Source organism: Cyanistes caeruleus, chromosome 2 (genome assembly GCF_971803275.1).
Source record: "Cyanistes caeruleus chromosome 2, bCyaCae1.hap1.1, whole genome shotgun sequence".
Lineage (NCBI taxonomy): Eukaryota > Metazoa > Chordata > Aves > Passeriformes > Paridae > Cyanistes > Cyanistes caeruleus.
In genome coordinates, this window is record NC_141702.1 from 32,556,410 (window position 1) to 32,628,498 (window position 72,089).

Genomic DNA, 72,089 nt, shown 5'->3' on the forward strand with positions numbered 1-72,089 from the left:
TATTTATGGTCCAACAATAATATAATCTGCTGAACATGCCAGATGCACTGTTGTTAAGAGATAAATGATACCAAATGCTTTGTCTATTTGCTTCATGAATAAAGGGATAGCCAGCATTTTCCATGCTTGGTATAAAATAAGTCTATTGTTATAAGTGATGAACTGAATTGGTAATTGAATTTTTTAAGAATGCAATACTTGTGCTTCTGGCTTCTTTCTGTATATTACCTAATGCATTGTAGGATCTAGAACCTAAAACACCACCCCACCATGAAAGGATGAATCCAGTGCTAATGCTGAAGCATTCATCAGATGAGGAGCATTATTATTGTTTTCACCTAAAGGAGACAGTATTTAAAAAATAAGTTAGGAACCCCTGTGATCATTCAAGTGTGAGTGGGACAGTGGCTTGGAAGAGCCAAAGACAAGTGCTCTAACATCAGTTGCTTATAATCCGTGTGGAAGTAATAAACCTTGCAGTTTCATCACTGAGGGTGACATCTATTCAGAAATACAATTTTATTTTTTGCTGTTTTTTTGGGATGTATTCACAATTATATTCAACTGCTACTGTAATTGGCACTTAAAATATAGTATTTAAAATCTGTTTCATACCCTTCCCATAGTTCTAACAGCATGTGTAATAGCAGAGCACTAGCCATCTCTTGCCTTTAATTCCTGTTAACACTATCTACATTCACTATTTTTGAATAACTATTTCAGAGTCAACTTTCTGATTCATCATAGTCATATAGGACAACCAGCTGCCAAAAACGTAATGACCAAGTCTATCCTTATGCAACTGTTTGGAAGTGTGCCTTTTCCATGCTATTCCACATTGGAATAACCTGCACCAGTCATATTGGTGAATTGCCACGGCACACACCTTGTGAATCCAAGGCTCCTACCTCCCCTCTTGGCTACTGAGGCCGAGCAACCCTCATCATGTGTACAGCCACTATAAAGAAGTCTCAAAACAGCAGTAGAGGTGCTATGCTCACCTGGCCTTCCCCTGGCTCTCTCCCTTCCATCTCACCTCAAAGTCTGGTATCCGTTGTCACTGAGGTACATAGCAGACTCCCCAGTAGCCTCTTGATGCTCAGATTAACCATATATTTAAACCTTTACTTACCTAGTTCCCTTGGGGGTAAAGAAGGGAAAGCTTCCTAAAAGACTCCAGAAGTTCATCAACACAATCAATAGTTATCTTGCAGGTGGAGATTTGGCACCAATACGCAACAGATACTTAAGTGCAAAAATGCCTTTAAGGAAGTAGGAAGAAAAACCCCCTACAATTACAAGCTTTACCAGGAATGTATCCCAGAGGGAACAAAACAAAAACACTGTGCCCTCAGTAACTGGATTGTTGATAAAGGACCTGAGGGGAAAAAATAAATCTAGTGACATTCAAGGCTTGCTTGCACATGCAAAAAATTTTGCTGTTTCTCCCTTTCTCCTATTCCTAGAAAAACGTTTCTTGTAGTTGCAAGGTATCTTTTTCCACACCCACCCACCCAGATTACAGGATCAGACTACTTCCCCCTCCTGCCCTTCCCGGCTCTGCCCCCTGCCCCCCACCCACCAAGACTGTCTTGCACAAAGCATTGCTGCTGTGCAGTCACTGCAGAGAATTCACACACAGCTCCTGCACTCAACCACCAGGGAACTTCCTTGCAACCTCATTCTGGGATGACCAATATTCCAGTACTCATAATTCCAGTGCAGGAGCAGTACTCCTCCCTCTTGCAAATAATATACAGCCATCTATAATGGACAGAATCACAAAAATTCTCCACTACTGCTACTCCTTTCCTACTCAGTTATTCTATGTGCACCTGACATCCACCACGTGCTTCATTTCCAATAGTTATAAACCCCTTTGTGTTAAGAGTTCACATCTTCCAACCTCTTACAGAATATGCCTGACATATACATATATATATGACATCATAAACTAGGAGAGGTTTGGCTTGGTTTTTAGAAATTAGATTTAATATTATTATTATTTGTGTTCTAAAGAAAGCTTAGAATGGCCTTCCAGCTTTGTCTCACAATGGGGCAAAAGTTCTTGTTCTACAACCTTTATTTTTCAAGGAACTACAGCAGTATTTTATAGCCATTTTAGAAATAGACTGAGGACTTTGACAAGATCACTCTTTCCAGTCACTGCATTGTCATCTTAAATTATATTGCTCTCCATTAAATTGTTCATTATTGGAAGATTCATATCAAACAGCTTAGTACCTGAAATTGTCCAGTATAAATTCAGTTTTTATGGGCTTCAAGTCTGAAATTTATTTCTGAATGAGAATGGAAACAGTGATAGAACAATTCCTGCAAGTTATACTACCGTAACATAAATGCAATACTAAGCACAATGGCCTCACACGATCAGGTTTTTTGAGCATGAATTTGAATTACTAGCTTTACCCTCATCTTAGCAGGTATGCAAATATGATTTTCCACTCATATTATGATTAGTATCAATAGAGACAGTTAAAATCTACTGTTAGTTAAGTCAATTTTCACCAGAAATAATTTATAGCCACTTTGAAGATGCTTGTGAGGGTAGTTTGCTGTATTAGTCAAACAACTGTTTGTCCCTGTCATCACAAAGGGCATAATGTATCAAAACAGTTTATTTCTTATACTGTCCATTTTCTATGGGAAAACCAATAACTGTTTCATTCTGATCTATAATAAATGCAGAACTGGACATTCTAGAAAGCAGTTGCTGGCAATTTGGCAAGCCAATTTGGCTATACTAAGCAAGTAATAGCTTTATGGTAAGTTCAGTTTTAAAATAAAGCAAAAATTGTGTATATTAAAGAGAACAGGAGTAGAGAATTCTTGTTTCACCAAAAATAATGGCACCAAACATTCTAATAGCTCTTCTGACCATTATGTATGCAGCAATTTAACTAACAGTGAAAGTATTCTTCATGTTTTCCTACCAACAAAAAAAGATAAACCTTGAGCCAGGAAGGGTGAGAGTTCTTGCTATACTGCAGTTGTTTATAGACAGTCTCCTGTATTTTTAGTGCTTTAATTCATATATAGAAGTTTACTGTCTTATTTAATATAAATGGACATTGTGAGCTAAATTATTCCTTTTTCCAATTCCACTAGAAATTTAACTTGCATGTTATTTATTCTAATAAGTGATCCTTATTTTCTTGCTAGCCCTTTCCTCTTTCCCTGTTTTTTCTTTTTGCAGTTATAAACAGGCCAAATAACTCTCAAACTTTTAAGGGTTGAACAAGATGTACCAAAACAACTTAATTTTCACTGCTGTTTAGCACAAGGGTTAATTTTCCATTAGGATTGCTGTCAATTGGTTGCATCTTATCTGCAGTTCAGAAAAAGCTGCCTTTGCCATTGAACAGACAAAATACCAAGTGTAACCTTGTGCTGACATATGAAATTAGCCCAAGGTCAGTCAATGATAGGGAAATAGTGGAAAATGACAACCAGGGGGAATTATATAAAGGCTGAGAGAAGGAGAATCTTTAACTACTCATGAGTAACTTTTTTTTTGATTATTCATTATGTCTTGTTTCTGATGCATTTGCCTCCTTTAAACTGAAAGTGTCTATCCTTCTCTTGTGGTTTAGGAATGGTCCCCCCCAGTTCAGTGCCCCCACTGAGACTCTCCCAAGCCAGATGTCACTTGCTTACTTTCCTCAGTTCCCTTTGTCCTTCCCACACCAGGGATGGAATTGAAAATTGGGAGGCACAAAAGATGAACATTATAGGTTGAGATAAGAACAATTTACTGGAAACAGCAATGAGATAAAAATGAGCAGTAACAGCAACAACACTAATGACAAAAGTGTACCCAGAGTGGGTGATTTACACACAAAATGCTCACCAAGCCCGAGATAACTACACAGTGAGGATGAACCCTAAGTCCACCACTAGAAAGGGACATGCCTCTCCTTGGAGGAGACAGAGCTCCTTCACCCAACCCTCGGATTCAGGCCATGAGATGAGATAGTATTGAATAACATTTGGGTCTTGGACACACCCACACAGCTCCAGGCTCTGCCCTGTCACAGATACTGCAAAACATTAACCCTGTCCTTTGCTGAAACTTGGACACCTTCACTTTTTATTTTTTTAACGTACCTTGAATTACCCATCTGTTACATCCCACAGAGGACAAATACTGCCTTCAGGGATCCCTCCAAACCTTGTGTTCAAGTGTGAAGCAGTCAGTCATTAAATACTGATGATACAAGTTTCCTTATGGCAGAGATGTGACACCTGGCACTCCCAACTGCCACTTCAAAACTAAAATACTTACATACTTCCTGAAGGTGCTCTGCAGATCACCACCTGCCCACGAAGACTCTTGCTACATATGTCTGAATGTGTGACCATTCTAATTTTAAAAACATGTTCTAGAACTTGATACAGTGCCTTGAAAATTTCTCTGAGAATTTGACACATAGAGAAAAAATATAGGTAAGCATGACATTTACAAAGCACTTTTTAAAAATCAGAAATGTTAAGTGAATCAGCAGGCAAGTGTGTTTCACTGCACTTTAGCCAAGTGGATCTTTTGTTAAACACTTCCAATGGAATTCTGGCACTGAGCTGAATCTCCTAATCCAGTTGAGACAATAGAAGAATTTTGTGCCAAAATTACTAGGTCAGGATATTGTGCAATTAGTTTAAGGACCCAACTGTTGCCCACCTTTTAGCCATTTATTAAAAGAGCTCTCCTTAAATAAGCCTGTCCAGAGAAGAGTTTTCTGATGTTCACGCCTAAGTTAAAATCTAAGTTTAAAGAGTCATTTCAAGAGCTTCAAGTGTCTAGATAGGATTTAAGCAACTAATCTCTCGGTGATCCACACAAAATGATCAGAAGATATATACACAAACACAGAGGAACAAATTCAAAAAATGCTTACAAATAGCACTTTGATAATTCTGTGAAAGAGTTCAGCCAGTTCAATTTCCCACGACCATAGTTTCTAATAGACTTTCAACAGGGTCCATCAGAAAGCAAATCAGAAGTAGTGTGCAGAATTCCAAACATATATCACTGGGTAACATTAAGGACTTCCCTTCTCATTGTCTGCAGTTTCTGTTATAGCTCTCTGCCTTCCATCATCAAAAGCAAAGCATTGGTTTAAATTTTCTAACAAAACTAAGTTCATGTTGCAGAGAACAGCTTCCTCTTCTGTGGGTGTAGCAAGCCTATCAAAAAAAGTGTGACATTTATATCAATGCAGGTCTTAACTCCTATTCTAGCTAGCAGAGAGAGTTTTGGCAATCAAGCTTCAATTTTTGAGTGTAGATATGCTTGGCTTCTTTTTGGTTTTAATTAAAAAAGGCAACTAGAGACTTTTTCCCAAAGAAGGTCAGGCAACAGTCATTTATTTATTGACTTAAACAAGCAAAAGGTATCCTCAGACATAATAGCTACCACTTGAGCAATACAAATCAATGCTATTGAAGAATAGGGAACACCTTTTCCTTCACCCCTCCCATCCCAGAAGTAACAACAGAAACACCAGGACCCCTAGAGAAAAGAGAAGGAGAAAAATCATAAAAGGTACTTAGAATGAGCTGCAGAGTTGAAATGTTGACACTAAAAAACCATTAGCTAATCTACCACATCACCACAATCACCTCAAAAACCAACTTTCATTGTTCCACTTCCACCAGGTACCAAATATATAGCACTGTTTAACAGCGATTTCAAAGTATTAACAACTGTCCGCAGCTGAAGCAGAACAGTAATTACTATTTATATTAAATTTGAGGCTACAGATAGAAAGAAAGGCTTCCATAGATTACAATGCACATTAATGAAAAGAGTGTGGAGAAACAAAGCTACTGCTAAATTACTGTATATCTCTATCAATCAAGCAATTTGTTCTGTACTGATAGCTCATTGAAGACACAGTATCCTGTCAGAGTATGGCAACTCTACTCACCCTGTGACAGTGTATCTGATGAATGTATCTATGAAGAATTTATCTGTAAATCCCTTAAATTGTAGGCCCTGAAAATCCCAGTTTGCTGCTCCTGTGTGGGTGGTTTTTAATCAGACATCAGCAAAAAAAAGCAAACACCGCATGCAAAACAACTGTTACTCAATCATTTAGTCTTCCTTGTAACAGTCAAAGATGTGAGTAAGGCATTCCTCAGATTTAGAGAAAACATTAGGAGTCTTTAGTTTTGCAGGCAAGGAGACCTTTTATTTTAATCCATTAAAAGAACCCAAAATTGTCAGCAGGTGGCCACATCTATCCATGTTTCATTAAAATCACATAAAACCTAAGTACAAAAGCACCACTGATTATTGCTCTAGAAAAACTGCATGAAAAATTCAAATACACACAGTAAAAACATCACCATATGCACAAGACATAATTCTTTAAAGCAAGTGTATGGAATGCTGATCCAATTTTACACATACCTTGCAATATTAAGTTGATATTTATATTACTTGGCAACAATGGGAATTTCTAAAAGCACTGTTATGAGAGGGGAAATGTTCATATACAGTTTAATATGTCAACTATCATAGTCCTAAAAAAATTAGCATTTACAAAATACTTGATAAAAATATCTTTTAAAAGTTGTCCAAGAGGTACATAAAATCAACTCAAAATTTTCATGGTATTTCATTCATTCTTGTCACCTACAGATTCAGTTTTCTGAGCCTGTGGAGAAGAAAGAAAGAAATTAAATTACTTAGTGAAATGCTATTTGGTATGTAAATTCCCAAGCTATCCTTACTCCTTTGATTTCTTACTTGCAACAGCTCCAAACCTGTGTCCATAGTACATCTACGCAACAGGAACAGGCACAGTCACACACTTTTCTCAACTCATCGGTCCCAGCTTTTCAAAAGCAATACAAGCCTTACCTGTCAGCTTCCACGTTCACAATGAAAAGCACCACACTACCACCTGTTTCTATTCACTGCACACATGCTGAATGCTCTACCGCACCCTTAACTTTCACTCTTTCAATCTGCCCTTTTACTGACAGTGTGCTGGGTGGGGCACCTCTGGATGTTGAAACACTAACAGTTGAGCGAGATGCGAATCTGCAATAACATTATGGGCAATAAAAAGAAACATTATGAACATGCTAACAATGTCTGAAAGGCTGAATAATTAAGAAACACTGATTCAATCAGCAGGAGGTATGTGTGGAAAGTACCTCTTCAGCTTTATTTTCACCATTTTCAGATGGTGTAGTACCTTCCTTTGCAGCTTCTTGCTTTTCATCCTTCTTCCCTTTAGCACCTTTGCTGGCCTTTGTTCCAGGTTCCTTCTGACAGAAGATTAAAAACATGGCCATAGACGTTGTATGAGTAGCCAGAAGCCTGCATCTTTATCAAAACAACTTTCACATGAACTAAACAGCAAGTCTTGGCAAGCTTCATGTACTGGACTGAAACAGAAAACCATCTAAAGCCTACCTGGAAACTGTAAACTCACATAACTTACACAGAGACTCAACATTTCTAGAAAATGGTGGTGTTTGCTTCTTCAGTCTTTCTGCTAATTTTTTCAGGGATACAAAACCACATCAGACTACTTTGGTAGAGCTGTCCAATGAGGTATATATAGGATATCTGTGTGAACAAATCCAATTACAGTACATTGAAAGCTTATTCAGTCAAGCACAAACACCACACTGTTTCTGTAACTACAGCACTACATTTTCAATTAACATAAAATATTAAATTTGATTTTAAAAATTAAGCTTTTTTTCTGACTGTCCTTTTGTTACTTTGATAACATCTGTGATGGTCATTCTATATCAATGAACAAACCAGCCAACACACTAGGGAAGCAAACTGATAAAAGTCCATCTGCAGCAACACAGAGCAGAGATAGTTCCTTCTGATAAATTCTAACAGCCACAGTTTTATTTTGAGATTTGCTCTTAATTCCTATGTTGAAGTCTACTATTTTTTATAAATCCTTCTCTATGTACTTATTTATGTTTGTGATCTAGAGGTTAGCAAAGACATAGGTTAGGTATTTAAAGTGCAATGAGAAAAAAAATTGTAATGGTATTTAATTTATTATTTTACATTAGTATTTCAAGTAGTTCTGATAAACACTGGATATCTTTCACACAATCATTTGCTCCAAATTCTCTATGCAAAATGGCAATAATAGCTGCAAACAGCAATAATAAGGTCTGCCTGCCTTCATTCACTACATCCCCACATAGGAGTGGGACAGTGAGGAGAGAGCAGCAGTAATTCCAAGTTCCAGGGCAGCCTGAATTACTCCTTCCACCCCTCAGCCTCAATGTTACATAGGAACTTAATTTGGAAGCTTACAGGTGGTATGAGCATAATTATAACTCTTCACCTACAAAAGAACAAACTAAGGAGTTGACTTAGTAAATTCATAACATGCAAGCCTTTAACAATAAAAATTAACTCCAATCTGTACCATCTTTCATTGTTTACTAGCAAGTTCAGAGTACACACTTGCTGTTTTCTGTTGAGGAGAGCAAGATTAATATATTCCTTACAAATGTGATCCAGTTAGGGTTTGGAATAAAAAGATTACTGTATTAAAATGTTACTTACTTACAGTAATATGATGAAGGATTTGAGTCACCCAAAATAAGCTTCAAATGTCTTTCATGCAACTTAGACTGGGTCTGTGACACCGAGCTCATCCCACAGGTAGGTTAAGCTACAGAAGCTACCGCATTCCCTTCTTTATTAATACTCTTTTTAAGAGAGGAGCAGGATGGACTCAGCAAGACTATTAGTAATTTTATATGATAAATCACACAGTGTTTAAAGTCAGAGTTTTACTTTCGCATGTGGACTTGGTATCCTGGCACTTGCTTAACTGAGATGATAATAAAAGGACTTGAAAAATGGAAGTGTGAGGAGTGCTAGACCCAGTGTCCAGCATGGGGGCTTTTTTTCCCAATAAAGCAATTGCTCTTATTCAACATTTCCCTTAGGCACAAATAAATCTACAGTTTCTGAAGTACATGATTTATATGCAAAAATCCTGAAAAGGTATTTCAAACACTAATAAGATTTTAATTTGACTGTAACTGGCCCAGAAAACCCAAACCATTCTATTTAAATATATTTAATTTCACCTTTAATTATAATTGTGCATTCTCAGCAACAGCCAGGCTTCAAGAACAGATAAGAGTTTCTCAGTACAAAATGAAGTACTGCACCTCTAGACAAGGAAACAGAATGATACAGTGTAATCTCAAATGCTTTTGTAGAAATTGCTAGGTCTCAGAGTTTACTCAACCAAGCCTGTACTTTTCAGGAAAGGTGTAGTAAAGGTAAAAATTCTTCTTAAACTAGCAATTCACTACAAACTAACATGGTCTGCATATCAAACAGGCAAGACATTTTCTTTGGGCCAGTAATGAGGCCAGGAAGGGGTGGAACAGAAAGAAAAGAATGATCTAATTTGTGTTTTTTTTCCAGGGAGGGGGGCAGGGAGCTGCAGAGGGCAGGGAAGACCATGCCTCAAAAAAAAAAAAAAATGCTGCAAACTGGAAACTTTGCAACATAAAGAAGGAGTATGCTTGCTTACTATTGGCTAAAATGATGATAACTAAAAAAAAGGAGTATTTACCTTTGTTGTTTTCCTTGGTTTGGGTTCAGGTTTTGGTGGAGCAGGTTTCTATAAAACATTTTTAGTTGCACAACATGTTAGACACAGCACCAGAAGCCAGCCTCCTCCACACCCTGCTTCCCCCCGCCCCACACCTTCCCTCACTTCCTGCTCAATAGTATGCATCTAGAAAGAGTCTGAAAAACCTTACTGCACAAATGCACCTCACCTCTGTACACACCTGTTTGCATTAGTTCACTCATCTAGAAGTGAAAGTAATTTGGGGGGCATTCTACGAGTAAAACACAGAGATACTACTATTTGTAACTATTAAGAAAAACCCCATCAGCTATATTCTAACAGAGAAGAGGAACTAAAACCAAGTACTAACAGTGGCATCAAATGAAGTTTTTGAAACATAGCTCCTTCTTTCCAGAGAAGTAGCTGCCTTTCCACAATTAACATCAGCCTGCAAAATGAAACAAAGTCAATACTGCACCTAACACACAGCTTTGCACTGAAGTGGGGAAATATCTTTTGCAACCTGAAAACCTGAAACCAAAGATAACTTCATTGCTAGAGTTCTTAAATACCCCTTGGCAAGAATAAAAATTGAATCAAGCAAAATGTGAAAAACTTGTTTGGTCTGAGAAACCATATGTGCTTAGAAAAGAATATACCAGGAGGCACTATACATACTTACAGCTGACAGTCTTGCTGATCGTCTTGTGGGCTACAGGGAGAAAAAAAAAATAAAAATAAAAGAACGCTTTTATAGGCTTACAGAAAAAAGTATCCAAAACAACATAGTATCAGTATTTTCATAGAACAGCATAAAATATGCATCGACCAAAATATGTGTCTACTGCCAAACACAATTCGCATCTTCCTCACCTTGGACACTCAAAATTTTAAAGGGACAATGTGATGTGAAAGTTAGAAATAAAGTTGTTCAGGAATTATACAATCTAAACTGATGCCTTCTTGGGACTACCTAAAAACAGAGGTCAGACAAAATTAAGGGAACAAAAAGCAGTTATAATTATTGAAGGCCTTCAGGGATATTTTGGGCAGACAAAGCCCCCCCCTCAGCGGCTACAGCTAAAATGGACCACAGGTCAGAGGTTTTCATATTTTTGTAAGCCTGGCCCATTTGCATATTGAGGTTTAACCTTGCAATTACAGCTTCAAGGTGATGAAGTAATCTACCCCAATTTGGTCCTTCCCAACTCACTTTTGTTTACATTTCTTGGGGCCTGAGACAGTGAGGTGTCCTTGATTTCCAGGCCTAGAGAGGAATTGTTTTGTCTGACCAAAATGGGAAAGCAGTAGCTTTCCCATATTATTAGATATGGAGTTTAGAGTTATACTCCATATAAAGAATTGCAAGATTACAAATACATGAAAAATGTAAAAGCTAAAATCCTAAGGCATGAAAATTTCCACACAGTTACATACCTCACACACACCCTTTTTACAAATACTTTGAGTCCCCTCCTGCTCTATGAAAGGTTCACAAATCCAGTAAGCTTGACTACCTGTGCAAAGAACTGAACCTTTTTCAAACACACTTAGAATGATGTTTTAGAATCTAGCAGATGTTACATGTAGTAGTGGGCACAAATACCAACTGATTAACAGCTGAATTAAGTTAACATCCTTCTCTAGAGGATATCAGTGCACTAAAACTTCAAAATATGAAACTAAGTCCTTCCACTTCCTCAGTTCTCCATACGCTTGCTCTGAGAGTCCAGGTGCACAAAGACAGCTGCAGGATGAGAGACAGAAATTATTTCTTCTATTTAAACACAGATCTCAAAAGGAAAGACTCGAATCAGACATTCTGCTTCTCTCCAGCTTTCTTTATCACTTCAACACACTTTCCCTATTAAATTTTATTTCATCCTGCACTTTGTCATAAATTTATTACTGAAGTCTTAAAAATACTTGTTAGCTTGTTAGTTCATTCACAATATTTTTGTGTTAATTAAAACAGAATATACAGCATGTTAATAAACTGAGCTAAAATCTGGTCTATGTCATAACACTAGAATTACACCTGTGGCCAAAACAAAAGGAGAACTAAACTGCAACAAATATCCAACAGAACTCAGCTTAAAAAGAGAATCAAAAACTCTTCTAATTACATATTAATTTAAGTTGAGCTGAAAAAAATATGGCTCTGCACATCCTGCAACAGGAAAAAGCTCTTGTTAATATCTGAAGAATGCTGTAATTTGTGTTCATTGGAGCCATTCAAGAATTCTTAGTGGAAAGCAGTAGCAAATAGTTCAAATCTGCATCATGCAAAATAGAAATCAAAAAAAATACCTAAAGATATTTTCAGCTATGAAATATTTATGCATCACTAACAGAAAAAAGGTAAACCTCTCTTTTCTTGGCAATTTATCATATCAACAGCTTAAGAAGCAGCCTAGCATTATTTTACAACACAATAAATTAAGCATTTCAGTTGGTCAGGTAATCACAGAACCTCTAACTCAAGGTATTATTTTCTACAAATCTGCTTTCTTAACCAATTATTTCTATCCCTTTAACATTTAGGAACTGAAATATTTTGCTAGCATCTACTTTTTAAAGGATAATATGTTGATTTAGATAAGTTATAATTCTCTCCCCTACCTCCTGTTCCATAATTTGTTTGCCATAAGAAAGTCAGCAAAGTTCTTCAAAAATGCTTGACAACTAAGTAATTTTAATTCTCATTTGGAGTTTGTATTTTTTGCATTATCTGATTATAAGGAGGGAACTAGAGCCAAGTCAGCAAAGGTTACATTTTCATGTGCTTTAGGAACCTTTGTCCCCTCCAAATAGCTGTATTAACCCAGAAATTAGCAGTTCACCCAAGAGTCTGCTTGACACTGGCCCAGCAGCAAACATCTATGGAAAGAGTCTATGAAAAGGAGCAGACAGAACAATTCTGTGCATTCTCCTACTGCACCAGCTTCTGGAAATCTGAAGTTGCCAGCTTTCCAACCTGGATGTCACATACATATCGCGTGTTTAAACAGTCCTCAAGGGTTATTTTCTAGACAAATCTTTAATAACATAGTACTCATTTACACTTTCAGTTTCCATAACATCCTATGTCAATGAGTTCCATAATGGGATTATGTACCATGTGGAAAATAAAAAGCAAAACCTTTCCCCTCTGCTGTCTCTCCTTTTAACTTCTTGCCTCTTACCTTCATTAGATTCCTCTAGTTTACAGCTTTCATGAAGAGTAATTCCCTAACTGCCTTTCTTCATGTTACTAATTATTTTATCGCAACTTCATTATATAAAAGATGAAGAGCCCTAGAAAACCCATGTTTGTTTTTTTCAGTTTGGGTTGCTTGCCTTTTTTTAAAAACTGCTCTACATCCTCTATTTGTCCCACTGTACTTGGTATCCTTTTAATTCTATCACGGTCTCTATCAGGAGAGTTTCATTTAGTACTCCCATATCTGAGAGCACAACAAATTAATCTTGTGATACACTTGTGTTGCTTACTCTGTCCTCTAGCATTTTTTTCTATGTTCTAGTTACTTTCTGTTTAGAACTACTGACATTTCCTAGTAACTATTCACTGTGATTTTACAATCTCTCCCCTGATTAACAGCTTGGTGACCACCACTGGGTCTTCCTCTCCCTCTGTGCATCAATCTGCATTTCTCCATATTGAATTTCTTTTGATATTTTATCACTTGGTTATTTATCAGTTATATAACAGCCTTCTCAGCCTCTCTCGCTTCTGACTACCCCGACAATTTTTGTAAACTTCAGCAAACTTTGTAATTTCTTTAGTACTTTTTGTCCTAGAGATCATTAACAAATATATTCAGCAGCAAAAGCCCAAAAAAAATTCCAGTACTCCACTGATAATCTCCTCCTTTAAGAAAACTAAATTCCACTCCTCCATTCTCTTCTCATAACTTTATATGTTAGAAATTCTTAAAGATCTTCAATGCTAGTTAGTTTCTTTAAGAAGCTGCTTGGTGAACCTGATGAAAAACTGCTCTTTACATGCAAGTACACTATAGTGCACGCCAGTAGTTTACTTGCTATTTTCTTGACCAAATATGCTCCAAGATTCACAAAGAGAGCAATTAAATATTCCCCCATTCTTCTCAAGGTCCTGATTTAAACTTGTCTGCCACAAAAGAAGGCAATCTAAAATAAATTCTCATAATTCTCTACCTGTTTTTTAAATTCACATTAAGGGTTGTGAAAAACAAACTAGCAAACTTTATTGTAGATACCAAGATACCACCAGCTGTCTTCTTGCATTCTCTAACAAAATGTACTGTGGCCTTTAAACAAATCCAGTCAAAGAAAACACACAAATGTGTCAGCTGCTCCAGTTTAGAGTCTGGTATCTTAATTCAAGACACCCTCCCATCAGTCACTTAAGCTAAGAATAGTTTTGAAGTAGACTGGCTGAGGTGTGTGCATTAACCCTCTTCTGCCAACCCACTAGAGACAGAGCAACAGTTCCAGGCAGTAACATACTACACTATTACCACAAGATCCATCAAAGTTTGTCTATGAAAGCCCTAAAACGTTCTCAAATTTATTTGGTGTACTAGTAAGTCCTATAAATCCTCAGTACACCACGATGAAATCAAGACAGGGTACAAATGTGGTTTACCGTCTTGACTCCCACTGAAAACAGCTCATCAGAAATGCCAGAGAAATGCATAATCTTCTCATCTTTCATGACTGCAAATCTCCAACTAAATAATTATATGCCAAAACAAATTATATATATATATATACTTGCCTCTTGTTTAGTTACTTTTGCTGCATCCTTGCCTTCAGCACCCTCTGGAGACTGAAAGAAAATATTAAATCAGTGTTTTTATTACAGACTTAAATGCACGCAGACAACAGCAAAACAAAGATTATGGTGAAGACTGACTGCTCTTTCCTTTGCAACAATTTAAAGCAGCCTGACAAATCTGCATTAGTATGTACAAGCAGCACTGTACTCAAACCAGTCTCTTTACCAAAATCAACCAAGAACCCGAGGACTGAGCACCAGGTACATACATATATCACGCATCACCCCTCAAAGTCCCTCTATAGCTGATTAACTAAAGCATCCACAGGCTCCAGTGGAAGCTACATCTAATCAGCTGCTGGTAGCACAACAGTAGGAACTGGAAATCTGAGGTTTGCTCTATGACAGCTTTTGAAATCTCCAAGAAATTTAACACATTCTTTTTCCCAAACACAAACCTAACCTGTTATGAGATGAACCAAAAAAACACAGCATCACTGAAATTATGGTTTCTTTACCTCCTTTACTCCTTTTTTCTCTGCCTCACTCAGCTGGAAGTCTTAAAAGTATCCTTACATCATATCTCACCTCCTCCATCGGAATAGCATAATCAGTAAAACACTGAGACATTGCCAGGAAAGCTTGGGACAAATATGTATCTTCTTAAGAACCAAGTATCAACTCAAACATTGTAAAACTAATCTTGCAGAGGTACTAGAAAAAGGTTGGTTAAATTAAAGAAGGCAGGGCAGGTGAAATCAAGCTTCTCTTTTGTTTACAACCCAAGATGTGTTCCTTCATCTTTTGCAAACATTTGTGTTTCCCAGGTAGGAGTAAGCAATTCCTGGATAAAGAACGAGCAGCAGCAGTTAGAGGAGAACTACAAGAATGGCATATTTCAAAAAGACATTTTACGGGCAGCAGAGAAAGCAATTTGGCTATTGTTTTGTTTTACAATCAGCAAGGAAGCAGGCTAGTTATCTTTTCACTTTTCTTTCCACTTCAGTCTTAACTCAAACTTCCTCACAGATTTTGACACAAAATGTCTCTGAGTTAGAGAGCTGTGGTTTGGAGCAGAGAAAATGACCGACTAGTTTGCAGCACTTGACCAGTGCCTTCTCCTGGCATTGGGCTCAAACATACTCACAGAAAGACATCCCCCCACCAGGGAATAAAACGTGGCTTTGTTACTGTGCACTCTCCCGACAGAGAAAGGAGGCATGCCACAAGAGCAGCTGCTTTAAAAAAAAAAAAAAAAAAAAGCCGAGGACTGATCATGTAAGTAGCTTGAAAACAGCAGGAAGTTAAGCAGCATCGCACAGCGCAGAGCAACTCAGAATAGCAACAGGCAGGCATCCAAAATGGAGCCTGACTGCTCCCTGTGCAACTGCAGCCTCACCAGTCACCTGCAGGATCGTTTCAGGTCTGCATTTCTAAAAGTCTTTCAGTTTGGTTACCAAGGAGTTATTACAGCTTGATGTTGTGATGCTGGAAGCATCAGAAGTCAGAAGGAAAACAAAAACAAGTTATCCCGTTATTCTTCTCAGTAACAAAGTCCTGCATCCTACAACTTTCCTCTTCGACTCACAATACAAGATATGCTCTGGGTATAGCTTTTCTGATGCCCATGAGTTCATAAGAACTGTTTCTCCCATAAGAATTTCCTCAATTCTAACAAACTTGTGCTGCACCCTTTCCCCAAGAGGGAACTCAAATAGATCCTTCATGTCCTGGGCAGGACCTATTTATATGGAAGTTCCCTGAGATTTTATAATCTTTTCCTCAGAGTGGTCAAGAGACTTTAGATTTACTGGGTAAGGGACAGAAAGATAGCATGATCCATTTCCTTTGGAAGCCAAGCTAAAAATCTCATCTTAAGCTAAACTAAGTTGACTGACACTCCACAACCAGCCTGTTTTACCCTGCTTCACTTCTAGAAATCATAGAGCTCTGAGAGAGGGCTAAATTGTCCCAAGATGGCACTGCCACATGCTAGTAGCCTTGCAGCAATTTCACAAGAGCTAACTCTCCACCTGCAGAACTGCACAGTTAACACACATTTACCCTATTCTCTTTAGCACTTAGGAAAGAGAAGTCTCCCACAATTCTGACAGGGCAGTCTGATTTTAGATGCCAATACCACTTCTAGACAACAGATTAAAAAAACTGTTCATGAGGCTAACCACAGGGGGGAAAAAAATCATATTAAAAGACCCTTAGTGCAACCACAACCTCTGTATACTAACTACTGTGATATATTACACAACATACTTCAATTAAGTTAGATAATTAATTAGCCCAGCATTCCCTCTCAAGTTAGGAAATCCAACAGCAATTCTGAAGGCCAAGTAACTTTTCTCCATGGAGGGACATGGAGAATAATAATAATTTCAGAAGTGTGAATAAGCAGCAAGGGGTTCTGACATGTTCTCATTTCCATTTCAGACCCGCTCCCTCCTCTCTGCAAGTCCAGGCGTTTGGTGGCTGGGCTCATCCTCCCAGCCTTGGCTCTCCAGTACACTGGCACAGCTGTGTGGGAGGCCATGCCATGAGCAAGGTAATTGATCCAGCTGAAAAACAGCCTCCTGCTTAAACAAATGCATAAATATTATAATATATAGACAAATTATAAATATATAGTCTTTCCTGCTCCAGCAGAATCATTTTACTGCACAGCTGCACAAACAATTGAGTCAGTACAACAGACAAGAATGCAGTGGCACCGGGCAGCTGCAGGCAGCCTCTGACTCCATCTACTCTGTCCATCTATTGCAGCTGATAGACACACCAAAGAAATATATATGTCAGATATGGCTACAATGTATTTGTTAAAAGAGGAACAGAAACTTATTTTCCCCTCTATGAGTCCTGATGAGTCCCAGCTGATGTGGTTCATCATACCAGTTTTTGCAATACTTTCTCCTCTCCCTGGGGAAGAGAGAGATTTATTCACAAATGGATTTGTGCCAAGCATAGTTCCCAAAGAACTTGGCATGCCATGAGCAGAGACTGTCTGCACTACTATCTGGAGTCACAGGACTTTAATGCAGATACCACGAAAACCTTAAAGCCTTTGCCCTTAACTCTCCCACAGGAGCCCTTCCCCCATTTTTTGTCCTAGTGACAAACTACTGAAGAACCTCTGGTTTCAAAGCAACAAAATGTACTAAGCAACCCCTCCCCTTGGCACATTTTTCCCCATGACCTAATGCGATGGCTCACCGTATTTCACATGACACCCCAGCCACATTAAAATGCACCCTGAATACTGTGCTGTACATCGTAAAGCAGTCAGGAGCAGGGATACCCACACTGCGAAATCAAAGACCAATACAAGCACTGAATCACTCGACAAGGGCAGTACTCCAGCCTTCTTCAGCTGTACTCCATCATATATGCCTGCATTGTATTTATAAAGTAGTCCCTATAAGCCTGCAGTTCGTGCTACTGTATGGATGCCTATAAGAGACAAAACATAAAGCAAATAAAGACACAGATAACGGTGACTTTTTATTTTGTTTTGTCTCATAGTGGTACACACCAGGAAGGAAGATGACCAGCTACCTTTAAATATGCTTTTGACATTTGAACTACTAGCAAGATTTAAGTTCAGATGACCACACATTTTGTCACATCTCAATTAGTACAAAATATTGGCAATAAGATTGCAACTTAAGCTGTAGCTTAAGTCAAGAACTGTCATAGCTGCATAACTTTCAAACTATAAGATTGTCCATCAGCAACTGGCTTTTTTTTTTTTTTCCACTTGCTTTTACCCCAGCTATTTTTAAGAGCAACCTAGAAAATGACTTTGAGTGGACTGGAAAAAACAAAGGAATATTAATAGATGGTAGAGAATGTTGAAAAACTCCTGGAGGAATATTAACATGGAGCTTATTTGTATACATAGCCCTTTCACCAGCTGTGAAGTATACGTAAGAACCAGTGTTTCCACACACCAAAGCAGTACTGTAGTATCTGCAATGCCAACACCATTACAGAACTGTTAGGTTGAAAACAGAAAACTAGACAACTGTTTTAAGTAAAAATTTAATAGAAAATACAGGTCAACTTCCTGTTTTTACTGTTCTTAAGGCAAGGGTATTTGCTCTGTAGTGCAGACATGCGCCACAAAAGAAACATAAAGCTTCATTTTTTAAAATCAAAACCCTGAAATATAAGCAGTATATAATGGGAGTACAATAACCCAAATCAGTGAAGCCAATGATGTCTTTTGAGAGATCCAAAGATACACATTTGAACTTGCCACGTCCATCTCCTGGATAAATAATTTGTTTGCACTATCATGAATGCCTTTACTATAAAGAAGTCTATTAAAAAGCCTAAAAAATGAGAATACAAGTATGTGAGAAGTAACAGTCAGTAGAAGGTAGGTATAAAATTAAATAGATGGTTCATTCTCTGAAGGGTTTTATTACAAGCTGAAACTCAACACCTTGGCTCTGATGGGAGAGAAATTAGTCCTTTCATACCCACATGAAAACAAAACAAACAAAAAAAAGCAGATGCAAATTTCATTCTAACTACCACATTAAGCAGTTAGAAATTAAAAAGGCAGAAAGCCTTAACTGTCCTAGCACATGAGCATTCTGAATAGCGTTTCCTCCCTTCTTTGCAAGCTATTTGGTTCAGCCACATCTTGATACATTGCCTGCAAGGGGATTTGCCTGTAGTTTTCCTGGCTCACTCCTGCAGCTGCAATTTCCATGATGCAACACTTTTGGTCATTCCTCCTACAATTCTTTTTCACCAACCAAAATAAGGTAAAAGCTTGCAAAAAAAAAAAAACCAAACAAAAAACAAACAAACAAACAAAAAAAACCAAACCAGACATATCAAGTACAAAGTCTTTTTCAGGCTTTATTGCACTCTTTCCCTAAAATTTTCTACCCCTCATTTCTTTTTGACTAGAACTATACATTATACTACATTTAATGCCATGAATGGTTTCCCCATACATGCTATATCTTCTAATTATTTATCTTCAGAGCAGCTCTGAATTTTGAGCTACGTCATAAATGTAATTAAAATGCTATTTATTTCTTGGTTAGATTAATGAAGACTACATGTTGACTAATTTAACACCAACCAACTCCTGCAATACCCTTCTAACTATTGTTTCCTCATTTAGCTCCTCCAGCATCTTATCATTAACCTTTGTTTACAACTAGTTCTTTGATCTGTTTTCAATGGATAGAACAGCGCTCACTGCCAAACCAGTGTGAATTAGCTTTGCAAGTAAAATTAATTCCCTCCATTAAATGCTTTAAGAAACCAGGTATTCTTCCTACTACACAGCTTCATTTCTTTTTTTCTACCAAGAGTCTGATCCTGGATGAGGAAAAAACTGTGCATTCTGCTAATCAAAAAAAAAAAAAAAAGAAATTCTGCCAGAACCACAAGGGAAATACAGCATAAAACTGTTTAGTGGCAGGCTGGATTTTTAAAATACTTATCCAAAATTCTGTCTTGCTCTCTTTCAAAAAATGAGGTTGGATTTTCTTGTAAATACATGTAAATAAGTCCTTCACCAAAAAACCCTCAAAACAAACAAAACCAACTACACAAAACCCCATGCTGCTTAAGTATTTCTTCTTTAAGTACATAATTTTTAGTATTTTTGTTAATAATTATTACAATATTATAAAATTTTATTCTTAGAATTTCAATCCCTCCATCTTATATCTGTTAAGAGCAGAATACCTAATTTTCTAATTCCTTGGGGGAGAATGTCAAGATCATAAAGCTCTGGGAAGATGAATGGTACTTAAAAGTTTAAAGACAAGCATTATTATACCTTGTATTAATATGCTAATTACATATTAATTGGGAAAAATCAAGGAAAACACTTCCTGATCAAGGTTTCCACTCTTGCTTAAAGATTCAAGCCAGAGTGACTTGTTGACATGTGATGCATTTTCAAAAAATAGAAAATAAAAAAAAAGAAAATAAGAACACCAAAAGCCATAAATAAAATCTGTAGGTGCAGAAAATGCATTTTATTAATATCCTTAATTCTTAAGATAGGTGACTTCTGTGAGCTTTATGCTCTTCCAGACAAGACAGCAAATCAACTTAGAACTGGGGTATTTCCTGATAACTAAAACCAGACAGAATAAGTGCTTCTCCAGAAGAGGAAATTCCTTCATTGTAGATGGAGGTTTTGCTATTCCCACTGAAAAAAGGGTCAAAGATTGACAAATATAATTGAAAGTGCATTTATATTTGATAGGATATTTAAAAAAAAAATCTCATAACTGGTTTGGCTTTTATTTTTCCTTTCAAGTTTCCCTTCCCTGTAGTCAGTTTTTTAACATGACATCTACCTATGGCAAAGTGAAAAAGTAAGAGCAGTTTTTAGAGGCTTGGACTTAAAAAAAAAAAAAAAATTATAGAATTGTAATTTAAAATTAGATAGACAGTTCCCTTTTCAGACAGTGAAGTAATCAGTTCCATTTTGAAAAATACAGATCGGCCATGGAGGCAGAGAGCACCGAGCATTTGAAATTGTTCAGCTTCCCCTGAACACCAGATGCGAAAATTCAGCTAGGTAGTGAGTAAATTCTTTGTCCCTGTATTTGCTTAACCATTTTACTGCCATCATAAAATAAAAAGGCAGATTCAAAAAAATATAACTGATAAAATCCAGTCCCTAATATTACTTCTCTAACTTTCAAAGCTGATGACAGTTCTGCAGTGAGATGAATCTGCTGAACTCGTCCAAGTCTACATATAGAGGCAATTTTTAAAACCTTCAAGATTATGTTCCAAAATTTTTATTTAAATAGAACTGATCAGATTTGCAAAGTAAAACTAGCACATAGTACTTCTGAAAAAAAAAAAAAATCTAAAAATAGAAATCACATTTAGACAACTACTTTCAATAACAACTGATTCCCTAAAATAACCACCTCTGACAAACAAAAATACTGTGAAGGACTGAAAAGAGGTGTTTAATTCCTCTTCTGCCAGAGGACATTACAGATTACAGTGACAAAACCCACAATAATCCAGAAAAAGGACCTTTTTAGTTGTTGTTTCAACTAACTGCTAGTACAGAACACATCAAACCTCTGAGGTGATGATAGCAGGTACCAAAACCACAGCTGGTACAAAGCCTTAGATACACCCATCTCTCCCAGTAATAATTATAGCTGTGGTTCAAAGGAATATTGCTCTACAACAGCCAGAATGAAGAGCTTCACAGGCAACCAAAGTGCAGCTTCAAGAGAAGAAAAAATTAAAATGTCTCCAAGTGGGCACAGGTGGGATTAGGAAATGATGCAGCAGAGGTAAAGGATGATTTCTTTCTACAACTAGACCACTGACACAACTCTGCTTGAGAGGGGCAAAACACTGCAGAGGTAAAAATGTTCTTAGATCTTCATTTTCAATAATGGAAGCTACTACTGACTCAGGTCAATGGAGAAAGCTGTGTGGGATGAGCAAACATACCAACAGTCCCAACAAAGCTGGCAGTGATGGGAACAGCCACAATTCTTTTCTGCAGATAGATTCCAATATTCTTAGGGAACACAGCATTTTTTATTTGCAGCTTTCACTGTTACCAAGAACACCAACTCTTTACTATGGGAAGACAGGAGCTGTATCTCCAAAAACTGGTAACTTCCAAAGACACCAAGGGGGTAAAAACCCACAAAACAAAAGCCAAGCCTGATGCCTCCTCCCTCTGGTGCTGCAAGGATACAATTTGAGTACTGAGTTGTTCTGATTATTGTAATGAATTAAAGAATACTCCTCTAGAAACCCTGAGTTAGGGACAATCAAATCAAAGATGAATGCCTGGCTGCTGCTAAGAATCTTCCCACCTAATCATTCCTGCCAATTCCAGCTTAACTCTTTGTGTCAAGGTATGGGAAACTAGATCAGCAGTCAGGTCTACCCGAAAACTACCTCAAACAAATATGATATCCCACAGGTTAAATCAGAATAAGAACAGGGATGGGCATCTGGGATTTCTGCTTCCAGCCTGTATATGCCAGCTTGAAGTATCTGTTGAACTGCTGTCCAAACTGTGAAGTCACACAATGCCAATTTTGCTGACAATAAAATTAGTATAAGAGCACCTTACTTCTGTCTTGCATGCAGCCAGCTGCTCGTTCCCAGCCTACTCCTTTCTAATAGGTTACCACACATTCATTGTGCCACTGTGAAGCATCTCTAAGCTTGATCAGTAAAATGACCCAGAATTAAAAAAAAAAATTCCAAATCATGTTCAAACCTGTTCAGCAGACAAACTCTAAGAGTCATAGCCTGAAGGGTAATTCAAGAATACTGAAGCAGCCTTTTGGCTACTGGACCATGGGATAAATCACAGTGCTAGCTAAGTGCAGGTAAGGAACAGGAAATAAATGGTGGCCATGATGATCATACCAAGTGCTAGCTTCCAAGAAAAATCTCTGGATCTGGTTTACTTACATTCTAGGCAAAATATAGTATTATAGAATATCCTGAGTTGGAAGAGACCCACAAAGATCATGGAAGTCCAACTGCTGGCCCTGCACAGGACAGCCCAAGAGTCATGCCCTGTGACTGAGAGCATTGCCCAAACGCTTCTTGAACTCTGTCAGGCTCAGTGCTGTGACCACTTCCCTGGGAAGTCTGTTCCAGTGCCCAACCACCCTCTGGAAGAAGAATCTTTTTCTAATATCCAACCTAACCCCCCCACCGACACAACTTCAGGCCATTCCCTCAGGTCCTGTCACTGTCACCACTGAGCTCAGTGTCTGCCCCTCCTCTTCCCCTCACGAGGGAGTAATTAATTTCATACAACTTCTCTAAAGGAATGATACACCTTGGAACACATCTTTCCTATACACACCTACTGTTTGGGTATAAAAAGCAGAGAAAGTGAAGTTTTCCAAGTAGCACAGATGAAAAGCAACCTTAAACTAAGTAACGCATAGGTATATTCTACTCACATACATAACTACATTCCATTTACACACAGAGCTTTTTTATTTTTTAAACTTAACAATACGGATTGCATGTACAAAAGAACATTGCCTATATCTGAGTGTTGAACTACCATATATAGAAAGATTACATGCACCTAGTCAATTTTGAAGTCAGAGTTGATGACTTACAAAGATGATACTACCATGCTTTAATGTGCCAAAGAAGCATGAAGAATAATTTTTAATTGACAATTCAGTGAAAACCCTGGAATTTTTAGGTTGCCTATTCATTAAGTCCAGTTGTATCTTAGTGTACTCTAGGAAGAAAATTCATATACATTGCCATCAAATGCTAATAAATGAGTCAGATCTTTACAGACTGGTATAAAATTAACAGAAATGTTTTAGATCGTTAAATCCTTGATCAATGATATTTTAATCTCTATAACACAATAACAACAACAAAAACAATAATAATAATAGTAGCTAAAATGACATAATTATCTCTAAGTTAAAGAGTCTCTAGTAATAAACATAAACAAATATTTGCTCCATGTATCTAACAGCCCTGTAAACTTCATTTACTGCAATGTGGCATAGCAACATTGCTCAAGCATGTTTGTTCTTCACTGCCACTGAACAATGCTACCTTGCTTTATATCCAAGTATTTCATGTGCAGATAAAAGTTTTTGATCTTTTCTGCTTAGTTTTTCTATGAAAGATGTAGATCCTTTGAGCCAGTCTGGTCAACTGACTTTGTTGGCCTTCTTGAAGCAGGCCAACTAGGCAGTTTTCAACTGCTTTGAAACATCTCAAGGTTTAAAATTCTGCAATAGTTACAAAACCAGTACAATTTCTATAATTGTTAGTGGCAAAACATCCTTCTCCCTTCTACTAGAAGGCTCCTACAATCTTTTAAGATGCTCTGGCACATCTGTTCTGTTTATCTTGCTTGAATTTAAAGTGCATCTCTGCACAGCAATAATTTTACCTGTCCCTGCAAGGCATGCTGAAGGTAGAAGTCCATGAGGACTCTGCTGAGACATTAGACAGAAATTTGTCAAAGTCTGTCAGTGACAGATGCAAAGAAGGGCATCTTCTGCTGCTGCTTAGCCTGTTTTCCAGTAGTTACTGAATGCTCTAGGAGTGACCTACCAGAAAATGTGGAAAGAAAAACTACCTTTTTCAGAGCTGTGACTTTTGCTTTTAATTCTCATGGACTGGGAGAAAGAAGAAAGCAGTCAGCATGAAGGCAGAGTGAGTCCAAGTAAAAATCTGGAAAAAGAAGTGGACAGAATAGGAGTGGGGAGAGGGCAGCAGCCAAGACATCTGGATCTGGTAGTGACTCCCTTTTCCTTTCTATTCTATAATCACCTACAGACTGTGAAATGAAATACAGAACCTCCCTCATTTCTATGTCTCACTCCTAACAGAGAGTCCCTTGTGCTCTAGGATAAACTAAAGAGTGGCTTTGCAACAGAGAAAGAGCTTCCAATCCCAGTGTTGAAATAATTTATTGGGAAGACGCAGGTCCCCACGTCATCGCTGGAGCTTCTTTCCAGACCTATAGCTTCAAAGTGGAGAGAACCTTTGAAAAAAACCCACTATGTTAAATATATCACATTGATGCAGACTGAATCACAGCTGAAGTATCAAGACATGGAAAGGGATGTGAAATGGAACTGAAGAGAATTTGAGTATACTTCATACTGCTGCACCATGAGCACAAACTCACCTGCTACTACGCTTTGCATAAACCTGGACTTCATTCCACAGACCAAAAAGCAACAGCATGATTATTCAGAGACACAGCAAAAAAGAGCTGTCACCTGCAGGACCTCAGCTCCATTAGTTGTCTGATCACAAACAAGTTGCTCCAGCAAAATATTAGAGAACTGGTTACTATTGCAAGTTTCTCAGTTTCCATGTACACAGCACAAAGCAAGAAGACAAATTTGGCAAAGTAACAACAAATGTGCCACTCAAAAGTGCAGGAGGTGCTTATTAGTGGGAATAAAACATCAGACAGACTTCTTAACCTAAGAATTCAAGATAAAGGGACCATTCCAAACAACTAAGCAATTTACTTCTGTGCTTCATTTCCCCTGTTGGTGGATGAATATGGTAGATATTCTCTTTGAATATTCATGACACTTCAGAAATAAAACCTTAGACAGAAGAATTTCACAAAGAGAACTAGGTTTAGGTCCAGACAAAAAAAGCATAAGGAGAATTTAGAAGCTCTAGGTTAGTACCTGTAAAAACATGCATTTAACCCCAAAGGTTAGAAAATACAGTGATTAGATACCTGGCTGGTGAAACAATCGGTAAGCATCTCACAAAAAATCGTATGACCATGTAACTAAATGCACTGTGATAGGACAACAAGGTGGTCCCTTCCAACATCTGCTAAAGAAGCAGCATTACAAGCAAAATACTCAGCGGGTTTGTTTTTCAGCAGTGAATATAACCAAGTACCTTTGACTTTAAAGAAAGTGAATTTGCATAGTGGAATGGGAACCTGTCCCAGATGGTCTCTAGTATATCTTCAAAGCATCAACTGTACTGCAGAAACTACATTCCTGACTAAAAGGAGCCAGCAAATAACCAACTGAAATGGCTAATTAAACCACAATATTTTTGTATTTTCTCTGAAACAGTAACAATATTCAAAGATGGCAATGTATATAAATTATAGAAAAAAAAATTACTTAAGTTGCACTTAGTCCTCACATCTGATTCAACTCTGTTTTCAAAACAACAAGTGAAAGGCAGGTGGTATTGCATAGATTCAGATTAAAGAACAAGTTGGTTCGTTTTGGAGTGCAATCCCAACTAAATGACAGGTTCCCCATCCAATACAGACAAGTCACCATTTAACCTATTAATGTCCTTCAGACATGATGCACATTCACAAGGCAAGTGTCATTCATCTTGACTTATGCTTCTGCACTTGTATGTGACCACACCACGATTCTCCTTGTCATCTGGTACAGAATGGTTCTTCATCCTTTTATGGATAACAGTGAGATATGTTTCAAGGTCAAGGAGTTGGTCAATATGACCCAAGAGCTAATTCCACAAAGACAAATGAAAAGCAAAACACCCCAACCCACTTCAAGGCGTTCTTTCTATCAACACCACAACAAGCATTCTGGTTTATCCCACACTGGCATGCCATTCTTCTTGAGAAAAGGCCATGTTCACACAACAGCACGTTACTACAACAGATGAAGGGTATAGAAATGTGACATGAGCAGTCCAGAGTTCAATTCCTTTTTGCTTTAGCACAATATTTAACACAGTAAGTTCTTCATTTCCTCTGTGATCCCAATATCCTATGCAACAGCCCTCTAGAGAAGGGAAGGCAGCTTACAGTGTTTTGTTCATAATATTCATAATGAACATAGAGCCAGGGACTTAGAAAGTGACTCGAGTTTACACAGAGATGAGAAACATCAGAGATGAAAAGAAAAGCAAACAGACAGCTTAGATAACTACAGATACACAAAAATTGACACAGGTGGATTTAAGCCCTTTCTGCAATATTATTTACCTACCCTTGTAACAGTGAAAATTTCTCATTTTGACTTCTGATGTTTACTTCGTTACAGAATTTTCCCTGTTAGAAGCCTTTATACAAGTTAGAAATTTTAAGAGAATTGACTATTAATTGCATGTGATGGTTTATCAACATGTCAAAACTGTCCAGTGTAATTATTTAGTTACTGCTGCATCACCAACTTCTCACTCTGCGGATGTTATTCTGGAACAAAACTGACTATTGTAAAATACTACAATTCTACTTTTCTTAAAAAGCAAAGCCATTAATCATACACTTTTCCTGGAACCAGTGCTTCCCAAAACCCACACTCCATATATAATCTTTAAATGCAAATCTTTACCCATACAATGCTAACCAAAATAAAATTCACTACGCTGTTAAAATTCATCTCCATTGCTCTCATCCCATATGCAATGCTTTTAGTACTTTTTAAAAATAATCTTCTATAAATGAGACATGTTCTTATGGACTTACTACTCAAAGGTAGTTTCCCTTAATAACCATTTCACAACAGACCACAAAACCTACAGGAATATCTCTAACTCTACCTGCACTTAAGAAGGACAGCCTGAAACATCTGTAGTGTAGAAGAGCAAAGTAAACAGGGTAGGAAGTTCACAAGGTTTCAAAAGCTTGGGGGTCCTGTGTACACAAGATAATTTTCAAGTTTCTCCTGGCAACAAGCAAGAGCACTAAAAGCACAGAAGCACATGAGGGTGCAATGAGAGAAAAGCAAGAGGAAAAAAGGCCCATCATTCACCGACTTCAAGCCCAGTTATTCCAATCAACCGCACAGTTGTATGCATTTTCAGAAGTGGAATCAGGCCCTCACCTATGAATTAAATAATTCGGTAACATACTTGACAATTTGACATTTTGATATCTCCCATAAGGAACAAGCAAAGGATAAGTAAACACCAAGTTACCGGGAAGGCATCATCAACCTGTAACTTTATTAAAACAGATTTCAGCCCCAGCCCAGAAATGGTGTATTAGGAGGTCACAGGTGACATTTGGGAAAAACACAAATTGCCTTGCCTCGGCTGACCTAGTTAAAATTAAAGGACTGCAGCTATCATTTTTTGTCATTGCACGTACTAATGTCGAGTCTCTCGTTACACTGTCAGCCTGGAAGAGAGCCCTAGGAAGGCAGGCAAGTTCTCGACGAGGATCTCCAGCAGCAGGGCCTCCCTCGGCCGCCCACCCCCGGGGCCCTGCAGGGGCGGGAGGGGGCCGGCTGCCACCCTCCGTGCTCAGCGCCTTCTGCCAGCGCCGAGCGCTGCCGGCGGCCGCGCAGCCACGGCTCCGCTTCCCGCGGGCACGGGAGGCGCAGAAAATCCCCCACACCGCCGAGCCCGGCCGCTCAGGGGCCGCCCAAGTTTCGTTCTCTGGGGGAAGGCGGTCTCACGGCCGGCTCCCTCCCGAGGAGGAGCTGCCCGCCCCGGGGTGCCCGGCGAGCGGGGACCGGACGGCGGCGGGGCCCCTCAGCCCCGCACGGCTCCCCCGGCGCGGCGGCGGCCGCGGGCGCTCCCTCGGGAGGCGCCGCCCCCCGCCCCCGGGGGCCCTGCCCGGATGGGCACCGGAGTTGGTACATACGGGTCTGCCGCGGGAGGCGAGGAGAAGGGTGTAGTTTGTTTTAAACATGGCTTGCCTCTCCCGTCCTCCCTTTTACCTCGGAGCCATCGCTCCGGCGCGGCGGGAAGCGGCGGGATCCGGCGGCCCCGGCTGGGGGCTGCCTCCTCCCCGCCGCGGCGCCGGAGTTTGCGAGCAGGAAACTCCTCCCGCGGGGGCCAGGGGCGAAGCCGCAGCTGCTGCAGCGCTTCTCCCCGGCGGCGGCGGCGGCGGAGGAGGAGGAGGAGGAGGAAGGTGGGGGCTGGAGTTGTGATAGCGACTTCACCCCCCGGGGAGGGGGCGACACCGCCCCGCGCGGCACCGGGAAAGTAAACAGGCGGCGGGGAGCGGCGGGGCGGGGTGGAGGGGGCTTGCAACAGGCAGCAAAATGCCCGGGCTCGGGAGCCATCCGCGAACCCCAGCGCGAACGGAGCGGCGGCGGGAGAGCGGCAGGAGAGCAGCGGGCACCCCCGGCCCCTGATGCGCGCTTCACCCGGCGGCCGCCGCTCGGCCCCCCCCGCGACCCCACCCGGGGAGGCAGGACCCGCCGTACACCCGGGGCGCCTCACCTTTCTCTTCGGCATAATGTCCCTGCTCCGGGCCGCCAAAGTATAAGCGACCGAAAGAAGCTCCGGCAGAAGCGCGGGATCCGCCCGGCGGTGGCGGTGGCGGCGGCAGCGGCGGCGACAGCGGCGTGGCTGGTGCCCGCAGCTGTGCCCGCGCCCGGTGCCCGCCGCGCCGCCCCGCCGCCCCCGGCGCCCCGGCAGCCCCCGCCGCCAGCGCCCGCCTCGCCGACGGGGCGGGCGGAGCGGGGCGGCCGCCGCTCCCCATTGGCTCCCCCGGCGGCGCCGCGCCCCCCGCCCCGGCGGCGGCGGCTAATCACGGGCCCGGGGTTCTCCATCAGCCGTCGGGAAGGCGAACCAGGCGAAGGTCTGGGCGCGTCGGGCAAGTTGCGTGCGGTGAGCGGCGAACGGCATCCGCTCGCAAACCTCTGCAGTGGTCCTTGTACAGGTGCATTATTTCAGTCTGTTTAAATTTACCTTCGTTTTCTCCTCTCGCCAGGTTCCGGTTTCCCCTTCTCGACTGAAATCAGCGCCAGTTTTTCTCCATCGCTACTGTTCTGCCTTTTTCCACCCGGGGATTTGTTTTGCCCTGTAAATCCATTCATCGTCCAGATGCAAGCACGCTGTTGTATCAGGTCTCCTCGTTACATTGCCCTGATAAATCATTAGCAAGAAAAACCAGTGCCGCTGAGAGAAACACTCCATTACAAGGTGGAGTAATCAATTCTTCGTTTGAAGTTCAAGTGTCACCTGTCTTTTTTTTTTTTTCTTTTAGTTTTAATGAGAAAAATAAAATTGATTGACTTGTTAACAGCTTGAAACTAAGCGATCCCTCTCAAGTACCTGCAGAAGAAGCAGAACGAAAACAAAGGGGTTGGCCACCTGCCTTTTAGCCAAGAGCCGTGGTTAGAATGTGCATGGAGCATCATATGGCAGCCATAGGCCCCATTTTCCCTCTTTACCTGGGGACATTTGAACTCATACCTCTTCCTCTCCCACATCGTTATTTTGACAACAAACTACAGTATCCCTGGAGCAGGAGAGGTTACATTCTACTGTTGGTACAGTTTCAAAAGCTTTGTTGTGCTTAAACAACTTGTACTAATTAAATAATTTGTACAAATAACCGGGGCAGGAACTCAGCTGGGTTTTCTCCCAGTCACATGAGTAAACCACCAAATTAGGGAGGCACACCCACTTGTTTATATGCTATATTCATGTGTATTTAAACAGTTTGTAAAAAGTGTTATAGTTCCACATGGGAAGATTGGAAATATGGCCTTTAACAGCAGATGCCTGTGTAAATCAGAAATTCCAGTCCACCTTACAGAGTATGCTGCCTGGGTACTGAGTAACATAGGGAAGAAACAGGTCAGAATTGCTCTGTAATTTAACTTTTCCCTGTTTCTTTTCCCCACTGTTCTCCAGCACTTTTCCCAGGTGTCTTTAATCATTAATGGATGATGGGAGCAACCCACTACAGCTTCACTGTGTACCATCCATTCAGAAGGAGAAAACAGAGCTAGCTCTCCACTAATACAGACAAAATGTCATCCAAAGCAAAATAATGCACATGTGCAGTGATTTATTCCTATGCCATCCAAAAAGTTTAGATTAGTCCCATATCTCATTCCAAACCAAAGTAACTTGGGGGGAGGGGGATTAGATTTTTTTATTAGTTCTATTTCTCCCTTCCTCATTTGGTTATATTCCTTTTCCATTTTGTCTCCCTATTTTCAGACTTGCAGGATAATTCAGGTTGAAAAGACTCTCAGGAGGTGGTCAAATAAAACCCTCTGCTCCGTTAGAGCAGGCAGCTGAAGACTTTGTCAAGTTCAGAATGTCTCTGCAAACACAGATTCCTTCATCTTCCCAGGCACCCTTTGCTGGTTCTTCCCCTGCATATGCATAAGCTCAGTTCTAAAACTGTCCCCACCCTATTTCCACAGTCACTCCAGTTTCTTTAAATTTGCAGCTAGGAGACAGCAACAACAATTCCATGAGAGCAGTAGGAGCCTGGTAACAGCAAGAGAGGAAGTCCAGTAGACTTGAAGAGGAAATTTTCCCTGGATTTATGGGAAGAGGAGAAGCAATCCCGTTGACACTTAATTTCTAGTTGTCTACAACTAATGAGCAGTATGAAGAAAAAGCAAAATTTTAGCAGTGAGACAGCAAGAGAAAGAACTGGTATAGCCAATAACTTATTTGCAGATGCCCTTTTTCCTCAATTGAACCAAATTCAGGTTCAATGGAAACATTTCACTTCCAGGTGAAATCATTCAGGGAAGTTGCTGATGGGTAGAAGGTTGCTCCCTTTCTTCACCCCCTCAGTATTTTCTGTGTCAATACAATTTTTTCTGTTTGCTTTCTGTCACTTGCAAGTCCTATCAGATCTCTGGACAGTGGCAGGTTGTAGGAGAAATTCCTGGAAACCTGAGAATAGCAGCAAGTTGTTTTTCTACTATCCATATACGCATCCCTCTGTGTCTGTGTGACACTTTCTCTGTAACACAATTTATGTTCAGGCTAGCTGGCCTGCTGCTACAGCTTTCAGTTAAAAAGCTCAGGAATTATCTGGTAGCTTTATCTTTCTGCAGCTGTTGTCTTTTTCCATCATACCTGACCCGCTGGTGCTGAAAGATGCCTCTTGTCTGAAAAGCTCTGATACTAACAAGAGAAACACTGACCTGTAGGATTTCAGAGGAAAAAGGCAAAAATGCTCCTTTCCAATATGTGGTGAAAACTTTTGTAGCACAGATGTAGGCTGTGCTAGAAAAGCCGTGTTTTGACCATATTTTTGGTTGTCATAGAAATTAGTTTATAGCTTAACTTCACAACTGTTTCTATTTTTACACAATTAGGGAACGCAAATATAACACACTACCACTTTTCTATAACAACATTTAGGAAGGACACAGATCAACATAATATAGCCATACATCACATTTTGTGTCCAAGGTATGCTGGTTGCTCTGCAGAGCCACCCTGAAATATAGCCTTGGAACTGTCAAAAGAGACACTGTTGTCATCAGTTCCTTGTAAATGAGTATGTGGCTGTAGTTATATAATTCCAAATGCTGATGATAAGGGGCTACAGATATATAAACTAAGCAGTCTCAGCACACTTCTTGTTCTACTCTTTCAAGCATAGATTTCTCTGAAGTCTGATACCTGTTTTATTATCACTATCAATGTCATGCTGTGTAGAAATTTCTGTTACTTCAGAATTGTTATTTGTAAGCAAAAATAATTTGTTACCTGAGAGTTACCTTTGAAAAGAGACCTGTCATGCAGTTCAGTTGGTAGGAAGAAACTCACATAAACCATCTAAAATAAAGTTTAGAACAGCTTTATGTTTTGTCTTCAAATAAGAAAAATGATCAAGCACTCCACATTACTATCATGATATTTTTCAATCTATCAAGCTTTTGGAAGGTGTCACAGTATTCAGAAAGGCTGTTTCTACCACTGTTTCAGGGACATCTCTACCACCTCGAAGCACTACAGCCATACTTTAAACCTCTTGAACTTCCATTCAATAGTCCTCTGCACCACTACTGCAGGGAATAGCAGAAAACAGATATTTAGTAGCTAGTCACTACAAAACAGAAAACAAAGCCAACTCTTCTACTGTACTAATGAACAAAAGTGCAGTCAGTTTCACATATGTATTAGAAAGGCAGTTAAATTTAGAAATCTAATAGTTTATGGTTTGTTGTGTTTTTTTGCCATTAATTTCTCCTGATTATTAGCAGAAACAGAGCATCTGGTATAAACAGTTTCCATACAAGCCAAGAAGAATCAGATCACTGAGGTTTGGAGTAGAAGTAGGCTGACACCATATACACCAAAGAACTTTGGTGTGACACTTTCATGCTATGATCAGCTGATGAGTTGTTAACATTCAAGATCACAGGCTCACAGAACTTTTAAGGTCACGGGTTATTGAAGGGGGAAGGGACCTCTGCAGATTGTCTAGTACTACCCTCTGTTGAAAGCAGGGTCAGATACCACAGGTTGCTTAGAGCTGTTTACAATTGGATGTGAGACTCCACAGCCTCCCTTTGCAACCTGTTCTAGTGTCTGACCACACGCAATTAGTGGGTTTTTTACATTCAGGTGGAATTTCATCAGAGAATCTTGAATTCAGTGATTAGCAAGTCTGTTAGGCCTTTATGCAGCAGTACAGTAGAAACACATCCCAAAGAGTAAATTGCATTCAATTGCACTGAAGTTCAGTAAGAAGCACACCACATGGTTATCCAGCCCACTGTCAAATCAGGCAACTGTGTGCCCTTCAAGCTCTCTTACTCTATTGCATAATTCCATCAGGCAACTTATTGCCTATTATATACAAACTCATTGTTTTGCATTATTTGCTGAAGCAAGAGCAAAGGCCTTCATCTGTATCAGCTTCAGCAACACCGCCAGTTGAGGTGTTATAAGTACTAATATGGACACTAAGCTGAGACAAATAACATTATCACAATGTTTTTTCTCTCCCTTGGCTAAGGTCTTACCTTCTGTTTTCCTTGTGTACAAAAGCTGGTCCAAGAAAGATTCCACCTTTTGAGAGAAAGTAGTATTAAAAGTAGAAAGCCTTGAATTCATCTACATGGACAGAGAAAATATCTCATTTCATATACACAAGAATTCCAGAGAAGTGATTCTATCATCTTAAACATTCTCTTGAGTAATTCTACTTGCAGTAGCCCTGTTTTCAGCACTCTGTCTTTAGTTCTATATCAGCCCTTTCTTAAAGTATGTGCTCATGTTTCCAGTGGGATATTAGTATTTGGTTTATGAATGCAGGAAACTTACCTGGAATACATTGCTTTCCACATTTATCCCTAGCATGTATAAGTACTTCTAGAATGAAGTAGCTAAAAAATTAGAAAAGAGAAGCACCCTGAAGTGATTTTTATGTGGGGGTTTATATCAAGCAGGCAGAAGAAGATATGTCTGTTTTTCAGAAGGCTTTAACAAAGGTCTCAGGTGTTGCTTCACCTACCACTAAACCAAGTGAAACTAGAGATCCTTGTCAGGTCTACCAATATATCACTTTATATGGCCACACCTTAGTTCACTACTTATCAAAGTGGCCTTGGTTAGGTTGGAAACACAAGTATTTGGAGGTATTTAATTAATCAAACCACTTTAAAAATTGAGGCTAAAACCAATCCCAGATAGAGTGTGGAGTTTGGGGGAGTGCTAGGCTCCAACTAATGAAGCAGGGCAGTAATCTGTAGCAGTAGATCTCATTTAGCTTCTGCTGGAACTGGCTGCACTTGGAGCGCAGCACTTGTCCTTCCTTCTTGCTTTCAGACAAGAAGGTACCTGCAGTGCTGCCCCATTTCAGTGGCAGCTTTGCTAGATCAAGGGAACCCTCCACCCCTTTGACCATAAAAATCCTATGAAAAGTGCTGCCCTCAATTCTGCTGGCCCTGTCTTTCAAACAGTCACTCTCTCTTTCAGTTTGGGCAAACCAAAATGGACCTGCAAAGACCTGTCATTGAAAGTGAGTGGGCCTGGCTCATTTCAACACAGGCTGGGGAGCAACCAGACAAGTTACACTGGCAGAACCTGGGAGGTGGAAATCTATGCTGGGGGTGGTAATGAGCAGCTCTAAGGGTTCCCTAAGTGTTCTTCTGGTAGCCTAGCTACAGCTAGAAGTAGTTGTGTGTACACAGAAAACCAACATCCCTGAGCATCCTCCTTCATTCATGGAGAGAGTTGGGTGGCTATGAGACATACTTTATCCTGCTAAGGTTCTGAATCACCCTCTGAAATTGTAAAACCCACATAAATAGAAGAAAGTGATTCATAAATCTAGATTATTATTTTTCTGATAGTATAGAGAAGCATTTCCATCACAGTTCTCTGAAATAGTACATCTGACAAAAACAGGGAAAAGGGATTTTTTAAACTTTAAAGTTAATAAATTTTAAGACAATTTTAGGTTAATGGTAAGTACTCTCTTAACATGCAATGAGAAGAAAATCAAACTAGTTATTTGTTTCTGTCCCACAGCTTTCTGTAAGAAAATTAAATGTAAGAATTTACATTTACATTTCTTACAGAAAATCTGTAAGAATTTAAATATAGGGACTATTACTAGAAAAAGCCAAATTAGGTCAGCTAAAATTGAATAGTTGTTAAATGTTTTTCTAGATGTGGTATATATACATTTATTTATGTTCCTAAAATGTAAGGGGTTTATTTTTTTTTTCTTAGTATAGACACTGTACAAAGCTCATCTGAATTGAAAATGTGAAGAATCCACCTTGACTAATGACAAAATGCTGCTACAACACAGGAACAATGTTTTCTGAGCTTGTAGTTTAATGACGTTTTGAACAACTCAAGTCAATGCTCCTAAAGTTCTGTTGAAATTCTGGACCAGCTAAACAAAACAAGCAGTTTCTCTGCACTTCCTATTACTAGCTCTCTTCAGTCTTAGAGTTTCTCTGCAATCAGTTCATCTGCCTCAAACTAAAAAAGTGGAGAGAATGCAGAAGAACACAAACTGTAGCTGTACTGGTCTGGCTCAGAGCTCCTGAGCTTGCAGGAATGAAATTTCTCTTTCATTTACACTGAAGCTGTATCTGCTTCTGGGTAAGAATCTGCTGTTAGATGTTAAATGTGAATCAGTCCTTTGTAAGGCTGCACTAGAGATGTAGAGGTTAGTTTATTGTCTATTTTGTAGCAAGGAAGTATTGTAAATATATAATAAGTATTTCCGTTTTCCTTGTATATGTCTTGCCGGGCTAACAGGGCTTATCAGTTTTTGTGTTTATTTAATGAAAAATATATAAAAAAATTTTTGATTCAGCTGACAGGAAGAAAAAGACAATGCAATGGGAAACATTGTCAAATAAGGCCTCTAAATAGACAGGGTAATTTAAACAGGAAATCCTAAATCAACTGCTATATAATGTAGTAAGTAAATATATTAACCTGTAAGTAAACATATCAACCAGACACAAATGATGTTGTAAATTATGCTTGTTGATATATCAAAGTCTAGCCATAGCACTCAAGGAACAGTTAAGGAAACCCAGGAAATAAACATAATGGATAATTTTATGGAGTTCATAAATTGCAGCTTCTAAACATTTATTTTTAAAAGAATAAATTTCAAGAGTGCTGCTTTAGAATCATCATTGACAACCATTACTGCAGGAATGCATGACTCTGTATAGGAAACAGAATACAGTCATTGCACTGAAAAAGTGTTTGTTGGTGAAATTTTGTCACTATTAAAAAAACTCAAATGAAAAACCCTGTAAACACATGCAGGCATGTTAAAGTCTAATAAGATACAGTTATAACAATTTTGGCACTTTAGGTATGGTTATATTTACAAACCTTTTTTTTCTTTACAGCATGCTTGCACATACTCATTAGTTTTTTAGATATGTGCAGATCTTTTTTTCTCCTGAATTAGTCTTATAATTATCCATTGTAGTAAAAACATATGAGAATATAATTAGTCCAACCTTTTTCTGCCACGTGTTGCTCCTAACACCCTGAGAGAAGTTAAACCAAGCAAAACTGAAACAAGCATCACCACCTCCCAAACCCACAAAACTTTATATCACACATTGTCTTCAGACCCAGGAGACATCATTGATGGGATTTCCCAAGGATTTGATATCAACTATCTGCTGCCACTGAAAACATTGAAACCATTACCTTTGATAGAAGCAAAGTGAGGCCAAAGCTGAGCCTTCCAATAATTTTTTTCCCTGACAACTGCAAAAACATAAACCATTTGAAAATATGAATGATACTTAAAATGTTTGCAGACCTGCCTGACTTATTCTGTAAAGGCTTTGAAACCAACTAAACTAAACTAAAACTGAAAAGAACCCAGTCTTCCTGAAAATTCATATTGCTCCTTCTATTCCCCAAATGCTAAACTGTTATCCATCGCAGGTATTGTTATCTTAGGGGAACCTGTGCAGCTGGGTGAACAGTGAAAGTCAGCAAATGCAGTAACAAGTGTGTCCAGTGATGACCCGAAGGGATCCTATACTTGCTGATTTAGACATCTGGAATTTAAACTCTGGAGAGTTATCTGGAGTTGACTGATGATCTTTTTGTTTACTCATTTTTGTTTAACAGACAGGTACCACAGCTGAGGCAATGTACCTGGTATGGGCTTTACTGATGTAGCAATGCTAAAGTCAGAGCTCTCTAACTGAAAATTTCAGAGGCCTACAACATAGATCAACACATATCATACTGCCACTTTACAGAACTGGTTTTGTTTTTTTTTTCCAGTGTGGTGATGATGTAAAACCTTAAGAGATGTTTCTGGCATGCTCTAGTAGGTGAAGCAATCTCCCCCATGGGGATCAGCTTTGTATGTACAACTAGTGTGTCTCCTGGGTTTAATTTCCTTAATCCTAATTGCCAGCAGAAGTTGTGATGATTGATTTTGAGGGTTCACAGTGCAGTTTCCAACAAAGATGTTCAAGTATTAAAAGAAGTTGGTAAACTGAGCCTAGCTGTACTGATTAAGTGAATTTTTTCTTAACTGTTGTGAGGCAAAATCAAAGCTGCTGGAGTGCAGTATGCTAATGGATTCTGAAAGCACTTCGACATTGCACTTTGTAAAGTCAAACTGCCTCAGTGTTTTACTGTAGTGCCTCTACATTCCAGAGATATGTATTTGAAGGGGACGGAAGGTGAGATTGTTCAGCTATACTGAGTGCCATTTATCTTTAAAATTTTCCTCAAATTAGGATGTAAACTTGATTTTATATTTAAACATACAATTATTTAGAAATGCACATCTGTACAAGATGTACAACATGTAAGACAAAATATTAAATAATATACATTACCTCACATATATTGTAGTATGTTCTTGTAATACATGTTGCATATGACAATATTGTGCTTTAGATACAGAATATGATATATACTAAAATGTTACATTGTTGATGTAAGGTTTCTCTGGCTTCTTAACTGAAAGTTTGTCTTAGAAAGGAAATTAATGGGGTCACAGCTTCAATCCCACCTCTGCAGCTTTGTCTGCTTCGTTTCCCTTTAAATACCTTATCTACAGCTATGTATGCAGCTAGATTATGAAAAAGAAATTTGCTATTATCACTGTTACCTTGTAATGCAGAGGTAGTACCTCTGTGGAATCAGTGTGCCTGAACAATGGTGTAGCACACAGTATATCCTCCATGCTTCAGCAGGAAGCAACCAGCTTTCAGTCAGCTCTGCTTCTTAGCCCAATGCAACACTCCTCATTATGTGGGGAACACACAGACATGCTCTCCATCACTGATTAAAAACATTTCCGGGTTTGACCATAACGCTGTGAGACATGGAGAGGAGATGCATATGAAGAATGAAATTATTAAATTAATTCTTTATTATAGCTAAGGGGAAAAGACCAAACCTCTCATTGAATTATTTAGGCTCAATTTTTTAAAGCACAAGCTATAGAATTATTATCCTTTTGTCCTTGGAGAAGGTTGTTGCAGTGTAGAGTTCAGAGACATTCATAAGACATATCAAGACATGAAAATACCTGTAGTGTTTGCCCTTGAAATTATACATATCTCAGGACAAATGCAATACAACCACCATGTCTGAGAAATCAGTATCTTTCTTGAGAGCTTGCATCTATATGTATAAGTGAACTTCACAGCACTGAAAGTTGCAATCCCTTTATCTTTTGCAGGACTTATGAAAGTGTTGGGTGGAGTGATGTCAGGTTCCTGTGCTATGTGTGGTCAGAGGAAGGTAGCACTAGGAGTTATAGTCAGCATGCTCTAAGGTTTTGGCTTGCCTACACCTAACTAATGCTCATGGTAATTCCAGCTCTGCTCTGGCACTTGGGCACCCAATGTTTTAAGAGAGATGTCTCCTCTCTTCAGGACACGTGGCAGAATTGTCTTCTTAAGAACAGGAGCTGATTGACCAACTTGGAATCAATAGTCTTTTTGCTGTGTTTTCTGAACATCTGCCACCTGTTGGAGTTGCAGCTGCCAGTAATTTATTAGCACCAGAGAAATGAAAAAAGCTTTTGAGTTACACCCAGTAGAAAAGAAGATGTGATCCTAGGCTTCAGGGCCTTAGGTTCTTTACCCAGGAGGGGGAAGATCTAGGTTTTTAGTTTCTGCTCCAAGAACTCTTCATGAATTTTCTTCATTGAATATTTCCTATGAAATGCAGAAATTGTCAAAGCAGAACTCAGACCCCAGATCTTTCTCTAGGGCCAGCTAGGCTTCCTGACTATGTTCCCTCTTTTGTCCTGAAGAGACTGAGAAATATCATGATTTTACTAATTCAGCTGGTGCAGACATGAAGTAGGTGCTGAGATTCACATACACTTTCAGAAAAAAGCTGAAAGATTTGTTTCAGATTTTTATTTTAGACTTGGACATGTTCAAGCTTGAGGCCTGAAATAATTGATTTTTTTTCTTTTTTTTATGGGTATATCAGTATTTGATTTGATGCACATCAGCTGGATTTAGCCAACGTCACACAATATAGATGAAATACCAGAGAACAGAAAAATGAGACTAACACAATCTCATGGCTGAAAGCTGAAGTCAACAAAACCAGTTAATAATAAGGATTAGTTCTCTTATGGAGCAGATAACTGAAGAGTGTGCTTCAGTTTCAAAACTAAGAGGATAAGTTTTGCCAGAACGTATATGCAGCTGAATTACTGATTGAAGGACAAGAACTGCATGATGAATTCCTGTAGCTCAGTGCTAAGATTAATTTAAACTTTTATGGAGGGCGTCCTGCTGAAAGTCTAAGACCTTTATTCTTTTCTGAGGAGACACAACTTGCTTACTCTGCCTGTGTCTGGAACTGTTTTTCAGGTCTCTTATGGCTTTAACTGTGCTGTTGTCAGCCTTTACTCTGGATGGGTATGAGTCAGCTCCAAACCATAAACAGTGTAGCCATGGTTAGTAAGCCTGAGCTACTAAGCCTTTGCTGATAGCGTGGGCACAACAAGTTGTGCCTGCTTGGAGCACAACCAAAGCAAGCTCACATCTGCTTAAAAAAAAAAAAAAGAAAAAAAAAATAAATTAAGATATCCTCTCTGTTCTTTTCCTGCTTCCTCCCCCTGCCTTTCTCTTTCCCCCTCCCTTTTTCTTTCTCTCTGTCCCACCCACACACATCCACAAGAATACTCACAGAAACTCCATCTATATAAGCCCTCCACCCAGATAGTTCAAATTCCTGAGTAGGATCTCACAGGTTACACGTTTGTTTAGAGTGGTAATGTGTGGCAGTGTTTTGGTATGAGGCCCCTTTTGCAATTTCTTACTACGAACTTGAGCAAAGGGTAGCTGTAATATTCATCCCTTTCAAGAGGGTTTTACTCAACCTGTGAAGTGTTCATTTTTGCCTCGTACAGCTGAATGAACCCAGAACAGGGTAATGTAAATCATGGATGAAAAGCGTAATGTAAATCACAATGCTGAGCTCCAAACACTTTTTGGTGAGTTCCCCACTCAGAGGGAACAGATTCACCTTAAGTTTCACTTAGACCACAATGACAGGATGTCAGTGTCCTCTGTCAGTGTCCTCTCACAAAACAGACTCTGGCTGCAGAAATATCAGTAGCAGCCATGCTTGTTATTGAGAGTAGCAGTCAATGATACACAAATTTTGAGTCACTTTTTATGCGGCTACAAGACCCAGGTTCCATGGAATTTTCTCATGCACAAAATAAGAAACAGGTTACTCTTTCCCTAATTTTTCTTTTAATCTCTCTTTTCTTCCACTAACTTGTGCCATATTTCTGGCACAAGCCACATGCTGGCATAAGTCAGTGGAAATTCAACATTCATTAAGGTTTGACTGTATTGCCTGTGTATCACCTCTCTTATTTTTTTCCCTAAGAAGACTACTTTCAAGAATGAGACTAACAATCTTACAACAACAGGAAGTCCTCCATTTTAGACAGCTAAGCTACATAAGCTGCATCTTGGCTATCATTGCCTTGGATGCCTGGGATATAGTTTTTCTGAGATCTGGGGATTTTTACCAGTGGGTTTTGAAAAGCATCAACAATCTTAGTCACCTACACATTTACAGGAGTTCTCAAAGAAGCAGTACTTTTTGACATAACAACTATGAAAAATGCTGAGAAGTAAAAGGATCATCACAGAATACACACCTTTCTCCTTTTAAAATGTATTTTACTTACAGGCAATTACTGGTGGGTGAATATTAGAGCTGGTCTGCCTTCTAGCTTGAAAGCTTGTTTCTCAGGCAAAGCTGTCTTTTGGCAAATTAAAGGAAAATGAGTTTCTCAGGATTCCATTTCCCTCTGCAGAAGAGAAACTGATATAAGAGAAAGCAAGCTCACTTATTTATCTGAATTCTTCCCCTAGATATGTGTGTGTACTTGTGTGTAATATTTTTATCCTGATAGCAAAACCCAAACACATCAGGTGCAGACCCCAGCATTTTCTTTTCTCATATTATCTATGTCCCAAGGAAACATCATGAACATTAAGATGGCTCTCCCTTATTCACTTATTCCTGCTACCTGCTGGATGCCACAGGTCCTGGTGGTTCATCCACATGCCCTGTACATTGGTTAAATGCGAGAGAAATAAAAGTGTCACTGTTCTATTTGGAAGATACTTACATAGGTCCACTAGTATAGCATAGTCATAGTTTTAAACAAATGTATTGTCCATAAATTCATTGCAGTCAGGCAGTGGTACTCCCATTTAAGGAAAGGGAACAGGAAGAAAAGTGTAAATTACTTGCCCATCATTACATATATCCATGGTCATGGAAAATGACATTTGTTCCCTGGCAGAGCAAGTTTGATTTGTTTCACAAGCTAAAATAGTGCATCAATTCATTTAACAAGCCCCAGATTGTCCCTTAGCCCTTTAATCTCTACATCAGTACGTTGTTATAGTGGAATTAATTATCATATAGTACCTAAACCAAATATGGATTCCTCATGCCTGCCAAGTAGATATAAAAAATTCACAGTATTTGAGCTAAAATGGACAATCAGGATTAGCAGATGGAGTGTAGAATTCCTCACTTTCAAAATAAGTTTTGGGGCTTGGAAAAGTCAATCCAAAAAAAGTCACGTCTTACATGATCTTACCCACTGGAGAAGGTGAGAATTCCATTCCTATATCTTCTGCAAGTTAATTTCCTGTTCCTGTTTGACATCCTAAACCTTCACAGCCTGCACTTTAGGGCTTTGCTATGCTGTGAGGAGGGAGAATCCAATTAATTATGTCCTACCTCGCATTCAGCTTTCAGCAACCAATTATTAGACAAAACCTGGTTGAAGCCCTCATTTGATTTAGGAAGCTTGGGTGTCTTGGCATTCATCAGGATTTACTGATGTTGATAAATTGCTCTTCTCTGTCATGGCTCTAAATAGATATATCAGGTTTGTCCAAGGCTTCTTGCCGAGCCTTGATCTAAATGGTTTTTCATCGAAGAGTATGGAGCAGTTGTTCTTTTATCTGGAACTGAGATATGGAGGTCAGAAGTAATGAAACTGGCATTTGCCTAATTATGAATTCCATTATTATTTTCGATCTTCAAGCAGCTAGGGGGTGAATCCACATGAGTCTGCTTCAGTAAAACTCGCCTGAACTAGCATAGTGAGATAAATTAAAAGTAGCATGAGCCAAGTATGTCTTAGGATATCTTTATGTGCAATACCTAAGAGAGCCTAGGTTGCAATCTGGAGACATGCTGTGTTAGCTGGAGTGCAGCAGAACTGAAAGAGATGGGTCAGGAGTGTATCTCTGTGCAGAGTTTGGGATGCTGCCTCCTGCCCCCCAGTCAGCACCTGTTTCTGTAGCTTCCCTTTGAAGAGTGGTAGAATCATAACATGCAGACAGATGCATAGAGCTATCTGGTAGTAAAGCACAAACTGATTGCACAAACTGATTGGTTTAGTTAAATTTCAAGATAATTGACAGGATGCTCAAGGGCCTGTGACACTACTACTATCGTATTGTAAGACAGAGGAAAACCAAAGAGGAGAAAAATATAATAGAATACTTTAATTTTCCTTCCTCTCAGCCCCCTCTGTTCTTATTCAGGAGCCTTGTAAAGTATTTTCACTTATTTTTCAGATTAGTACTTGAGACCATACCCATAATGGGCAGAAGTAATTTCTCACACATATACTGAACTGGAATTACTTGAGATTTTTTCTCCTAAATTTGTTCTAAATTCTTGTGAGTCACTGTATTACTTGACAGCTGAATTTAGTGCATTTGATTGTTAAGTTCCCTAGCTGCTAATCTTCAAAGATTACTTACTGACAAACACCATGTAATGTGTGTAATAGAGTTGCTGCACATTTATGTTAAATAGCTCTGAGGTTTTTTTTGTAATGCCAGGTAATTCAGGCTAAACTCTTTTTTGATATAACCAGATATAAAATCTGATCTGTTTTGACTGCTTTCATTCCATGTAATGTTCAAGTTCATGCCACTTTTATACTAAAAGCTATGGAAAGTGACTTTTATGAACTTTCAAATTCCAATGAATTTCCCTGTACAATTGTGCTTGTAATCCAAATGTTTCTTGATGGAATGGGGTTTTGAAATGCTCATCACAATCATTAGAGTATTCCTCATGGATGTAGCTTTGTGTTTATAAAAAGAGAGCTTGTGTTTTCCCAAATAGTACTTGCTATCCATTATTTCCTACCTAGCTGTTTTAAAATGGTTTTTTTTTTTCTTTCTAATCAATAATTAGAAAGGATGAGAAGACTTACCCAACACAAGTGAAAAAAACCCCACAGAATAGTGAACTTATAATATTTTGGAAAAATGGATACAGTTTTGGTGAAAAAAAATCAATATTTTAAGATACTCACCCCTTCAAATTTTGCGGCCTAAATGCTGTAGTGAATATTAATAAAATATTCACAAGTAGGACTTAAACTGATGAAAAGTGATTACCTGTAAAATGTCATGACTGTAGAGCTCAGCAGTCTGTGAGCAACTTCTCTGCTGCAGAAATTCCTGTTTCTGAAATGGAGGTCATCCTCCTTCTCTTCATCACTGCACATCACCTGCCAGGGAAATTCACCTCCACCTTCACCAGAATTTTGCCTCAGCTGAGCTTGTGGAAATCAGGTAATCCTTTGTCACTGAGTGTCTGTATATCACCTTAAGCTTTCTAATGTCAAAATGTCAGTAGCACTTGGTACTTTTATACTGCTTAATATTGGTATTATTGTTCTTCTGTATGTCAGCCTGGAGATATAAGAGTATCATAAAATGGTTCAGATGTCAAGGTGTTTCATTACTATCTAATAGTTCAGTGCAGTTTTCTCTGCTCTCATAAGACTTACAATGTAAGTTGACATATTTCTTCAGAAATAACTTATTACTTTACATATCTGATTAATGACAAATCAGGACATACATTAACAAAAAATATATGATTGACATAACAATTAAATAACCAAAAAATGCCAATACCTAATTGCATTATTCCCTCTTAGAATAATATTTTCAGTAGTAAGTTTTTGTATGGATGATCAGAGGAAAAGCCATTCCTGGTTTGAAAGAAGTGTAAAATTTCCAATTTTCTATTGACAGCTTAACTAAGAGTATAAGAAAACAGTGTTAATCAGGATGACTCAGAGTGAAGAAAGCAATTGTGAGCTTTTTTTATGGCAATGCAAATTTAAGAGAAGTTTTAGAAAAATGTGTGTATTTATTAGCACATCAACTTATCTTTAATAGATAACCTTCTATAAATATACACCACCTTATATGCACTACCTTTTATAGAGGTCTCCAGAAGCTATCACATCCTGAACAAAATCTAATGTATAACTTAAGGCAGGTATTCAGACCAGCACTTCATTTTAAGCAAGCATTGTCTTTTGTACTTAATTTATAAAAGACTATTGAGGGATAATACTAATTATAATCTAGCAAGTGAATCTCACTACTATTAATTATCAGTGAACCAAAATCTAAGTGACATAATTATCTTGAAAAATGTCTGCAATAGGAACAAGCCACACTGTATCATATCAAAGGCCTCAGTAAGCAGTATTCTGTCTCCAGCAGTGTTAATAGGTAGCAGATAGAATCCACAACCTCATTAGCACTAAAATGGGTGCAATAGTTTGTTTCAGAAGCAACTGGTTAAAGCAGGGCAGCATTTTGATTAATTTCCTTTAACAGCAGTTATGTGCCTTGTAGAAGTTATTTCTGAGATAACTGTCTAGCCTCTCTATGCAGAATTAGTCACTGGAAGGACTAGAAATATTTCTTTCTGGTTTGCAGCCTTAGAGCATCTCTTGCTCTTCAGGAACTCAAAGAGCAACCTGCAGTGACTGTCTCAGACAGAAACATTGACATGACTCCCTCCACAGGACCATATATTTTAAAACAAATGTCTATACATGCAGGTAGCACAAGAGAGCTGGGGGCACCACATTCATCTTCTCTGCAAACAAATACAGGAGAGGTGCCTCAGGTAAAACAACTTCATTCAGACTCATTCATCTGGACATGTAAATCATAGCCAGAACTAACAAAGCTCATAATCTTTTAGGCTAAGAGAATTCACCAAGGAGCTCATTGTTTTCTGGCAAAGACTGGTGATGAAATGGAAGGATTAGCAAAAGTGATCTGTAAATGCAGTGAGGATTTTGAATGGGAAAAGTTTCATAAGCTGACAAAACTATATAGTGAGGCAGAATGGACTGAAGTGCTTAAGAAAAGGGAATACTTGAACTGGATTTTTCTGAAGTCAAGGCAGCAAAAAATAGCATTAATTTTTTAACCAGAAACTGGTGTGGAAATGTTCGGGATCAATGTGAACAATTAACTACATAAAAAGTATATCAGAAAAAAAAGTAGACATTCTTAGACATTCTTAGTGAAACACAAAAACAGACTGAACAGTTTTCTGGAGACCAAAAAGTATAGGCTAAATTAAAAAATGCTGGATATTCAGATGAATAAGATCTTGTAAAAGCAATTAAAATAGTACATTTAACATACATCCTTATAAGCAAAAAGAGAAACAGTAAAGAAAACAGCAGATCTTATGTAGCAGCTGAAAAATCTTGCTTTTTTTTGCCAGTATGTCTGGGATAAATGAAACAAAATGTGGCTTGTGTTCACCAGAAGTACATTTTATGATGACAACACAATTTTTTGAGGACAAAAATATTTTCTCTGTGTTATCTTTCTCTTGAAATGCAATAGCTTTAATCCACTTGGATGTTGTTTACTCACTTTCTATTCCACTCAGAGAATCATCAGTTTATAAAGAGGGGGCCATGTATAAGAAGTGAAAAGAGGATAGTTAGAAGACAGATCACAGGAGTCATAATACTAGACAGAAGTATGTGGCAAATTTTCTCCAGGAGCACTGTTGGTCTATATCAAACTCTGATAGTTTCATGTAGTATGTGTTGTCATGGGAAAATGTACATATCCCAGTGAAAGATGATGATGATCCTGCAAAATTGCTACACAACATTAAGATAGAAAAGGATCTGGATACTGGCAGTATAAAACAGAATCTGAGGGTATAAAAGAGAACTGGAGAAGAGTTTGAGGATGGAATGGCATGTAACAATATGACATGCAAAGCAATAGGCTCAGGAACAAAGAACAGAAATCTCTGCTGTTACATAAGTGTTCATCAAATCACAGGACTATGTGGTACATTAATGACATGACCATGGAAGAGGCAAACATGATTCCAGGAAGTGTGAGTACCATACAGCAAAGCTGCTCCTGAGTTATTTTGGATGGACTACTATTCTTTGGGGCAATTCTGGAGATTCTTTTTTCACAGAAGTTCTTCCCTGCACACAGTTGCCAGGCTTCCCTTCCTTGAGCCTTCACATTCTTCAACACTATCCCAGGAGGCTCGAGACATTCCTAAACCTCACTGGTCTGTACCAAGTCCCAGAGCAGGAAATAGGTACTTTCACACTCCTGTGATAAAATCAACACTCTGGTGGGCTCTATTCAGCATAATTCTTACACTTGGAACAAAAACCTCATCCCACCACAGACACACACACACAGATGAGGTGATGTTTTAAACCCACAGTGTCATTGTGCTGTCCCCATGGAGACCCAGCTCAGGTACTGGCAGTGTGTGCACCAGCAGCCTGTGCTTGAGGAGGTTTCACTGGGCAGTATGGAGGCTCTCACTGCTGATCTGAAGATTCTCTGGAAGAATGCCTGCAGACACAAGCATGGGCACAAGCTGCCTGTGGACATTCAGGACCAGCATCTACTGCCCTGTTATTATCTAGACAACTTTTCTAGCTCTGACTGGAACACACGAATTCCTTTCTTGATCTTTGCAAATGTGCTGGTTTTGCTTTAGTTTATTTTTGGTGAAGAAGGAAAAAGTCAGCCAGGGAAATGATTCTCTGTGAGGAGCTGCTACAGGCTTCCTCCGTACCTGCACAGTGCCAGCACAGCAGTGCAAACTCTCAAAGCAGCTCTTGCATCTACTGTGGGGATACAGTCCTTTTTCCTTTGGCTATCCTTGGAAAGTGGGACAGTTGCTGAAATCCTAAGGAAGCAATGTACCCCAACAGTTGCCCCATTACCAGTCTAAAGGAATGTCTTGCTAAATAAAAGAGATGTGGGACCACTGACATTCAGCCAGTTACTTTGATATCATACTTAAGTCAAAAGGAAGAGATAAATTATTAGTTCCAATTGTAAAGTAGGTGTCACAATTGCAAGTGTGTATAGAAACAAAAAACAACTGTCTAATCTACTGGTACCAAATCAACATATAAGAAAAAAAAATCTGTTTTCTACAGTCTGTTTTGCAGACATCCTGGGACTCTTAGACACATCTCTGCTCTGGCAAACACACAGCCCCAGGGACTGTGCCTTAACACTAAATCCCATGGCTGGCCTGTTAAAAGTTTGAGGGAAACTACAGGGAAGGTGCCTGTGTGGGTATGGAATTGTGTCAGCTTATCCCAGGCTCTGCATTTGACCACTCTATCTCATTCTCTGTAAGATAAAAACCCAGTTTTGGGAGTAACTCAATCCAGAAATCAATCTAGCAGTCACTCAGGATGAGACTATCAGGTTTGACTCTGATAGTTAGTTAGCCTCTAATAGGTTTTGTACCCTTTTGCTTCCTAGAGAACATGATACACACCCTCCAGTTTCATACTCCAATGACAAGAGAGTGACAGGCTCACATATAGTCCTGAAGTTATTTCAGAGACTTTGCAATTAAAATTTTAAAAAGACAAAAGATAATAATTATGTCATAGGACCTTGTGAGAAGAGACTCAATGCCAAGCAGTCTTTAAGTTTGTACATGGTTGATTTCTCTATGACTGAACTTAAACCCTGCAGACTTTTGCTCTTTGTCAATCCATAATATCTATCTTCAAGGTCAAGTACTAGTCACAGTCCCCCCTTTTTTACCAGCACAGATGTACCCTTCTCTTCTCTGATTCTTTCTCTTTGCTCTTCTGACATATTGTGTTCCACTGTGGGAACCACCTACGAGTACACCACCCTAACTCCTGCAGCCACTGTTTCTTTAAATGTTTCCAGAGAATCCATTTGGATTCAGAAATCCTGACCAAAAATTGTCCTGTTGATTTAGAAATAGATTCACCTTTTCAAGGTTGGAAATGTCACACTGCCTGAGCAGGTGTCACCCATACTAGGCTAACTTTGACTTCAGATGTAGTAAAACCTCTTCCTTTGTCATGACTCTCTTGCATACATTTTAGTGTGATGTGTCTCCATCTACTGAGCTTCTATTTTATATCAACCTGCAAACAGGATAATGTACTTCTTACAAGCATTTATATTAGTTCAAGACACCCCATTCCTTACAAATTCTTGACTGACACAGGAAAATAATTTACCATTTTGATGATAGATAATAATGAGTTTGAGTTTTTTTATGAAAAGGGACAAAAAATTTTGGCTTGGGTAGCTTAGCAAAATAAGAAGAAATGTACCATAATTCAGATTGGAATAGATCTCTGGAAGTCACTCAGTTCAACCTTCTTCTCAAAGGCAGCCCTAAATTCAAAGTTAGATTAAGTTGCTTAGGTTTTTGACCACTTGAATTGAAAGTATGCCCAGGAAATGAGATTCCACAGCCACTTTGGGCAACTTTGTTTGGCACTTGACCACTCTCCTGTGAATTGTTTGGGTTTTTTTTCTCTTTTTATTCAGTCAGATTTTCTCTGTAGCTCTTTGTATGTCATCTTTATTTCTGACTGTGTAGAAGAAACCTCTGTCTTCTCTATAAGGCCCTGGTCATCCCCTAAATCCTCCTTCTGCTTAACAAACCCATTTATGTCAGCCTGTCTCTGTATTGAACTTGGAGATACAGGATGTCCCTTTCCCTCCTTGGCTTTGATTTTTCTAGAATCAGTGTTAGCATTTTTGGCTAGGAGAAAATTTTCCAGTATTTTAATAAGTTTCTGTCTGCAGTGACCTCACCAGTGTGGACAGGAGAGGTCTGAGGATATAAGGAACACTTGTGAAGTCAATATTTGGAACAAGAATAATACATTTAAGCTGTAATTAATTCTAAACAAATACATGTAAAAGTTTCCCAGTCTGAGGCATTCTGAGATTAATTTAAAAAAAAACATTTATGTCTTCTAGAATGGCTAGATGTAATCAGGTTTAGTTTTCAAGAGTGGAAACTGTACAGATATAAGAAACGTGCATTACAAAAACAAATAAACACAAACAAAACCAAACAAAACCGAACAAAACCAAACAAACCCAACCCACCCCCCCACCCCCCCCAAAATAAAAACAAACAAAAAAAAAAGGAAAAAGGGAAAAAGTAGAACTGTAGCATCTCAGTACAGTCCTAGAAGCTGATATCTCACAGAATTTCTTCAGCTTTGGCAATGGGTACATATAAGCCTGAGAAGAGGATAAGAGATTGTTGAGTGTTTCCATCTGTGCTCTTGCAGAAATGAAGTGCTTTATTCTGTTTACTCCTAGGATCATTGTATTGTTTCAGTGGTAATTATGGAAGGAAAAGAGAGAAATGAAAACTGACATGGGTCTCTAAGACCATGGATTGTACCTGGGGTCCAGAATGAGCCGTGTGCAGCCTGCATACTGCATGTCCTGCACTAAATCTAAAAAAGGAGTGTGTGAAATTCAGACTAAGTGATTAAAATTCAAAAGCTCTTGCTGAAGTGGAAAGAAACAGACAAAAATATTTCACTAGGATGAATTTCTACCTCTTGGCTATTGCTATCCACCTTTCTTAGGAAGCTCAGCCTTTGCTAAGCAAAGCCTTAATGCAATGCAATGCTAGGTGTTGCTGTGTTGCACATCCTCTAGCAGCACATTAGGTTTGACATTAAAAGGAAAATAATTCAGCTAATCAGGTGTACAGAGCTATTGCCTGCTCTAAAATTTCAGCTATGCTTACTGTGTCTTCTTGAAACCAGTGATCAGATCATAGAGTCTCTACTTTTGTTTACAAATAACTTCATTTTGAATTAATGGCATTGGTGCTGCTAATGTTTCAGGCTGACTGCAGATATAATCATGTCTTTTTTCATGCCTAAGCTGATCAATTGGAAATTAACCTTGGTGACCAGGTTCTCTGAGGTGATCAACATAATGGACTCTTGTTAACAGCATGAATTTCAGGAGCATATTTCATTCATATAACACTGTTAATATGGGCCAGATTGTACAATTAAGTTCTATGATTTTCAGAGACTCAGATGCTGTCAGTAGGAAAAATGCATTTCTCTTTTCAAGCAAAAAAAAATCCTGCTGGTTTGTTCTGAATAGATCCCATTGAACCACCTTCTTATCATCTCCTAATGACTTCCCTGCTTCTTTTGACTCCTACCATGAATACTTTTCCTCCTAAAGAAAAATGGGTAGTATTATTTGACAGCAGATTCCTGCTTTGCATTGTGAAGATGAAGATTAATTACACAATAGAACCTCAGTATGTGAAAACCTGTGACCCAAACTTGTCCCTCTAACAAACTACTTCTTTCACTATCATCTCCCCTTTTGTATTGATTTGTATTTAGCTGGAAATCCTTGATGTCACCTAACTGATTCAGACAACCAGGATTTCATAGCAAAGGAGTGATGCCCTAGTAATCCATAACATGTTAGAATATTCTTTATAGAGTGACATTCAGAAAAAAGCCACAAACTTGTGTCTCTGTGTCATGATACTGTTATACTGTCCATATTGTCATGTTCTATTCGTTAATTGACTTCGGAAAGCTTAAAAAAGAAGGAAAATAAAACAATCTATGAACCAATTTGTGAAATACATATTTAGAGTTACTCAGAAAGACAAGATGAACTCCCAAAATATAATTATGTTTTCATAGCTTGTTCAGCTTAAGCAGCAATTTGAGTTCAGTGGGACTTTAATGTATTCCTGAATTGTTTGCTCATCATTTGATATTAGATTGCCAAGTAATACATTATTCTCTGCTGTTTTCAAAATGTGAGATTATAACTTAATATATACAGGATGAAAAGGCTCTGTCATGTCTTTGTTCTGTTGTCACTATGACCAGCAAAAAAAGGGAAGAAATCCACAGCACAATTACTCACGCCAGTCAGTAAGACAGTAAACCATTTTCCCTTTTTGCCTATTTCCAGCACTGTACCTACATTTTGAATCATGATAATTCTTTTTTTTTGTATGATTTTCTGTCAAATTTTAGTCACTGGATTCTTCTTCAACACTGTTTTGTGTTCTTGACTTCTTGTTTTACAGAATTTCTGAAGACAAGGCAGCAGTAGAAACACATCACATGTGTTCATTCACCAATGACTGATGGAACCTACTAGAAACTTGCTAATTAGAATAATTAGGAAACCATTAAGGAAACATTTGTAAGACCCTTGCTTTTGTAAATGATTTACTGCAGATCCAATGAGAAATACAGGCAGATCATTCTTCTTACAGAGGACTCTGTCCTCTATTTTCCCCGTGCAGACTTTTCAGCTGTAAACTTGAGCCAGGCTCTGTCCAGCTTTTCACTAACTGAAATGATTCTTTATTTATTTTACAAAAAACTAACAAAAAAATTAAAGTTAATGTGCTGCTGTTTACTCAGGAGTGTCAGTCCTCTAGCCACACCCTTAATGCTGTGTATCCCTCCCAGCAGCAAGTTGATATTTAACAAGTATTACAGAATGATAGAGGATGTTCACCCACTCATTCTCAAAATGCTTTTGGGAATAATGTGCTCCACTTGACAGGGCATTCCTGCTGAATGAAGCTTGAAGGAAATAATGTCAGCTCATGCTCTTTGTTAACAGTGCCCTGTTTTCTATTAACATTAGCTATGTACAAAGCTCAATATTGAAAGATGACTGTATGCTGATTTTCCAGACTGGCAAGCAGAAAATTGGCCAAAAATATATTATGAAGCATATGCTAGACAGCATTAAGCACTAGCAGTTTAAAAGAAAGAGTGAAGACAAAGAGGCATATCCATCTTCAACTGATGGACTTTCAAAGGATGGTGTTGTGAGGAGTCTCACTTGTCACCCCTGAGGAAGCTCCAGCAGGTTACACCAGCACCATCCTGAGACAGTCCCAGCAGTCAGAGTGGGGATGGGGAACGAGTGCACTGAGGCTCTCATTCACACGTATGCCAACATTCTGGGTTTAATGAACCACCTTTTCACAAATCCTGTGAGAACAGCAGTCCTGTGGGGATAGTTGTCTGCAGGGATTAGGTACAGAGCTTGGGATATACACAGGAGCCTTGTCAACAACAAGGTTCTTGTGCATAACAAGGCTGTGAGCCATCCCACAACCACAGGCAAAGTCAAACTTCTTTCATCAACCCCTGCCTCCCACTTCCCCCAGCAGCTTCAGTGCTGTCTGGTTTTCCATCACACATGGAATGAGAAGAAAGGATGACCATCCTGGAGTGGGAAATGGGACAAAATAAAGAGTGACAGGCTTAAAACCTCCCATTCTTCCCTTTCCAGGGGCTAAAGATACTAAGAAAATTTCTCCTCCAGACTCTTCCGTCTGGAGAGGAGAAAACTAAGGTGGGTTTAAAAAATATTGTAGGTGTTAGCTAAACTGAACTGCTAATCACTGAAACCTGCAATACTAGAACTAGGGAAATCCACTGAAACAGGTGCTAGAGCCCATATATTAAAAAGTACATCTTTACACATTTGTGTAGTGAATTTCTGTTCCCACAGGGGACTGTAGGGGCAGATGGTATCAGCAGCTTCAAATGGGTCTGGACAAATTAAGACCAGATCATGATTCTATGATTCTATAACTCCATGATTCAGATAGTAAAGAATATGAGAAGGGATGTACCCTATGATACAATGAGTGTGGATTATGCAGATTACCTCCATCCCTGGGGGTATTTAAAAGAAACTTGGAGACACAGTTTGGTGTTGGACTTGGCAGTGCTGGGTTAGCAGTTGGGCTTGATGACCTTAGAAGTCTCTCCAGCCTAAATGGTTCAATGATTTTATGATATTGTAAGCATTGTCCATTCAAGACCATGAGTCTGAGATTCAGATTTCTACTTGGCAGCCGAGGATAGCTGGGGCAGCAGCTGGATTGCAGTTTGGAAGTGTGCCTGTGGAGGTTGTACCTTATCTCATTAGGCTGAGGAGACAAGTCTCTGTGCTTGATGAGGTTGCCTTAACAGCTTCACAAACAGCCACAAGTGATTATGTTTAGAAAGGCTGTGAAGGGAAGGAAGCTAGAGCCAAGTCCTTGTCAGCCTAAGCATGGAATAGGAATATCTTTCCTGAATGCTTCCTTTGGACACAAGAAAATTGTGAGTTAATATGGTACTTTAATACTCTACAGCTCTGCTTTGGAAGATTACTTTGAAGAAATTCTGATTTACACATAGCTAATGAATTTTTTTTTTCAATTGAAGAGAGTGAGCATAATCTAGTTATGACAACTTGAGAAGAGTGTGACAACTTTTTACACTAAAGCCAAACAGGATGACCCAGCTAATTACAGTTCTGACATCCTTATATCAGTCCTGGACAAATTAATGGAATGACTGATATGGGACTTGATTCATCAAGAATTAAAAGCAGGGAATATAATTAATACCAGCTAACAGGACTTTACTGAAAATAGACTTAATCCTGCTGTGTTGATTTTTTTAAAATGACATTTCATGTTTAATCTGTAAAGATAAAAAATGTAAGTAAGTAAAAAATGCATGACCTGGTATAACACAACAAAAATATACAGATATATAAAGATAACTGATATGTAACATTTGATATGAAATAAAAGAATGATAAACTGTTTCACTGTGTCTCCAAATGCAGTCATAAATTTGGAATCACCAATGGCCTGGTAGTTCTAACTGGTCCCACAGGATTTAGCTAGGGGCCCAGAATTGCCACAAAATTCTGATCTAATACTATTTGAAGATGACACAAGAGGGTGTGAAAGTAATAAGTAACAGAGAGAATGAGACACACCAGCAGGATGGATTGCTCTTTACGTGTGCTGATCATGCACTTCAGCATGATCAGTCTGGGGGAAACTGTACATCTGTGGGACAAAAGAAATGTAGGTAATGCTTAAGAATGGAGGAATCTGTCCTGTTGGGCAGTGATTGTGAATAGAAGTTTGTTGGAAAGATGTAACTGCAAAGTCTGACTGTGGCCAGTTGCAACAGGTGGTGCAAGCCAGTGAGAAAGCTCAAGCAGCGTTGCTGCTGCACTGCGTAGTCTCCCCTGATTTCTTAATTTTACTTCTGAAGAAATAGTGTTTCTATAATGTGCCTTCATATGCCTGCTGTCTGTGGAGTGAATCCCTTTTACCCTTAGCAGCCTCAGCAGTGCTGGACTCCTTTATGTGCATGGACACAAAACAAGTTTCTGAGACAGTGAAGATCAAACAAGTTCTGGAGGAGCTCATTTATCTTCGCTGAGAGAAGATAAAATCTGGGAACTAGCACAGACTAAGCCTCTTCCTTCTATTAGAGAGCTAAAACTGAATAAAGTTAAGCCTTGTTGATAGCTGGAATTTTAGATATACTTAGAGACCACAAATCCTTTTGAGTGTGAATGGTGATTGGACTTTCTGGCACTGAAGTTGATTACAATTTCTTTCTAGTCAAGATAAAATGACAACACTCATTAAAATGGTTTGAAGTGGTCGTCTGTGTTCCCTGGAGCTGCCTGTGACCCTTCAGACCAAAAGAACTTACAATATTGAAATTAATACACTTTGTACCACAAGCACTCACCATATGACATGAAGGACAAATATAGTGTCTTAAAGAAGCTAATATGCTGCAAATTACTTTCAAGGGCTTGAGTGAGTTAAACAGTAGAAAAAGGTAAACTAGAATAATTTTAAAAGAAGAAATGCATTAAAGGAGTTTTGAATTGAGAAGCCGAGAAAGCATTGACAAATTCAGCAAAATAAATGTTGGTTACAATCAAAGCTATATATTGTAAAAGATGAATTGGTGATACAACACCAAAATGTGTGTGATCCTATTTATTGTTCTAATTGGCTATGTCTTGATAAATACCAGGAAATGATTGATCTCTCATCACAGATGCTCTGTGAGTTTGGTGTTGGTGCAGCATAAGCAATTTTAACAGCTGTGTATAGTTATTACAATTCACTAGCTGAAACAGTAATTTTCCTTAAATATTTCTGATTACTTAAATTAGCTCTAAGGTTAGAGTGTTGCTTTTCCTCAAGGATACTGCAGGTGCATAAACCGCATAGTGAAAAAAGTGAAAACCCTCTATTTCTTGCGTTTTGAGTGAAATTCTGTCTTGCTGAGGTCAATAAATTATCTTCAGTGAAGGTGAATTTTCATCCACTCTTTCCACTGTTTCTGAATTTTATGAACATTGGATAATGACACTGAACACAGTAGTAATACTTGCTTGTGCTTGCAGGGTGGGACCTATAGGCAGAGAAACTGGAGATCTCTGAAAAGGGAATATTTGCAGAGCTTGCTCAGGGTTGTCAAGAAAACTGTTAGTGTTAGAACACTATAAAAAACTCTTTTAGCAGGAAGAGTCTGATTTCAGACTGTTCTAAATGTATTGAAATTATATTTGAAATATTTAATTCCATTTATTGCTCTTGAATATTCATTAACTTCAGAAGAAAAACTCATGACGTTATATTAAGGCCACATTAGAAAATCCATAGCTTGGAATGACTGACTTGGGAGAATGATGAAGCTTAACATACATTGATAAAATTTGTGAAATTCTACTCATTTTGGCCTCTAACTTGACTGAGTTAATTCAACTCACATTCAAGCCATGCTACAATGATATTGTTAAACAACTACAGTGACACATGTGTCAATTACATCTTTATATCCAGTCTTTTAGCATTCAGGGATCAGAAAATAATGGCTAACTTAAAAAAAATTATTTTTTTTTTAAAAAAATATATATCTACACAAACAGAGTCATTCCTCTATTATTATTCAGTAATTCTTGAACTACTTGTAGCACAAAGTGGAGCAGCAAGTAAATTAATGAGAAGGTTTAGTGATAAAAGTGATTATTGGTAGTAGAAAATAGCTATGGCAATCTGAATTCAAAACAAACATGTTCATTGGAAAAATCCCCAAAACTAAGCAATCAGAATGATGTGTTTTTTAGAAGGCTTTGAGAAACTGTTGGGAAAATTTTGTAGGCACAAGTAAAACTGGCCTATAATGTCTTCCTTGTGTCTCAGACACAAGATGTGGAATTGAAGAGGACAGAAAATAGTAAAGGAAGCTATTTTTTTCCCTTAAAGACAGCTAAATGTAAAGAGGCACTCATCAGCATTTAGATTTTAAAATATTTTGTCAGCAGCTATATCAATTTATTGTTGTCCTCAGTTAAAAGGATGCTGGGCCACTGAGAAATATATTTCTTAGAGGTATGGAAGCAATGTTGTTGAAAGACTGTGAGTCTGAAGAAGTTTTAAATACAAATAAGAGGAGCACCAATTCTGATATGTGTGTTGGAAGCATATTACAGACGATTATTCAGAAATATATATCATTACATAGCTTATGAGAAGGAAGCAGGTGAGGATTTTTCTCTTCAAAATAAAACAACAGTGCATACATTTAAAATAAAAACTCCAAATCTGCTCTATATTTGCCCCAGCTGAAGAAGAAACTAGTATGGACAGTTCAGTTACATTGAGCACCTTCATGAAAACAGGCGATTGAAACTTTCTGATAGCATGGAAGCAAACTTCCTACAACCATTCCTGCATGCTCCCATTCCCCAGTGTAATTCACCACATTTAATGTAATTAATTTGGAAAGAAGGAAGTGCAGTTTTCCCAGAGGAATTTCCTGACTGACAGCTGTTTTACATAATCAGTGCAGAAACAGCAGTAGTGGAGCATACTCCAGCTATTACCTCCTAATGGACATTTACTTTGCTTTGCTACTGTTTGGCTCAGCACAAAAGATTGCAACACACATAGAGAGATTCAATTTAAATTCCTTCCCCCATGAAATTAATTCTTTAGCTAAGTGTGTACATTCTGGGCCTTTTGTTTTGGGGCAATAATGAGCACCCAGTGCCCTGTCAGTCTGCAAGACACCTAGGTGTTCCCCAGAAATACCTAGGTGCACCACAAACTGAGTATAAGTTCAAAAATCCTCCTTGCCAATGAGAAAATAGTAACATCTTACACATTATTGGCTTTTCATAACTGTAAGTAAGGAACACATAAGGACTCATATAATGTTTGTAAAATAATTTGTGATAATCACTATATTAATTTTTATTATTAATCAAGCCTATTTGATTGAATTTGTGGGTGAAATTGTAAAAACGTTATAAAGAAAAAGCAAATAAGAATTTTATGCTTTTATGTGGCAAAATTTAGTAAAGAAGGGATGTAGAATAGTAAATATAAAATAAATCCAATATTTGATTTCTCCTGAGCAATGTTTACCTAATCTGTGTGAGGAAAAGAATCATATCTTTCCCTATTGACTCATATAATATACAAGTAACTTTTGGAACTTGTGTCTTTAATTGTCTATGTTTATTTTAAATGAAAAGCTGTGTATTTTTTTAAGGTGTATTTGAACCATCAATTTTGTAGGTTCTTCCCCTGCACACTCTACATGCAGGTGTTCAAAAGTAGGTGTTGCTCCCAAGGTAAATCATAGTCTAAAATGAAAATTAAATAGTGTTTATTGAGGAAGGAGAATTCTGGAGGTTTTAATATGGTAGCTGAAGAGTATTTAAAGTATAAAACCTCTAAAAACATATTAAATATTATACTAACTCTAATTTCTAAATAATGTAAAACTAGATGACCACTCAAGCAAACATGGAAGATGTGCAGTTTTCAGTCTGTTCCTTTTCTTCCAAATATTCCCACAACGAATTTTTCACTCATCTTATATCCTGACTATGGAATTTCTGTCCATGTGCTTTATTGCCCAGATGCCATTCACATTTTCTGAGAATGCAAGTATCAAATCCAAATTGCCTATGTGATTTTCAGTTGTTAAATGTTTAATGTGTTTTATTGGCAATTGTGCAATATAAATATTCTTTTTAAATTACATCCTAGATTAATAGCACCTAAAATGTGATCTTAAAATCTTGGAATATTTTCAGCATTATAAGTAGCAATAGGACTTAGTGTTTTCTGTTTGGTTTCTATACTCTAGGCATCCTTTATTCAGTATATGCTTGCTTTTCAGTGCTGTTTCTTGAATTTGGTTGTACAAGAATGGTCTCAAACATTCTTAATATGATTAGAGAGCATCATACGGGGAACAAAACTTAGTACACTCAAATTCGAGCTTGAATGGTATTGACAGAATATCCTATGAATTTTTTCTGAAATGTACATCTAAAGCTACAATTGCTGATGAAAACAAATCACAAAGATCAAGTGACCCAAAGAGCTTTCAAAGAGGAGGGTGTTGGTATTATTATTCTTCGGTTGTCTGGGTTTTTTTTCTGGTCAGTAGTGGACTTTCCTTGCCTGTTTATATTTCTGTTGGAGTTCAGCAATATTTGCACAATATCCTATTTGTGCATACACAATCTGAGAAATATGGTGATTTGCAAACAGGGTATTGTGTTAATTATAGTAGGTGCTTTGCCTATTTACATTTTTGAGCAGCTCGAACTAAATTGAAAGAATAAAACCAATGAGGCAGGGAAGTCCAATTAAAAGTACATTAATCAAATGCCCCACAAATGCCTTTACTCTCTAATACATATTGTTGCACTTTATGTTGAGAGCCTGTTTGATGTCAATTGTCCTTTTGTATCTAATGCAGAATCTTGTTCAGTCAGTGTGCAGTAACAAATGTAATTGTCAAAGGCCTGGGTTCAGATACTTCGTTTTATATTTTTATAGATTTTATAGTTAATTTAAAATTTGAACCGTTCTTCTTTTAAAGATTAATTATAACCAAGAAACAAAGAGAAATGAGAAAGTGACTACCACTTTAAGAAATGACTATTTGAAACAAAAGCTGCTTTTCATGTACCATAGTTGCAGTAGAGTTTCTTCTCATCTGCACTCAAATAAGTTGAAGTAGACTGTTGGTTTTCACATAAAATTCAAACTAGAAAAACGGTTCAACAGAGCACTTAAAATTTGTTCCCTTGATATCTGGTGAACAAAATTAGCTTGACTGAGCTTCTTGTATAATGCCATAAATCAAGAATAGGTCTGTGGGAACTCATGTGAAAAGTTTATTTTTTTGCACTGATGCATCTCTCAATAAATAAATGAATACTAGTGGCTGTGCTGAAACACAAATTAGGTATTCAAGTAATCTGAAAGCTGGACATAGAATTCCACTTCTTGCTCCATTGTATCATCTTTATATGATGCCAGGCAAGACTTTTAGGACCAGATCTCAAAGAGAGAGGAAAAAAAAAAAAAGGAAATTAAAACAAGATTCATACAGAAATTAGAATCTGAATCTCTTCTGTCTAATCCTGGGAATGCTTTTCCATTCCTTATACACCTGGACCATGCTCCTGTTTTGGGGCAGCCCAACTTCAAACAGGCTGAGTGGTCAGGTGTCTGCACAACTCTAGGACTGTCCAGGGAAGAGGCAGCTTGTCCCCAAGGGGGAGTGTGTCTGCCAGGCAATGGCAGCACACAGAATGCATGCTGACAAGACTGGGCTCCCTACAAAACCCCACTGTACTCACTGCTGAAACATAAACCCTTCAGGGTGGTACTTAGGTGCTGCTATAAAGAGAGGAAAAAAAAAAAAAGAAAAAAAAAAAAAGAAAGAAAAAAAAAAGGAGGTTTCCAGAAAATGGTACATCAAGTTAAAATATTTCTTTATCCATCCAGGACTGGAAGTTCCTCAGAAAAGTGGATGGAGTTTAAATTCTCTCAAGCTGGAGAGAGATTTGGAACCAGGCCTTAGTTTAGGTTTCTCACTCTAAGACCTCTAGAGAGTGAGTCCCTAAGCCTTCTCCTTCCTAGGTGAGAAACAGGGAAAGAGTTGTAAGGGGTGTAGGAGTCTCCCTGCAGCGGGTTATCTATGGGTGTGTGCATCTGTGTGTGTGCCATGGGAACCAGAGCCAGGGTGGGATCACAGCTGCACAAGCTGTACCCATCGTCTCCTGTGTCTTAGTGCTACTGCTGCTGCACTGAGCGTGACAACTTTAGCTCACTGCCTGGAAGCAAGTTCCAGCTAGTTCATCCTTTGGATCCCTTTCTGACACACCCTGCCATGGGCATGTCTTCCTCCAGTTCAATCTGAGCCAATGGGAGAGTTTTCACTCCAATTCTCCTACCCTCATTCCCCTTTGGGTGCCCTCTCCATACGGACACACCTCCCTTTCTCTCCTTTTCTCTGCCCTTTGCACCAGAGATCTCCATCCTCCTCAGCCTCCCAGCTGAGCTGTTTGTAAGTCATTCCTGAGAAAGTGTCAAAGACCTAAATGAACTCTGCTCAAGCCATCCCAGGTAACTTCACTTTAGACCAATGGGGAGGGTTCATGTGAGCAAGTCAGACAGATAGATTTCAAATATGAGGACCCTGTAGGAAGCCCTGTCTGATAAAAGAGTCCTTGTGAACAGGAGGAGGGAACATCCAAATAAATTTTAGTAGGAAACTTACATGTATTGCTTTTTGTTTTGGACTTTAAACCTGGTCTTTAATCTTTTTGTAACAATGTCCCATTTGCTGCACCGGAGAGAAAAAACAGTCTATTCATTATCTCTATGACTTAACACAATTGTTTGCAATAGCTGAGTATTCAATAACATGCAGTAATATTAACTACTGAATTTCCCTTCAGTGAGAGGATTCTCAAGAGGATGCTACTGAATGAAGAGGCTTCACCATAAAATTTTATGTAACTAGCAATGCAACAATGTATGGCGTTGCCATAGAATATTTGTAACTGGAAAAATAGCATCCCATTTGTTAAGCTAAGCCTTCCATGGGAGAAGGAGGATTTACTGGAGTACATGTTCAATATACATAATAGATACCATTTCTCAGGATTAAAAATGTGGATTCCTGAACAGTAAATTGAAACCTTCTGACTTACTTTTCCTAGCTATCATTACCAGTTATCTTAGAAGTATTTCAGAGATGGTGGTGTCCATGTTCCCTGGTTACTGGGCATGGGAAATGAACAAGTTGGAGGCGGATAGCCATAAATAACAGTGTTTTAATGGTACCATCAACTCAAAATTCCTTAAAACAGTGATGATAAAAATCTGTGAAGAAATAACAAGATAAGTTCATTACCAATTAATTTTCTTCCACTATATGAAAATCTAAATTTAAAAAGAGCTATATTGTGTTATTAATGAGGGGTGAGTAAAATATGCTTAGGTTTATGATTGCTGTTTTCACTAGTAATGCCTCTCTACAATTTAGCTTGTATTAAAAACAGAAAAAAATGATTAGTAGTATTTTATGCCTTGGGCTAATTTGTTTAAATTTGAAATATTGTACTGAACTAAAATTAAAACATATGCCCTGTGCATATACTCTGTGAAGTACTGCAGATAGATATTCTTCTCATAAGTAAATGAAGATGGTTTAAAAATGTATATCTCATTTCCTTCTAGGGATATGCAGGCTAAGCAAATGTGCCTTGCCTCTGTTTTAAAAACAGACTCATAGAGAAGCTTGAATCAAATATTTGATGCAAAACTTTGACACTCAATGAGATATGACAGAGTAGCTTCTAAGTCTATTCTTTTATTGGCATGTCTTGAAAAAGTTCCAAACCCAGTGGCAAACATTAAATTTATATATATTAGTCCATTTCGCCTCCTAGCAAAAATAGACCTCGTTACATATTTATAAAGCACTACATTCACTCCTCCAAAATTCTAGCAAAGTAGTTTGATTTGTTGGTTTGCAGAAGGGGAAAACTGAGGGACCAAGAAGTTGGGAGGATTTGCCCAAAGTCACAGAATGGATAAAAAAAAGAGAAGCAGAAAGAAAACAGAAAAGATCTTCCACAACAAATGAATCATTCTCTCCAGTGCTATTACTGAATTGTAACAAAGAGTTTTATATTCTCAATTTTCTTGCCTCCATAGGATTCCCTCACTGTCCAGTACTGCTTTACTGCTTCATTAGCTTAATGGTAATCAGAGGCAAGAACCCTGTTCCTTGGCCTTTAAAATCCTCCCATGTTTAAATTGAAATAAGAAAGAATTTTTTAAATGAGAGAGAACAAAAAAATCCATGTTTCTTTCACGAGGTAAAAGAACACTGTAGGAGGCAACCACCGAGCCTTATGTGGCTATAGGCTTCAGCTGTACCATTGATGTTCCTTGTCCAGGAATAAAAAAAAAGATGCCTAAAAGAAGTCAGAATAAAATTATCACCCCACAGAATAACTAACTTTCCACGTGTCCTGGTTTTGGGCAAGTTTGTGAGAAAACTTCTGAAGGGGTCCTGGTTTGGGAAAAGGACACCACAAGATTTTATGAACTTTGCACTGTAGATCAACTCTCTCAGCGTGCCCAGGAACTTTGCTCTCTGGGTAGGCTCCTTGGCCACAACACTACTTTGTTGAACTATGTTATTCTGCTAAACAACATATCCTCCCACAATACATCCACTGTTTTATTTGGCTTGTAGACCTCATGAATTAATTCCTTTTCCAAAATCCTAAATTATGGGGTCATGCACTGATTATGGAGCATAGCCAAGGACCTAAATACAGAGCATCTAAAATGATGGTTTGTGAGAATATACCAATAAGATCTAACCCCATTGCTTGATTCTTGACTTCCAGATTACTCCAGCCTATATTTAAATACAAAAAGGCAAAATTTTTGAAGTGGAATAGGTATGTTTTCCATGGTTAGACAGTCTTTAAAACTTGGCCTGTACAGGCCTCCATCTCCACTCTGGCTTTCTCTGCCACTGGCTGCTCCAGAACCTGGCAAAACTTCTCTGGCAGCATTTTGAGCTCCAGGTTATGACCCAGTACTAGGCATCAGTTCCTTTAGGCAGGCCTTGTTCAACTAAATGAACTCCTGGATGCCTACTGCTGTATCCTTTCCTGAGGCAAGCACTGTCAGGGATTTTAAAGGACTCCCTACTCTGCCTTCCCCATCTCTGGCCGTTCTCTCCCTCTCTTCTGGACCATAATAACTGGGACAGCTGGAGAAAGATCTGCCTGATCACAATGGCAGACAACTGCACACGGGAGGATACTCCTTGTAAATACAACTGCTGTTTCTTCTGGAAGTAACAAACACACCGGGTGTTTCTGCAGTTCACCTCCAGAACGCGTTCTAGCTTTGAGCTCGTCCTGGGAACCTCTGTGTGGCAGTGCAAGGGCAACCACTGACAACCAGAGATCCATATGTTCTATCCACATACAAGTGGAGATTTTATCTTTTCATAATCTTAATCAAGTCTTGGAAGCCAAAAATCTTCTCTGTAAATTGATGGGAAGTATGTTATTTTTGGACTGAGCTTGCATTAACTCAAAAGTTGGGCAGAAAATTGTTCTATTCTTTTTTTTTTGTTTTGTTTCACTATTCAAATTAGCAGATGCATTTCCTATCATTTGGTACTTTTTCTGTCAATAACACACAAATCCCATGGAAACATGCCAAAGATTTTCTTAGCAACCAAGCCTCTTTCCTGATATACACAATTAACTACAACAGTCTGTTAAAAGCTTAAAATAAACCTGTCTCTTTTTTTTATTTAGAATTTCATATAGTGAAAGAAGATTCATTGGTAAGGAATTTAGCACAGTTTCAGGAGAATTTATTTATTTTTATGGAGGCTGAATACTCAAGAGATGTCATGATAAAAGCAGGTGTTGCCATAGAGGCAAATCTGCTGGGATCAACCCAATGACTGAGTTCAGGTAAATTAAAAGCACTCTTACCAGTTGATGGTATGGGCCCCCCATGATTAAAATGTAAATTGATTCATGCCTTGTAAGTGTATAACACTGCTGCAGAAAGCATCCTGCTCCATCAAGAAGTAGCAAATTCCATTATGAAAGATGGGATTTTGACAAGCTGTTTCTTGTTCCAAGAGGGTAACCATTTTGGAGAAGAGTTTGTAGATTCTTGGCACTGCTTCCTGAGTCTCCGGAAGGTGCAGACTAATCACATTTTCAGAAAACAGAAGTTATAGTTTTTATATCTTCACATTTGGTTAAAGTAAAATAGATCAAAATATCACAAGTTCTGTCCTATTTATAGAGATTCTTTTTTTTATCTTTGCTTAGAATAATCTCCATTTTCTTCACAGTCTTTGAGTTAGACCCAGAGTACAGGCTGATGGTATATGAAAAAAAAGTATTTTTAGAAGCAGTGTATGTAACTGCTATGAAAAGAAATAAACCAAAAGCATCTGAGGTAAAAACTGCCACTTGAACTCACCTTCTTACAGGCTTGTGTGGCATGCTTTTGTCACAAGCTAAACATCCATTTATGCTGCGGCATCAAAAAGCTTACAGACCTTTAGATCTCCCTCTAGGTACTAGATGGAGCTAGAATTTAAACATCCTATCTTTCCAACAATCCTGAAAGTAGGTGCCTGTGAACACGAATTATCCAGGCAATGAGAAAAATCCACTGGTAAGTAGGAAAATCATAAACAAAGGAATGAGAAAACACAGCATTAAACCTTATCAGCTGAAGACTTTAAGTAGCCCTTTATACAGGTCTTCTAAATAGTTTATGGGCAATGGCAGCTTTAGTGATCTCACAGGAAGAATGACTTCTTCAGTAAACCTGTTTGTTGAAATTTAATGATATGCTTCCAAGTACAATTCTCTTGATTTGTGCCTGCTGTTGGCAAGTACAGTACATGACAACAACTCTTCCCTTCACAAGTGACCCACAAGACGTAATGCAAACAGCTGCAGTATAGCAATGTGGAATGACCTAAATGGCTGTGCTAAAGCTTGCAGCAATTTAGACATTCTTAAAGCTCTACAAAGCTGTGCAAACTGGCAAAGAAAAAAAGAAAAAATATTAATTCTTGGTTTAGCAGATTTTATAGCAAAAAAAAAAAAAAAAAGTTACAAGAAAAGTAAATTTTACATATAACTTGGAAAACAAGGAACACTTCAGTTACCTGGAGCTGAGTGGCTTGAACTGTGCTCCACTGCATTCATTAGGGGTCTGTGAAATTGTATCAGTGAAAAATGTTAGCATGGAGGATTATATCTGCCTGTCTTATTGCATGGTAATAAAATGCAATGGCCACTTCCAGCCATCTCTGCCATTCCCTTCTGCTGCCAGGGGATGGGAAAAGGGCTTCCACAGCCATTTTGGCAAACACACTGCCAGGCCTCAGTGCCTGGGCTTTTGCCTGATGACGTTTCTAATCTTCATACCTCTGCCATAGAGGTTTAAAATGACATTGAAATAAAAGAGTCTTTTTCGTTAAGATTTTGACTATGTATAAATTTCTGAAATAGTATTGTAGAAAATAGTCTCTTAGATGAGGAATGTATTTTCAGCTCCTAGTTTCACAAAATACAGATGGCTATGATTTCTTACAGATCTGCTAATATATGGGGAAAACATTTCTGCAGGAATTGAGAGAAAAGTCTAACTTTTTAATCCATATGATATTTACTGGTTGTCTGAAATAAGACTAGTTTTCTGCAATAAAATCTTTTTGAGGTAAAAAAAGAAGAAAATTTAAATTGAGTCAAGCCACTCCTGGAGCTAACAGCTTTTGAGGCTGGGGAAAAAGTGTATCTTCTTTTATGCAAAAAGCAGGAGTTCAGTCCTCATTAATATCAATTAGAAGTTGATGAAGTTCTTTGTTTTATTACACTGCCATTTGTACTACATTTTCAAATTACATCAAGACAATAAATATTCTCACCGACAGTAACTGCTCACAGGGGATTTTAAGCAGCACGAGACACATAATGAAACTCAGCTCATTATTATTATTATTATTAATTATTTGTATTATTTTATTGCATAGGAGTTGTAGTCATGGATCATGACTTCATCGCATGACGCATAAAGCTAGAACAAAAAGGCCATTAATTGCTACAAATCAGAGATTGTTAGTGGCATGGCTTGGGTAGAGCCTGACTTTGAATTTTCACCTTTCCAAAACTTGGACAATGCTGTTTGACCAGACAACTGGGCTTTCCAATAAATGTTCAACAACAGAATTCAATAGAATCACGAGGTTGGAGGAGACCTCCAAGATCATTGAGTCCAACCCAACCCTAACACCACAACTAGACCATGGCACTGAGTGCCACATCCAGTCTTTTTTTAAACACATCCAAGGATGGTGACTCCACCACCTCCCTGGGTAGTGACCATTCCAGTACTTTATTATTCTTTCCATAAAAAGAATTCCTTTCCATAAAAACTTTTTTTCCGATATCCAGCCTATATTTCCCTTGGCACTGCTTGAGACTGTGTCCTCTCGTGTGTGTTTGATGTCTGTGTTCAAGCTGACCTTGCAACATCTGTGTGGAATCAATGCCACTGGAGCAGCCATTCCCACTCAGCTGGCTGAGGGACTCCCACCACTCCCAGCTCACAGCAGTGTCACCCCCCAGGTGCTCCTCTGCCTGTGATTCTCCCTACCCCTAAAGAGCAATGAGCATCTCCCTGCCTTGCCTGGCCCATGCCACTGCCAGTTCCTTGCACAGTGTAAGTGGTAAGAAAACACCAAAGTGTCTGGTTGTAATGGCATGAGGAAGAAAGGGCAGTCACATTTGGCACCTGCTTGTGACTTCTCTATCAGCTGATGGATAGTGAAACTGCATCTCCTAGAAGAGTAAAGCCACAAACAAATATATTTGATACATATGATGCTTGGCATGTACACATCTATATTTATGAAAGTCAAGAAAGAGTGTGAAGATGAGAGGTGTGATTTAAAGCATATCTCTGGTTTCAGGGCCCTTAATGCAGGCAGCATGGGGTGACCAGCACAGTCTTCCCCACAAAGAAAGCAGCCTGGGAGAAGGCTTGGCTGAGATCTGTGTTAGTCACTCTGGGAGCTGATAATTGTTCCAAGAGCTGCCAGCGGGACAGGATTAAACAGAGGAGAGAGGCACAGAAGTTAAACCACCTCTATCACCTGCATAGAGATACTTGCTGTACAAGGGATCAGCCAGCAATTACACAAGGAGAGGAAAGAAGCAGAAGTGGAGCTCCACTGGGGCATCCCCGAAAGAGAAGTGGGTGAAGAAGACAGCCTGAAATGATGTTTTTGAGAAACAGATGGAGAGACAGTTAAGAATAGGTCTGGAAGGTGGGATAGAACAAGAACCTCTCTCTCTCTCTCTCTTTCTGTAGAAGGAAACATTTGTTCAGCAAAAAGAGTTGTTTGGGTCCTGCAGCTGCTGAATCAGCTTCCAGGTATTTGTGCCTGTCTCAAATATATGATTCTCCCTTTCCCAGTGGATCTGCAGGAGTGCTGGTTTGTCCTTGCCATTATGGACTGGCTCCACCAATAGTGGCCAGTCCAGATGGTTACTGCCCTTAAGATAAAGAGTATATAGAATAGGGTCAGGGAAGATCAAAGCAGGAAAAATTCAACTCATTTCAGTACAAAGGATAGGCTCTCAGGCTGTATGTAGATAGCATACTTCTTAAATGAGAGGGGAGAAAATGGCATGCAGAAAACAGTTGCCAAAACCATAGTACCTTCTTGTCAGCCACTCACAAACCAAAAGAGAATACCTCCCCAGAGTCATTTTAACAAGGAGTGTCTGTGCATGAAATGAAGTATGATTCTCATACTTCTGTTAGAAACACTGACTGACAACTCCTAAATTTCCAATTTTCAAAGGCTATCTATTACTCTATCTATTACAGGGTGACCTGGAGCCCATGCAGCCTTCCAAGCCACAATATTAAAGAAGAACCTCAATGAAGGACCTCAGAAGAGATTTGGTATTCTGTAAATATTCCCTGTTAATAAAATCAGAAATTAGGCAGTTTTGTTAGCCAAGATATCTCAAAAGAATATCTGAAAGTGGAAACTCCAGATTTGCTGGGGGATAGATGTAGGAAGATGATGAGTTTATTCAACCCCCGAAAACATAAAACCAAAACTGTCCTTATGGTTAACAGAGAACTGAAGCCAAGTAGTAACATTGAGAGGACTTGCACTGGGGTAGGTGGATATATAATTGCAGTGTATTTGGGCTGGTAACTTCCTAGACATTTTTATCCAGAGCTTTTCATCCCAGACAACAAGAAAGGAGAGGGGGAAAAAAAAAAAAAGAATAAAAAAGATGTATCCTAACCTGCAGCACCCAGGCCATTTTGGACTCAGAAGTCCAAAATGATGGGGTGAAGAATCATGATGAACTTGAGGAATCACATACAGAATTCACTGCTTAATTAATAAAGAATCACAACAGAGAAAATCTGAGATCACTCAAACACCTTATCAATCCAAGCAAAGTGTTTGCATTTGCATTTGTGTTTCCTTGTCCATTAAAAAAGTCATGCTTGGTAAGAGGGTGTGAGAAGTGGTCTTGCGAATTTCATAGTGTAATTAAGCCAAAAAAAACCCACTAACATTTCTAAGGATGATAATACAGGAAGTGGGATTTTAGAACTATAAGACTTATCTCCAAAATTCCATCTTAAGTAGTAAAATGTTGACAGAAAGCAGAGAGAGGTTTCAAATGGTCTCTGCAAAGGTGCCAGCCATGGAGCTGTAAGAGACACAGAGGTGAGCAGTTCAACTTTGTCCTTCCAAAGGAGCCTTCTTATCTCCTTGACAGAACACCTGTGTGCCACAGCAGCCTCACCTCATCATCCTCCACTGCCTGTAGGTGTTCTTTCCTTGTGGAGTTTCAGTGCTGCCTGCCTGGAGGGACTCCTCTGCAGGAGAGCTCCCTGCTGCAGGGCCAGTTGGATAGAGGCAGGAGGAGATACAGCTCAGCAATTCCCCCAAAGGCAGAGCTGCAGTCCAGGCAGGCGGATAAATGATTGCCCAGCTCTTCAACCTCACACACCATGATAACAGCCATGTGGCTGAAAGGAAACCAGACTCTCAGCACTGCTCTGAGCATGAACTGTACCCCAAGTGTGTTGATTAAGAACATCAGGTCATGAATATTTCATGTGGTTATTTTTTTTTGTTGTTGTTTTTGGGTTTTTTGTGTTTTTGTGTTTTTTTTTTCTGGAATGTGTCTGCTGTGATTTTTTTCCCAAAATATTCTACTATTGATAACTATGGCAATTGTGCCTCTGGCAATATTCAATAGCTTTTAGGATGCAGACATTGCTCACTCTGATCGTTCTTCTCCCACTCTAACAAATTCTCCTCAGCCATCCAGGCTGTTCCACTTTGTATAAACCAACCAGAAAAAGAAATTAATTTCTTGACTTAGAGGTGATGGATTCAGGTCAAAGTCCCTGCCCAAAGCCACTTGGGGGTGTTTATTTAATGCAAGGATTACACAGAGCTCATAGACCTGACACTGGAGGTAGAAGAGATGTGCACCTTGCAAAGCCAGGCAAGGCAACACAGAGCATTTCAAAGCCCCATGTGGAAGTGACTGAATCAAGCAGTGGATCAACACAGTGTGCCTGACTTGGCACAGGGCACCTGCTTCAGGGGTGAACTGGCTCCATTGATACCCACCAGCTGAAGAAGCTCAGATGTCTGATATGCTTCTACAACCTAAATTTAGGTTTCTTAACCTATATCTCCTTCACCTCAGAGCTGCCTTGTGGGCCTTGCAGGGGACAGACCAAATTCCTGCCCTGGATGAGGGTGGCAGAACCTCCATACATGTGCTGTACCCCAAACCACCTCCAGCTCTCTCAACCTCTCTGTAAATATAAAATATCTGGAAAAATATTTGTCCCAGAATAGGATAGGACAGCTTTTGAAATCTGAAATAATTTTGCAGCAAGTGAAAACTGTCTTCCACCCATCTCTAGCTCTCAACTTCTCAAGTGTCTGAGACATCTAGATGTGAAAGGGAAACCTCACTATGGTTTGATGAGAATGGCAATGAGATCCCAACCACTTCCTCAGAAAAACAAACCTGGGGTCTTGCCAAAATAAGTCTGAAGAGAGAAAACCAACCTTTCTAGTCTGTAAATAGCTACAGAAGATGCTGAGAACAGATACAAGAGCAGCATTACCTGAAATTAATGAAGAAAGAAGAGTGTGTCATGGTGGAGAAGCAGCAGTGTAAAAGCACAGCAGCAACACAATTGTACCCACAAGATGAAGATAAGCAAAAGCAATTATTCTCTCATCATTAAAGGATGCTCCCTGGAAATAGATGGACTTAGTATACAAATACATATTGCTCTTTCTGTTCTGGATAATTCATTGGATCTGATTTTAGAAAAACACTTTGATAGCCTCATCTTCTCCCAGACTGAAGAGAAGGCAATAGGAAATATACTGGTTTATGCCAACAGCAACTCTATAGATATGAGATATATGAGATACATTTTTTTGCCTTTAAAAGTAAGACAAGCAAGAAGAGAAAAATTGTAGCTACATACAAAAATGTATCATAGAATCATATAATGGTCTGGGTTGGGAGGGACCCCAAGGATCATCTGGTTCCAACCCCCCTGCCATTGGCAGGGACACCTCCCGTTAGACCAGGTTGCTCCAAGCCACGTCCAACCTGTCCTTGAACACTTCCAGGGATGGGAAATTCACAGCTTCACTGGGTAACCTGTTCCTGTGCCTCACCACCCTCACAGTCAATAATTTCTTTCTAACATCTAACCTAAATCTCTTCTCTTTCAGTTTAAAACTTTTCCCACTTGTCCTAACACTAACTGCCTGTGTAAAAAGTCACTCTCAAGTCTTTTTTATAAGCCCTTTTTAGGTACTGGAAGGTTGCTATAAGGTGCCCCTGAAACCTTTTCTTTTCAGGGCCAAACAGTCCCAGATCTCTCAGCCTGTCTGCATAGGAGTTCCAGCCCTTGGAGCATCTTTGCAGCCCCTCTATGAACCTGCAATAACACGCCCATGTCCATCTTGTGCTGAGGACTTCAGACCTGGATGTAGCGCTCCAGGTAGGGTCTCAAAAGTAGAGGGGGAGAATCACCTCCCTCGAACTGCTGGCCATCCCTCTTTTGATGCAGCCAGGATGTGGTTGGCTTTCTGGGTTGCAAGTCCACACTGTTGGCTTGTGTCCTGTTTTTCGTTCAAGAGAACCACTAAATCTTTCTCCACATGGCTGCTCTCAATGTGTTTTTGTATGTCAAAGGCATTGAAAGGATTACCAAATTAACCATTTTTCTGCCAGCTTAATATCAGTTCTGGCAAATTTAACAGAAGGGTATATATGGATTTTGTTATTAAATAAATTACAGCAGAGGCATACAATCAATACCAGTAAGAAAATAAGAAAACAAAGTATTTTCCCAAAGCAACTCAATATCCTTTTAGTCATGTGACAGATTTGGTTGATAAATGTCTAAATGCCAATCCAATATATCAAACACGTATATATATATATATATATATATATATATATGCATAGGAAATTTTGATTATTGTAGATTGCATCTTGGCTGAATCACTGAGGCAGTAGGTGATAAAACCCATCAAATGA

At 38.8% G+C, this 72,089-nt stretch overlaps 1 protein-coding gene and 2 long non-coding RNA genes across 8 annotated transcripts; 2 read left to right on the forward strand and 1 right to left on the reverse strand.

Moving 5' to 3' along the window:
• Positions 1-6,190: 6,190 nt before the first annotated feature.
• On the reverse strand, positions 6,191-29,242 carry HMGN3 (high mobility group nucleosomal binding domain 3). 6 transcript variants are annotated; one of them, XM_086876360.1, is made up of 6 exons: positions 29,056-29,242; positions 14,371-14,421; positions 10,291-10,320; positions 9,609-9,656; positions 7,186-7,299; positions 6,191-6,680 (listed from the first exon to the last, which is right to left on the reverse strand). In XM_086876360.1, exons 1-6 carry the CDS (start codon positions 29,068-29,070, stop codon positions 6,642-6,644), a joined length of 297 nt encoding a protein of 98 aa, XP_086732486.1. In that variant the 5' UTR covers positions 29,071-29,242; the 3' UTR covers positions 6,191-6,641. The 6 variants fall into 6 exon arrangements, with proteins under 6 accessions (XP_086732486.1, XP_086732488.1, XP_086732485.1 ...); XM_086876362.1 differs by lacking the exon at positions 29,056-29,242 and adding an exon at positions 28,472-28,702 and having other exon boundaries at positions 7,227-7,296; XM_086876359.1 differs by lacking the exon at positions 29,056-29,242 and adding an exon at positions 28,472-28,702 and having other exon boundaries at positions 7,186-7,296.
• Positions 29,243-29,376: 134 nt separating this feature from the next.
• LOC111925787 (uncharacterized) lies at positions 29,377-32,402 on the forward strand. Its single transcript, XR_015282980.1, has 3 exons — positions 29,377-29,445; positions 29,549-29,760; positions 30,478-32,402. It is a non-coding gene; the product is annotated as an uncharacterized LOC111925787 (long non-coding RNA).
• A 21,336-nt stretch (positions 32,403-53,738) lies between these two features.
• LOC147654715 (uncharacterized) lies at positions 53,739-55,884 on the forward strand. The gene is made up of 2 exons (XR_015282981.1): positions 53,739-53,860; positions 53,966-55,884. It is a non-coding gene; the product is annotated as an uncharacterized LOC147654715 (long non-coding RNA).
• The last annotated feature ends 16,205 nt before the right edge of the window (positions 55,885-72,089 follow it).

Coding starts and splice junctions, on each gene's coding strand:
- HMGN3 (XM_086876358.1), bottom strand. CDS start 28,519: ATGTTTAAAACAAACTACACCCTTCTCCTCGCCTCCCGCGGCAGACCC. Junction 14,422..28,471: donor TCGCCTCCCGCGGCAGACCC/GTATGTACCAAC, acceptor ATTTTCTTTCAG/TCTCCAGAGGGTGCTGAAGG. Junction 9,657..10,290: donor GATCAGCAAGACTGTCAGCT/GTAAGTATGTAT, acceptor AATGTTTTATAG/AAACCTGCTCCACCAAAACC.